Consider the following 72,089-nt stretch of genomic DNA (forward strand, 5'->3'; position numbering starts at 1 on the left):
CACCTGTGCTTATATGCTGAGCTAATTGGCAATAAGTTCCAGGTGCGCATGTATACGCAGCCAATTCATTGGCATTTCATTGGCCTGTTATATACTCTTTCAGACAATTGGCTTTTTGAAACGAAATCTTCCATTCGTGGATTATGATTAAATCCACTAATAGCATTGAAGTTCCCCATCCGAAGGGGAACTACTGCAACAGTCGTATGATAATAAATCATTACAAACCAACAACCAGATCAGAATAACCAAAGACAGTGAAGAAAACTTGCATGGTATTTGATTTGGTATGAATATGTCTAATATGGGTGTATTCCTCTGTTCAGAAAATGACCACCAGGTGGTGAACAAACTTTCATTTTTCCAAAGGGCAACTTTGGAAGTGTTGTCTAGTGTATGCTGCAAAGACCACTACAAATACATTGATAGTGTTGGAAGACTATAGAGTCATTCATCATTTTATGTCACTTTACTTTACTAGTGAGTAAAGATACCATAAATGTCATGGGTTCCATCACAAAGATGTCATCAACACTGTTGCAGAAGGATGTGTCTTCAGTTTCCCCTTGACTATCGGGTTGTAGAGTTAAATTAGACCTCAGAAAAAAAAAATCCAGAAAAAAAAAGCTAGCGCTTATTGCATTTATCTATTATACTGTAAGTGTGCAGCTTTGACTGCCGTCTGACCGCATCTATAAACCAAACTTTTTTTTTCCAATAAAGCCCATCCATCCATATATATATTTTTTTAAAATGCCTCACAAGCCATAGATATGTAATTATCCATATTTAAATCTTAAACAGTTTTGTGTAACTTTTGCAAGAAACTGCCTTCTTGTTCTCCTTCTTTTAAAGTGCATTTTGGTTTTATTAGTGACATTAACTGCTTGGAAGCATGTGTTTCACATAGGTTATTGTGATGATCAGCGGAGAGAGATAAAAAAAGGCAAAAAAATCTCACATAGGCTGATGTGATTGACACATAGTTATAGAACAATGGTCTATATTCAGATACAACCTCCATCTATCCACTTTCCAAATGGCATACAAAAATACCATCTAAATTATTAAAAAATAGGGAGAAAGATGCCTGTTAATAGCAAAAAAAAAACATCCAGAAACATAAACCCTGCTTCACTGGACTCAAATCTGACCATCTATAACAGGAGATACTGTATGAAATGCAGATGATCGAACTGTCAATGGTCCACTGAATAATACAGCGGTCTTTAACTAACAAATAAACCAGAAAATCAGGCTGAACCTGTCCTGTAAGCAAATCATGTATTAAAAAAATTATACCAGTATTTACAGACATGTTTTAATGCAAGAAAACAAAAGTTTAAATGTGTAGTTCACTCTGTTCCACACCTGTTTGAGTATATTTAGTTTGTTCAACACACGATATTTTGAAGAAAGCTAGAAACCTATAACCATTGACTTCATAGCATTGGAAATCAATGGATTCAGGTTTTCAACTTTCTTCAAAAAATCTTTTGCGTTTAACAGAAAGAAAAAAGCTCATAAATTCTTGGAACCACGTAAGGGTAAGTTAATATTCAGTAAATATTCATTACTATACCTTTAAGAAATTGTGCTGATGTGCTGTTCTAACATGAAAGTGTTCAAATAAGCATTCATATTTTTATTTTCATATTTAGAATGTAAAATCATTCACTTTTTCTGATATGTGAGATAATCATTGGTGCTGCATTTTTACCTTTGTGTGCATTTCCAGGACTAAAGTATGGGAAAAGTTTCTCAGTGAAAGTCTGACCAGTGAAAGAGTAAATATGACACCCGGACTCCACATCATAAAAGGAGACCAAACCCTCTTCATAATCCACAAACACACCTACAACCTGAGGCTTTACTCTCAGAGACAGACAGACAGTGGGAGACTTAAACACCTGATATTGATTTCCTTTCCTAAGAGCTACAGCCCAGTATCCATCCTCAGGAGCCTCTGTGATCTTTCCCTTCCTGTTATCTGATCCTCTGACCACTCCTAAATCCCAGTCAGTCTTTTGTTTTACCTGCACTTCAAAATAAAATCTCCCCGAGTTGAATCCCTCTTTGGCCAGGACACAGCAACAAGTGCTAAACCTCTCTGGGTTGTCTGGGAGTTCAAGCTTGATGTCGCCATTTGTCACTTGTTTCCCATCATCAGAGAGAATTAGATTAGGATGAGCTGTTTCAGGATCCATAGTTACATCCACTAAAAAAGACCAGATCATAAGAATTAGTTTAAAACAATACAGAGATTTGGATGAGATTTATGTAATTAATAACAATGTTTAATTTAAACACATATGAACATAAATGTTACAGAGTGTACCTGCATATTGATGTATCCTCTTGAGCACTGTAGAGAAAATATGACAATTATTGTCTGTGATATCAGTTAATGAACATGTGTATAGAGCATTTTGTGGGATATAAAAAAAAACAATGGTCCAAACGTATTGCCTGTTTTACATTTTTAATTTCTATAGCTTCTGAGAATCCAAATAGAGCCACATATTGATCAATAATGTTATGACAGCTGTTTAAACATTAAGTTATGATTGAATTACCTCTTGTTACAGTAAGAAGTAGTTTGATAACAAGCAGAAACCCACATAGCAAATTATCTCTGGCCCAGATCTGGCCCACACAATCAGCTTTTTTCTGGCTAACATGCCGGAGTGAATTACAGTCCATAATTGGACCAATTCTGGCTTCCATTCAAGGGCAACCTTGTTTGGTAGAATTTATTCTCTACTCAAAAATAATATAAATGTATTTTAAAAGTGGGTCAAGCTATGCCAAACTTACATGGCCCACATATACATTTTTAACATTTGTGCTAAATACTACATTTGCTATCTGGCCCAAATCTTGTGTGCCGCCTTAAAGTTGGTGCCACCTCTGCAAAACCCGGGGCATGTTTGGCCCACATGCTATGCCAGTAGCGCACGAATGCCTGCTGTGCCAGTTTTATGCTAAATCTGGGCCTGAATTCTTTGATACCAGGGAAATGTTCATGGGCCAATGACATCATCACATTGAAATGGTCTATAGTTCACCATTGAGGGAGCTACTATATGTCAGTGGTTGACTAATTTTAAATCTTTATCTTTGTTGCCTTTAGAAAGCCCCTTATGTTTGTGTTGTGTGAACAAAGTAGTTGTGAGTAAATGGCAAGTGAACAAATTCAATCTTCTTATGAATATTGTGAGTGAATGTGTGTTTAGCTTGTGTCTTTAGCAGTATCGTAGACTTCATAATATCTATGCAAATTACACTGCAGTCATTTTTGTGTACACCCAGAACAGATATAAGATTAAAAAAAACAAAATCTTTCATTAATAAAAATCCATTTTTATTATAATTGTTTCCTTCTTACAGAGCCCTACATATGACATGAAAGAAAAAATGTGGGTACAACTAATACATTTTATCACTTATTTAAATATGATTTAGCCCTCATTTTAAGTAAATTGTGCATACAACGTATTAATTTATTCCCTCAATTTACTAAATTGTGTATAAAAAAATAAACTTAGTTGGAATACCTGTCCACATACAATGTTATAGCATAGTATAGCATCAACATTTTTTTAAAGCATCATGTCTAGACCGATTATGTCCTCTTGCATCCAGGCCAGCCCGTGCCAGTCCTCCTGCACCCTGGCTCTCGGATGCTCTCCGTGAGCATCGCTCAAAACTTCGGGCTGCAGAGAGAATTTGGCGGAAAACTAAAAATCCTGCACAGCTCTTAACATACCAAACTCTTCTGTCTTCTTTCTCATCTGAGGTTACTTCTGCAAAGCAGACATATTACCATCTGAAAATCAACAATGCCACTAATCCTCGCCTACTTTTTAAAACATTTTCCTCCCTCCTCTATCCTCCTCCTCCACCCGCATCCTCCACACTTACTACTGATGACTTTGCTACATTCTTTTGCACCAAAACTGCAAAAATCAGTGCTCAATTTGCTGCACCTACAACAAACATGCAAGGTACACCACCGACACCACACACACTCACCTCTTTTTCTCAGCTCTCTGAGTCTGAGGTGTCCAAACTCGTGCTATCTAGCCATGCAACCACCTGTCCACTCGATCCCATTCCCTCTCATCTCTTGCAAGCCATCTCTCCTGCAGTCATACCAACACTGACTCACATAATTAACACATCTCTTGACTCTGGTTTATTCCCCACTTCATTTAAGCAGGCTAGGGTAACCCCACTGCTAAAGAAACCCAACCTGGACCATACGCTACTTGAAAACTACAGACCAGTATCCCTGCTTCCATTCATGGCCAAGATTCTGGAGAAAGTAGTGTTCAATCAAGTCCTGGACTTTCTTACTCAAAACAATCTCATGGACAACAAGCAATCCGGCTTTAACAAAGGCCACTCAACTGGGACTGCCCTGCTCTCGGTCGTGGAGGATCTCAGACTGGCTAAAGCAGACTCTAAATCATCAGTCCTCATTTTGCTGGACTTGTCAGCTGCTTTTGACACTGTAAACCACCAGATCCTGCTATCTACGCTCGAGTCACTGGGCGTTGCGGGCACTGTTATACAATGGTTTAGATCTTACCTCTCTGACAGGTCATTCAGGGTGTCTTGGAGGGGAGAGGTGTCCAACCTACAGCATCTAAACACTGGGGTACCTCAAGGCTCTGTTCTTGGGCCACTTCTCTTCTCCATCTACACATCATCTCTAGGACCCGTCATCCAGAGACATGGATTCTCCTACCACTGCTGTGCTGATGATACCCAGCTATACCTCTCTTTTCATCCTGATGATCCCTCAGTTCCAGCTTGCATCTCAGCCTGCCTGTTGGATATTTCACACTGGATGAAAGATCATCATCTTCAGCTGAAACTCGCAAAAACGGAAATGCTTGTAGTTTCTGCTAACTCGACTCTACACCATAACTTTTCAATCCAGATGGATGGGGCAACCATTACTGCATCCAAAATGGTGAAAAGCCTTGGAGTAACGATTGATGACCAACTAAACTTCTCTGACCACATTTCTAGAACTGCTCGATCGTGCAGATTCGCACTCTATAACATCTGAAAGATCCGACCCTTCTTATCTGAACATGCAGCTCAACTCCTTGTTCAAGCTCTTGTTCTCTCCAAACTGGATTACTGCAACTCTCTACTAGCTGGGCTTCCAGCTAACTCTATCAAGCCTCTTCAGCTGCTCCAGAACGCAGCAGCACGAGTTGTCTTCAATGAACCTAAACGAGCACATGTCACTCCGCTGCTAGTCCGTTTGCACTGGCTGCCAGTTGCTCACATCAAATTCAAAGCTCTGATGTTTGCCTACAAAGTGACTTCTGGCCTTGCTCCTTCTTATCTGCTCTCACTTCTGCAGATCTATGTGCCCTCCAGAAACTTGCGTTCTGTGAATGAATGTCGCCTCGTGGTTCCATCCCAAAGAGGGAAGAAATCACTTTCGCGAACGCTCACGCTCAATCTGCCCAGTTGGTGGAATGAACTCCCTAATTGCATCAGAACAGCAGAGTCACTCGCTACTTTCAAGAAACGACTAAAAACTCAACTATTTAGTCTCCACTTCACTTCCTAATCTGCAATTGCCTCTCTGAATATCACACTAACTGTACTCAAAAAAAAAAAAAAATACTAACACTACTAATACTTCCCTTCTTAGACTTTACAGACCTGAAACTTGCCTATAGCACTTATTCATTGTTGCTCTTAGTTGTGTAAATTGCTTCCTTGTCCTCATTTGTAAGTCGCTTTGGATAAAAGCGTCTGCTAAATGACTAAATGTAAATGTAATGACTTAACAATCAGCATATCATGACAGGATCGTAAAAGAAGCAGTTCACAAAGGCAGAAGCAATGCACACCCAACAAATTTTTTTTTAACTTGTTTAAACTACTTAATTAAAAATAGCTGAAACAACACAATTCTTGAGATTTCATTGGGACAACTTATTTTTTTTATTTTCAATCCACATAAATTTGTTAAAAATGTTAAGTTAACTTAATCAATTTGTGTTGGGACAACATAAATTAATCGTGTGTAAAAATCAATTTTGTGTGCCCAATTTACCTAGGACAAGAGCATAAGTTAGTAAACTGTGCACAATTTAGTTAATCGATTGAACTAATAAATGATGCGTATTATGCAAAAAGATGGATGCGTGTAAAAGCTGTTGCCAGGTGACAGACACGAAAGCAAAGCGCCAAACTGGAAAGACACATGCATATCGCGATCATTCTGCTTTTACTGAATCTTTTGGTTTTGGACATACAGAAAGCGACTCGTGTCTATCTGCTGAAAAAATATTCTAAACGTTCAGAACATATCGCAATGTCTGCAGAGGCTGTTTTTAAAGGAGACAAGCAGACATTATCACTGCTTGCCCTGGCTAAGTCCCACTTGTCAGCAAGGTACAGTACCTGATAAACAGACAAACACACATCAATGAAACCTTATGAAATTGATAGTTTGTTGTACAGTTGGTGGCTCACTTCCGTTATTTGGTACAATTGCATTCATACCAGAAGTGAACCGGACCAGAGTTCTCATGAACTGTACCCTAGACCACCTTTTTTACAGCGGACTCGAGTACGATTCGTGGGTGCGCACCCAAGTTCAGAAGACACGTTCACACAAGCTAAATGTAGCGTACTCTGACGTCAAACGATCCCGGGTGAGGACCAAAAGTGCAAGGGTGAAAGCATCCTTAGAGGCTTGCTAGGCAGGTGGGATCATTGCTTGGTTCTAGCTGCTGGCCCAGAATAACTTTATATTGTGTGCTTCCTTATCAATTTCCTATGATGTCAGATGCTCATTTTAAATTTACAATAATGAATACCAGCCAAAGCCTCTCACCACTTGTGCTGAGTTTGTCATCCAGAGTGTCGTGCAGCTGAGTGAGAGTTTTCCTCAGAGTCTCCACACTCAGCTGAGTGTCACTGATACTGACTTGAGTCCAGCTGCTGGTGTGTGGAGGTTTGCTCAGCTCTGGGTAAATCTACAGCAGGAGAGAGTAGAAATCCCTCAGCATGGGAAGTGTTTTGCTGTGATGTGAGCACACAGAAGGACACTGACCTGTAGGAGGTGCAGGTGATCCTCAGTATGCGAGATCTGCTCCAGCTCAGCATCTCTCCTCTTCAGCTCAGTGATCTCCTGCTCCAGATCTTTAATCAGCTCTTGGGCCTGCTTCTCTGCAGCTTTCTGCCTCTGCTCCATCATCTCCAGCAGCTCAGACTGACATCTCTCAATGCAGCGCATCAGATCAGCAAAGAGCTCAGTGCTCTCAGCTTTCTCTTTCTCTGATGTCTCCTGAAAAATATACAATTTACATGTACCTTAAGCAAATTCAAAATTCTTATAATAGTTATTTTCTAAATATTCTAATTTGCCTACCACAGTAACATTCAACATTGATATGACCATGAAAAAGGGTTCCTCAAATTGTGATTCAGTTTAAGTATTAATGAAACTGACAATCCTTTACAAACAACCTGTCTAAAAAATACAGTACAATTTACAATAGATTTAATACATAGCATACAACAGAAAATAGTTACAAATAAAATAAAACGATGGCCCAGTATACATAAATCAAGTTATCAAAAAGTTATTTAGAATAGAGCAGCAAGCGTATTAACATTGTAACAGATGTGGCTGATCAGACACATAATTATTTGGCTTTATTCAACAAATAATACACCGTCAACCTCTCCTGCCCAGAAAAGACTGGATGGTCAGTATGTAATCTGACTCCAAAGAAGTACAGCAGAAATGCCTGCTTGGAATGGACATGGTCTTTGTTGCAAAACACCTGATTACAAACAAAGAGGGAATAATAGCATAAGTCTTGAGCAAGTTGTATAGGAAGCTTTTATTGTAAACTTTTATTCCATCTTTGTGTGTAATCAGGTGTTTTGCAAAAGGTATTTTGCTCTTGTATTAATATTATGGTTTTAATCCTCCTGCAATCAATGTTTTAACACTACCACAGCTAAACAAGATTGTAGGTGTTCATGTTCATGTTTGATGTCCCTGGAGAACTAACAGGAGGTACTGAACGATCGTTTACATTTAATGTTAATACTGTACAAGTGCAACATATTGACATTTTCAGAAACTTTAAACATTCTTCATCAGCAGTCATACAGAATCCATATGCAAATCACCAAGCTTCCCAACAAAGAACCAAGAAAGGAGTTCTTCACATCACACAATAAATGCTAGAAACACCTCTATACTGAACTGGTGTAAAATATATAACCCTAAAGAAACCATAGAAGGGTTCAATTGATTTTTTTTGGTTCGCTTAGTTTGGTCTTACAAAATCCAAGGTTTTTGCATGATTACACTCTTAAACTCTTATTTTTCTTCCTTTACTCTTCTCTACACTTGTATGAGTGTGTGTTTGTGTTAGGTGTTAGTTTCTGTTAGATTAGTCAATAAAACTTCATTTTGTAAAAAACAATATGTTGTTTTAAAACAAAAAAACATCAATACAGGCATGCATCCATATTTTTACGCTTACGCAATTCATATTATTGTGCTTTCGAGCATTATGATGACACGTTATAATGAAAAGTAAGTGAACGAGGCCATATTTATATTCATTTCAAAATGTTTTCAAGCCCAAATAAAAGGAAAGGATAATACTCTTAAAATATCTAGCAATTACATCACATTTGAGATCAGTTCTGTGTTGATGTTACTGACATCTTTCAAAGATTACAAATATGGCAGAAATATGGGACAAATACTTTAATGGGATGATAGCGGGACAGAAAGAGAAAATATGAAAAAATCCTGGAAAAGGTTTTAAGGTTGACGGGTATGGAGTGAATCCTGTCAGGCTTTAAAACTCTGTAGCAAAGTTTTAATGATGTCCGATAATTCATTTTGAAAATATTTTGGATGTTTATTAGGGTGTTTATGAAGCCTGTTGCCAGCCTTTCAGATACAATGAAGCAATGATAATTTCTATTTAGAATTAATAATGCAGTGATGACTTGTTGATGAGTGTGATCATTCCAAACAAATGTCTAATAATAATAATAACACCCTTAGAATTAACAATTTATGGATTAACTCTCAGAGTAGAGAGTGTTATGATTGTTTAGGTTATTGACCCCTGCCTGTAACAGCATGAGGGACAGTGGGTGCCGCTCCAGTCAGTCTCGCTAATGTTCTTCTGTAATATTGTCTATTACTACCTGTTATAGTATATTACTTTTAATTATTTGTTATATTTCAATTAATTTTTGTTAATTTGTTCTTTTGTTTGTTGTCTTGCACTTCCATTTTAAACCGCTCTTGATTTTATGATTGTACATAATTGTACTCACTTTTCTAAGTGTTGCTGACTGTTTAATGTCTTGAATTGTCTTCTTTCTGTACTGGATCATCTGCTGCATATCTGTCTTCATCTTCATAATCAGAGGCTTCAGACAGAACAACACAGAGAAACAGCAGATATAACACATTCTAACAGAAACACTGTTACAACTTGTATTTTCTACTTTTATAAAACTGCAGTTACCTTCCTCTCTTTACTCTCCTCTTCTACAGCAACAGTGTTGTGATTCCTGTGATTTGTCACAGCGCAGAGCAAACACACACACGTCTGATCATCCTTACAGAACAGCTCCAGAGGTTTCTCATGTTTCTGACATATATAGTTCTCAAGATTCAACACAGGATCAATTAATTTGTGTTTTAAATTTGTAACTTTCTGATGAAGATCTAGGTGAGTTTGACAGTAAGAGTTTTGACACAGCAGACATATCTTTAGGGCTTTCTTCTTAACACTATCACAAATATCACAGAGAACTTCAGATTTATTCTCATTTTGCCTAAACACCTGCACAAGCTGCCTGAGTGTTGTGTTGATCTTGAGCTCTGGTCTGTTATTGAATGTTTCTTTACAGAATGGACAGTTGTAGGTCTGGCTGTTGTTCCAGTACTGGTTCAGGCAGCTCTTACAGAAGTTGTGTCCACATGGAGTGCTGACTGGATCAGTGAATGCATCCAGACAGATTGAGCACTGGAGCTCCTCTGACAGAGCCGAAGACAAACATGAAGAAGAACCATTTATCACATAAAATTCATTAATACATGCAAATCAACATTTATTTTAGCTATAATAATTATTAGTCATTACAATCAAAAAAATAAGCAGAGATCTATAGTCTATGATTCAAGCTAATTATATTGGTTAGTGGCATAAGTGTAGTGCATCCAGAACCTTTCCTCTGGCCTTACCTTTATTTGGTGATGTTGGTAAAGTTTCTGCCATTGGTCTTTTCAACTATTGGACAAATCACTGCACACAACACAACATGCAGTCAAAACCAAGTTTTATCATATACAACAGCTGTATTTTAAAATTAATGTTATAGCATAAATTATATTTAACATGTAGGGGAGAATTTATATTTCTTTCACATAAGTGGTATTATATATATATATATATATATATATATATATATATATATATATATATATATATATATATATATAGGCAAATATTACTTTGTATACTCACCTATTGGTATAGACTGACTTTATTTATTTTTTTAGCTATTGGCAGGTCTTTATCAATCTGTTCAATTCAAATTCCATTTGTTTTGACTGCACATTAAATCCTTGCAATTGTTGCTTAATGCATCTTATTAAAAGGCCAACAACACTTTATTGGTCTTTGTATCAAATCAAACGACTTAATCTCAATCAAACTTTAATATGGTTTTTACAAAAACAACAAAAACTCGTGCGTTTGACTCACGGGTAAATCTTTGATTTGCCAAATACAGTATCTTTATAAGAAAGTCATTAACCCATTCTCTAAAACAATATATTGTAATCAACACTTACATGTGAGCGAGTGTCAACTGTTGTCTTATTTGCTTTCTCTTCAGTTGTTTTAATCAGTTTTCAGGGCGTTGTTGTCAGTTCACTTTCACTTTCACTGGAAGCACGCTCCAGTTTGCAGCAGTGATGTCATACTGTAACTCCATTCTGTTTTCATACAGCAAATTAAAACAATAACTTTAAAGTTTTGCAACTTCTTTGACGAGGAAAAAAACTGTAGGCTAGGGCAGGAATTGGCCTGGTCCATCAGATTTTTTTTTTTTCTTGATTATTGGCTATACTACTTTGTCCTCATGCACATGACAGGTCGCCCCGCCCTCAATCCGTTGAACAAATCATCAGTAAAAAGATGTATTCTGAATATTGAGGACATGTGAATTCAATTATTTAAATCAATTAAAAATGACAATATTTTGTAAAAGTGTAGTGATGGTAAATTTACTAAGAACTTTAAATTTAAGCCTCAAAACAAAACTTACATTATATACAAGAGTTTTATGAGGTGGTATAAGTTATATGCAACACAAATGTCTTGATACCTCAGGCTGTTGATGTTGCCATCCACTCTGTAGATCTCTCGAACGTCCCCATACTAAATGTGACCCTAAATCATGATTTTTTCTTTACCAAATTTGATTGATATCTATGAGAATATGGTCCATTCGGGTTCCAATAGGTCTTCTGCAGTATTTTTGATGATAGGGATGCAGTTTAACAGATGATTCATCTAAAAAATCTAACTTCTGCCACTTTTCCAAATGATCAACTAGAAGTCAAGTAACAGTATTATATGTTGCTCTTTCAACTGGGATCAACCGCGAGACTTTTGTCAGGTAGTGTATAGTACAGTATTTGAAGGGTCTGCGCACATAACACTTGTTCACTAGACACAGTCAGAGGTGTAGCAATAGCGAGTTATTCCAATTTGTGAAAATGTTAGTTCCACTTTTATTAATTTATCATTCAGAAAATTGCTGATGACACTCTTTTTAGATGAACACAAAGTATAAGTGAAAGCACAGATACCCTTTATAATATACTCAAGTAAATGTATTTCCTTAAGCTTTTCACACTGATAACTACTACTATTTAAAATACTGATAATTCAAATGTGCAGACAAGTGATAAAAAAAAACAAAAAACAAAAATAGGCTACCATGTATTTAAGCATATAAAATGAGTAAAAACAAAATTTTCTAGGTTTGCTGGCAAATCGTCACCTTAGAAATGTAAGGTTTGATATGACATGTTTGTCAAAATTGAGTTATTGACATATTATTTTTAATTGTTCTATCATATTTACATTATGGGATGTTTTTTCTAAGTTGTTTCCATTTTAAGACTTTTTATTTAAAAACAAATGCTACACACTGTGCTATGGAATTTTGCTATGTAATGCAAAAACTCTGAAGCTCAATATTTCAAAATCATTCAGAACGCAGATAGAACCTAATTCAAAGTTGAAAAATGACATAAAAACAGAACAAAATGTAATACAATTTTAAGAGAAACATGCAATCTCACATTTTACATGAGCTACGGTCCACTCAGGTCGGAATATATATATATATATATATATATATATATATATATATATATATATATTTCCACATTCAAGCATTTCATATACTGAGTTTAAACAGCGGAAAGGTTCACAAATAGACAGTCAAAACTAAATAGACTTTTCATTTGCAATAATAAATCTTAAAATTCAGCAGTAACTTTTTCCCGAATTGAAAAAGCACTAAAGCTGTGGGGATCTCCTGCTCTTTGCTCAAGTTGATTCAGACTTGTGAAATCAGTGTATCATCAATTTAATCATTAAAATTAGCTCACAAGTGTATAAATACTTTCAGATTACATAGTTGCACTACAAATAATCATATCTGTCAAGTAATATATGTTCCACCATTTTTATTTTCTCAGGAAAACTATGTAACATGAATCTGTGGCAGTAGCTCTTGCTGTATATTCTGCTGTACTTGCATATTTTAACAAGAACTCGTAGTGTTAAAAGATTCATATTTATGTAGTAAATTCACATATTATATTTTACATTTAAGATGATCAGTGGTGCAGCATTTTTACCCTCATTTGTAGTACCAGGGCTGAAGTATGGAAAGACTTTCTCACTAAAAGTCTGACCTGTAAACGAATAAATTAGGGAGCTGGACTCCACATCATAAAAAGACACCAAACCCTCCTCATAATCCACAAACACACCCACAACCTGAGGCTTCACTCTCAGAGACAGAGAGACAGTTGGAGACTCACGAGCCTTGTACTGGTTTCCATTTCTTAGAACTACAATCCAGTATCCATTCACAGGACTCCCTGTGATCGTTCCCTTCCTGTTAACTGATTCTCTGGCTACTCCTAAATCCCAGTCTGTCTTTCCTTTCACCTGCACCTCAAAATAAAATTTCCCTGAGTTGAATCCCTCTTTTGCCAGGACGGAGCAACAACTGTCAAACCTCTTTGGGTTGGCTGGGAGTTTCTGCACAGTGGCTCCGTAAGTCACTTGTTTTCCATTATCAGACAGGATGAGTTTTGAATAAGCTGTATCAGGATCCAGAGTCACGTCCACTAAAAAACAGAGAGAGATCAGACAAGATTCTTAACCTCACAACAAACTTTGATGGTGTAAATGCACATCACAGACTGTACCTGTATTTTGCTGCATCCTCTTCAGAACTGGGAAGACAAATGACAATAAAAGATTATGAGGAAAGTTTATGACAAAAGAACTTGTGTATTCTATTCCTCCAGGTTAACCTACTGTATAGTGTTATTTGAAAGAGCTTTAACTGTATATTACAATATGGTCACTTTAGATATCAGCCAATTAACGCATCTTTAGCATCAGAAATACATTGTTCCGCTTGTGTAATACTATGGCCCAATCCCAATTCTACCCTTTACCCCTACCCCTCTTTTGGCACGTTCGCATGAAGGGGCAGGGGTGTCCCAATTCTCCATAGCTTGAAGGTATAGGGCTAAAGGGAAGGGCTAGATAGCCCTTGAAATGGGGATTTTTCAGGATCACATTGATACCAAGGGGTAAGAAAATTTCCCAGAATACACCATCTACAACGGCAGCATGGCTACACACTTACTGGAGATGCACAAATTAGAATTTTTTTTGTAATTATTACAAATCTTTACAACAAACAAGCATATGCTTTAATACATTTATAACCGCACTCATGTTTTACAATCATGCTTTTTAAATACGAAAAAAACACACAAAAAACGCTAAATTTCACTATCTATAATTTATATTAAAAACGCGTATAGTAGTTATTATGTATTATTAATATTATTATTATAATTAATAATAATAACTTCTATAGTAGTCCCACACAATATATTTTTATATCTGTCATTCAATGTCACTTGAATACCCTGTCACAAATGTTTGGTGACTGGGAAACACCTTTTTACAGTGTCTGCTATAATGTCAATGTTGTTTTGGTGATGTTGAAATGGTTATTTCCATCCAAAGTAACTGATTTGTCACTTCATTTTTCAAAACCACTTCCAGCAGCTTTCATGGTGTTGCCAATTTCTTCATCATCAGAATGTCAGTTTCATTTTAATTTCTTGGCTGTTCCTAGTCTTGTTTGCACTCATTGTGTAAAATTTTAATTCCTCGTTCTTTTGTTGAACTTTAGATTCAATATTTTGATTGTTGGGGCGACGCGGTGGCACAATAGGTAGTGCTGAGGGTCGCTGGTTCGAGCCTCGGCTGGGTCAGTTGGGGTTTCTTTGTGGAGTTTGCATGTTCTGCCTGCGTTCGCGTGAGTTTCCTCCGGGTGCTCTGGTTTACACCACAGTCCAAAGACATGCGGTACAGGTGAATTTGATAGGGTAAATTTTCCATAGTGTACGAGTGTGAATGAGTGTGCATGGATGGGTTTCCCAGAGATGGGTTGCAGCTGAAAGGGCATCCGCTGCATAAAAACGTGCTGGATAAGTTGGCGGTTAATTCTTCTGTGGTGACACCGGATTAATAAAGGGACTAAGCCGAAAAGAAAATGAATTAATTAATTCTGGTTGTTATTGTAGGGTTAGTTATAAACTACTGTAGCTGCAAAAGCTGCAACCTGTTAGCAGCTTGCTAGAAACATATCTATAATTTTATTTTATTCGAACACTTTGTGCACCCAAAAAGTTGTAAAAACAACTTTGTTCACCTGTATCTTCTTTATCAGATGAGTGCACATGAGGATTTACACGGGCAATACAATGATTGTGTGTAGTGCTGCTACATTGTACTGCCTTTAGTTAATGTGTATTCTCTGGCCGCATTTACACTGCACTGTTCAAGTGACTCAATTCTGATTTTTTTCTCCCATGTGGCACAGATCGGATATGGCCCATGTACATGAAAGCAGAAACAAATCACATGGATTCCGATTAACTCAAATTAGACTCAGGCCTTGTTCATATGTGTAAATTTATCCAATATGAATCGGATCTGTGTTCTTATGTCTGCAGTGTAAGCAAGTAGATCGGATTTTCACCCGTCAATGAGAGTCGCGCGTCATTAATAACCATAGCGAATGATGTCAAGTCTGACATTTCATTTTAGAACAGACTTCAGCAGAGTCCCAAACCTTAAATCCCATACATGAGGACTTAAACAGCTTTCATATTGTCATATAGCACAGGTCTAAGCATATTATTGAGAGTGAGAGAGCGCAATGTCCGCCATGTAACCAATATAGACTAAGGTAAAACTATTGCATAGCTACATCACATGCATAAATCACGCCATGGACATTACATTAAGATGCCTAAAGGTTTAAAAAAAAAAAAGACTATATATCAAAAGAAGATGGACAAATGACAGCCTTTCTTTTATAAACTAGAGTAAAACAGCTTGTCAAAAGCTGCAAACAGATTACATACAGGAATAGAGAAAAGAGCACTCTAATTATCAGCTGTTAGTCAGCGCTCGCTCTTTTTTTCCTGGTCATTGCGCCATTGCCGTGTGCTGTGTAAATGCAGACAATCGGATACGAGTCACTTTTAAAAGATGAGGTAAGCAGGATATCAAAAAAATCAGATACAGTCACAAAGTCGGAATTGACCATCAAGATCTGCATTGTAAATGCAGCCTCTGACGCCCTGACGTGGAAGTAAAAATATAGTTGAGTCTTATTTACAATTTTTTAGTACATTAAGTGTTTTACAGTTTTGAATACAGTTTTTGATTACAGTACTGAAGCAACATGGGATGCTTTGACAATGTTTTTGGTTCCTTCAGTGGACATTTAACGTCTTGGGACTGTTGCTGTCTATGGATAAGAGAACTGTTGGATTCCATATAAAATATCCTAATTTGTGTACTGCAGATGTGTGGTAGTCTTAGGGGTTTGGAACAACATGAGTATGAGAAATTGATAAGATATTTTTTATCTTTGAATGAACTAAACCTTGTATAACCACAGCTAGCCATGGAGTAATAGAGGCATGCAATATGTTTTTGACAGAGGAAAAACTTTTGCTCTATCCAAGAAACCGAAACATGAGGTTAAGGACTTAATGGACGACTGGAGTAATGCCCCTCGACATTGAGCCTCTGGGACCACCAAACATAGGAACTCTTTTATGTTTTATCCTAGGTTTCTTTATCTTCAGGCACATGGCTTTCCATAACGTCAGAAAAAAGTTTGATTCTCTCTTACCAGTTTTGGTGAGTCTCAATTCCTGTTTGTCTTGCAGCTGAGTGAGCGTTTTCCTCAGAGTCTCCACACTCAGCTGAGTGTCACTGATACTGACATGAGTCCAGCTGATGGTGTGTGGAGGTTTGCTCAGCTCTGGGTAAATCTACAGCAGGAGAGAGCAGAAATCCTTCAGCATTGGAAGTGTTGCGCTGTGATGTGAGCAGACAGAAGGACACTGACCTGTAGGAGGTGCAGGTGATCCTCAGTGTGTGAGATCTGCTCCAGCTCAGCGTCTCTCCTCTTCAGCTCAGTGATCTCCTGCTCCAGATCATTAATCAGCTCTTCAGCCTGCTTCTCTGCTGCTTTCTGCTTCTGCTCCATCATCTTTAGCAGCTCAGACCGACATCTCTCAATGCAGCGCATCAGATCAGCAAAGAGCTCAATGCAGTCGGTTTTATCTTTCTCGGATGTTTTCTGTTAAAGTAATGAACATGATTTTGTCATTTCAGCGCCTTAAGCAAATCAAACATTATAATACAGAGAATAGGCCAACTGAATATACAACTGAAGAAACTAAACAAAGTAATATAAAAATTACATACTCTAATGATCCTGAAGCTAGGGCTGGACCCTTCTACCCCAGTTGATCTTACTTGGTAACACCTACTTACTGGACATTATTTGGCATTTAACACAGCCAAAATGAATGGTGCCAGCAAGAAAACAATTTGGGTTAAACACTTAAGAGACTGTATCAGACATGTTTCAATCCTGATTTTGTACCCATTATTCCACTATTAACGTTTTTATTATAATCTACCTTTCTGTCTTGTGGATCTCTGGCTATGGTGTAAATAGTTGTAAATCATAAAGGTTGCCCAATGAAATAAGAATAATAAAATACACATACATTCATGTTTCTGACATATATAGTTCTCAAGATTCAACACAGGATCAATTAATTTGTGTTTTAAATTTGTAACTTTTTGATGAAGATCCAGGTGAGTTTGACAGTAAGAGTTTTGACACAGCAGACAGATCTTCAGGGCTTTTTTCTTTACACCATCACAAATATCACAGAGAACTTCGGATGTTTTCTCAGGAAAGTTTTGCCTAAACACCTGCACAAGCTGTCTGAGTGCTGTGTTGATCTTGAGCTCTGGCTTTTTATTGAATGTTTCTTTACATAATGGACAGTTGTAGGTCTGGCTGTTGTTCCAGCACTGGTTCAGGCAGCTCTTACAGAAGTTGTGTCCACATGGAGTGCTGACTGGATCAGTGAACGCATCCAGACAGATTGAGCACTGGAGCTCCTCTGACAGAGCTGAAGACAAAAATAAGCACAATTTATTGCACTTGTTTAGTATTTTCTCCCTCTAATTTCCAGCTTATTGTGTTTTATTTAAGAAAATGACACCTAAAGGGGAAATAAAAATTATAAAACAACCCACATTTACCTTACATGATTGAAAGACCCGTTTTTTTTTAGGCATATGCATAGAGCCCCTAATATGGGTTTTTGAAAATGACCTTCCATGCAGTGTGTAACAGCACTAAGTGAATGAAAACATCCAGCTGATGCTTAAATCTGAAAGTGCACCATGTTTAAAACTATTGATTCTTTAACGCAATAGTTGACTCAGAGTCAATTAATTTTGTTGGGCTCGGATCATTTGCCTGAATGCATTGACGTCGATACAATACATCACCAAATATGAGGTGCTGGTTCCGCTAAATCGTGAACATGCCTTTCCCTTCACATACTAGCGGAGCACAGGGGATCATGGGACTGATCATGACACAAAAATGACGATCATCATTAACAGATGGAGGTTTGGCTGCGTGGAATAAAGTGTCAAAGTTTATTTTCACAATAACACCATTGTATAGCCAACTATGTGCTGTGTTTGTTCCTGTCATTTTTCTGATTTTTGACACAATAACCTACTCTGCAACGCAGTATTTGTCAGCCGTTTGCTATTAAAGGAAGGAGCAGCAGAGAAAATTATGTATGGGACTTTGTCAGTGTAACAAATGGGTTATTTTTTGTTTTTCTCCTGTTGCGCTCAACAAACAACCAAATAAACAGAGAAAGGTCTTATGACCTTAAAGTTAACTTCACAACTTTCTCCAAATTTTAGGAGGTAAAATATTGACTCTAAATCCTGCTGACACTCAAATTTGTGCTTTGCAATCAGAAATAATGTGCACCTAGCTGAGAGAGAAGGTGGGCTTGATCAACTAACACTTCACTCTTACCTAATAGGCCGACCTTTGGCCAGCACCCAAATTTTGACTATAAAGATTAGGGTTTCTTGCTGAAACATTGGATGCTTAGCAGTGGGATAAGTGGACATCGCCCGGCACTCTCGGACATACCTGTTGGTTTTCCATTGTGACTGCAAAGGGCTCCCCAGTCTTTGAAGAGGAAAATGATGGCATGTCTCTGAGGTTGTATATAATTACTTTTAATTGCTTAGGCTTTTATTATCTGTGTTTTATTCATGTAATCTCATCTTTATTTCACATTATAAGCCTTTTATGCAATTTTGGTGTATTTTGATTAATGATGTCCATGAGTATGATTCATGATTATTGACTATTATTGTGATAATTGATATCAGTAGTGTGTACCAGCAATAAACAGTTGAATTGCTTGATTAGTATGGTGAATGGATCGTTATTGGTGCCTTCTCTTGTCGATTAGCACCACACTTGTCTCACTTGCATAAACACAAACCATACTAAAACCTTTTTGGTTTGCTGAAACATTTTACATGCTAAAATTTGGGGCATAATAAAACAGACAGGGACTTTATCAATAACTGCTAACAGTTCATATGGACCAGTTTCTTCTTCTTCTGATTCATGCAAGTATGATTAAAATGGTTGCCTCGTTTTCTGTAGTTTGCATAATATGTATTTAATTGTGTGTTGTAACTTGTATTTGCTCTTCATGGCTTGTAATGACATATCTATTATGGATCAGTGCTTGTAATGTATTTCTCAGGTTAAACCTTTATGGGCTATTCACATATCACGTCCAAAACCAAGTAGAAGATGTGATGCATGCTTCTTTTGTTGCTATGGCCATCACCAGCTGTTCCTCACACACGTTGTACAGGCAAATTTCAAAATAGTTCAATTTGTTTTGCTACTGTGTGGATTTATACTGAATGCGTGTTGTTATTACTTGGGGTTAGGGTTTCAGAGTAGAGTAATATGCTGGTGTTTAACTGCATAGCCTTAATGTTGGGCTTTCATATACTCTATGCTACTTCTTAACCATGCTGGGCTTTTCTCTCTGTCTTGTGCTGAACCCAGTCGACCAAGAGCAGATTAGCTTCACGCTAAGGACTGGGGTTTGGGAACAAATGAATCACTTATGAATCCTATGGGAGTCGTTGGGATAATTAGGTCAAATAATTGTATATTATAAGACAATGAAAGTTTTTTTTGACCTTGCATGCATATCAGACTGTTGTTGGAGACCCCCAAAACCAAAATATGACCCTTTTTAATTCATAATAGGGGCTCTTAAAAATATGAAACTGATAAAAATTAGAGTTGACTTTTAAATTTTGTGGGTGGTCGTGGCTGTGGAGGGGAATCGTTCTAAAATATGGGGGCAGTATAATAAACAGTATGCTGAGAATCAGAGTCATTATCTTAACCTGATTGAAAATCTCTGGAAAATCTTTACCAGCAAAAAAAGAAACTACAACAATCAGTGAACTGTGGAAGAGACTACAGAATGTAGCAAGATCATATCAGAGCAGTGTGAGATGTATGCTGAATTGACATCATTCAAAGCAAGGATCCTGTACTTTTTTGACTGCTGTAGCTTTCAGAGTTTTTTCTCTAAGTTCAGAGTCTGTTCTCTAATTTTGATTACTGTTTTTTGAGTTCTTGTTAAAGTGCTTTGGCTATTTTGTCAAACGGCTTTTGGGATGGATCATCTACTACTAAATATTAGCATTTAGAATCCATATGTTAATGCCTAGTCATTTAGCTTCTTTTAAATTGTTGTTGCCATAGAAACATTCTGACAGATTCAGACAATCGTCTCATTTAAAAAGAACACCTTACAAGAAGTTCCTTACAATCCACTCATCCTGTGAGCATCTGTAGAAGCATTGTCTGTAAGTTTATTATCTGTATCTATATTCTGTATTTATAATCTCAGATATTAATGTTATTGTAACGAAGTTATGAACATAGATAACTAAAGCTCATTGTATGCACATCTTTTTACATAGTTTCACTCTTTTTTAACATACTCAATGTGGCATGGAATAAAGCAGCATTTTCCCACAATCTCACGTGTTGGAAAGAGTTTTTCTGTCTGTCTAACTTTGGAAAGAGACACACCGGAGTGAGGACAGAACTGCTTTAATAAAAAGTGTTTATAAACTTTTCCCTAATTATATATATATATATATATATATATATATATATATATATATATATATATATATATATATATATATATATATATATATATATAAAATGTTAAATATATCAGTTTCACTGTACTCACTTTGTTTTTGTGATGAGTCTGAATATTCTGCCATAGTTGTTCCTCTTTAGCTCTAAACAGAGAAAAGACAACACACAAACATGACCAATGACAAACAACTGAACACAGCTTAAAGACCTAGTTCACCCCAAAAAATAATATTTACTGTAAATGCAATTAAGTAGGTGAATTTTTATTTTTAAAATTAGAAAAGATTTAAGTTATGAAATTGAGGTCTAACTGTGGTTAGAGGTTCAAAAAAATCAACTCAATGTCAATGATTACAATCACTTCGAGAGTAAATATATCGAAAGATATGAGGTGTTATGAGGTTTGACTGGTCCATGCAAGTACTGAACATTATTTATCAATAAGTCATTAATGCAAATGCTCATATGATGGCCCTGGAAATGTTTATGACAGTCTGTAGTGTCAGTGTGAGCCTTCTGTCTCTCTCTCTCTCCCACACACACACACACACACACACACACACACACACACACACACACACACACACACACACACACCTTTCTGTAGTATACATACTATACTATCTGTAGTATACATACTAGGTGAGCTCATACAGTATACAATGATAGGTTGCATTCCACATAGTGAACTTAGCTACTCAGCTGTGGATAAGGTCATCATTTTGTCAATAATGTTCAGCTTCCATTAGGCCTCTCCATGTCACTTAAAAAACTCAATGTAGTGTCCCTGTACAATATCTTTTGATAAAAAGAAACAAAAGCATATTTACACTGTGAATTGCTAATCCTGTGACTGATTTCAGATGACAATTAGATCTATATTTAAGAAGAGGAATCCAGATGAAGAACATTTAAATGGACTGCACATAGTGATGCAATCAAAATCATTGGTCCAAATTTGCATAAGTTGAGAGACTGTAAGGTTTTATTACATTTATTATTAATGCAAAGTTTGTCAAAGATTTGGACATTAAGGATAACATATTAAAAACATGTTTTGTTTCATGAGCACTATGTTCTACTGAACCAAACAGTACATTAAAGAAAATAACTGAAATTAAAAATTAAAAGTTAAATATATTTTGGACATTTGAATATTTATTCATAAATTATATACTGTAGATACTACAAAAATCTTCCTTGCACAATGATATATTTTCTGAAAACAATGACCCACTTAACCAGTCTGAGTCTGACAGAGAAGCAAAACAATTAGATTCAGGAAGTTGGGAATCCTTCTTAAAGAAGTTGACAAACATACATTTAAAATATAATTATAAATAAGCCTTTTTACCTTTCATTTCGTTATACGTTCATTTACCTCGTGGTTTTTGCATGACAATACGTCACTTTACTCCAAAACAAACGATAGACAAACAAAACAGGTTATTAAAAAAAAAAAAATCAAACTAGAAAACGTGTTCGGCTCTACTGTAAACATGTACTATCCAACGACTTCTCTATTACTTTCAAAACCCCTAAGAAAGCTGTTTAGTAAATTTCCATATTACATACCTGCAGTGAATGTCAGCTGATTCAGTTTCAGTTTGACTGAAAAATCATGTTTAAGCATACCTGTAGCCCCTCCCAACTTCCTCACTTCCTCATGGTACAGAACTATATTCCGTATATTTGAAAAGGCTGATTCGGCAAAAAAGAAAAAGAAAAGAAAATGTCCTCTCTAATTTATAATTATATAATGAATTCTTCTAATTATACAGATTTTTCAAAACTCAGACATGATGAGTAAGACAGAGATTTGATTGTTCTTTTTAAGCATAATAATAAGACATTATAACAGAAACTGAAAAAGACATTTTAAATAATTTGGTTAAAAAACTTTAGAAAACGTATATGTGCTTATAAACTCATTTGTTCAGTTGAACAACGTTTACTGAAAGCGTCAGCCCTGAACCTGCCACAACACATACTTTAGAATGCTTACTTTCACTTCCACTTTGTACAGCTTATTGTTGAAGAGATATTTATTTTGCTTTGTCTGACTTCCTTAAATAAACACAAACTATGCTTGTCCTTCAAGATCATAAATGAAATGTGAATGAAAAAGCTACTAAATGTCTTAGAAATTAATTAAAAACAAGATGACAAATAATAGGTATTTGAAATAATTTCTACAACCTAAAAATAATTGTAATTATTTTACAATTAAAAGTTATTACTCTAATTGTAATAACTCACTTATTTATTTATTTATTTATTTGTGTGTGTGTGTGTGTGTGTGTGTGTGTGTGTGTGTGTGTGTGTGTGTCTGTGTGTGTGTGTGTGTGTGTGTGTGTGTGTGTGTGTGTGTGTGCGCGTGTGTGCGTGTGTGTGTGTGTGCGCGTGTGTGCGTGTGTGTGTGTGTGTGTGTGTGTGCGTGTGTGTGTGGTATTTTCACCCCACTGGCAGTGTGTTCCAAATAGGATATATTGCCCTCCAATCAATCAATCAATCAATCAATCAATCAATCAATCAATCAATAAATAAATAAATCATGGCTGTCATGATGTTCCAAACCGAATTCTCAAATCTGGACAATTTGAAGAGCCTTTGGAACAAAGGATATTGAAGAATACAACTAATGGACACTTTAGGCCAAAATTCTTTGAACAGGAAGGTTGTTTGGAATTATTGCATTTAATTCAAAAAGGCTCATCCATACTGCACGCACTAATACCTTCAGAGGGACCTCCGGATAGGGATGAGTCCTTCTGAAAAAGTGATTAAAAAGTCCACAATATAATTTACACTATTATTTCAGACACAACTACAAATGTCTGTTACCACAAATAGTGTCCTAGTTCAGTGAAAGGGGCAATTTCATTTCAAACACAGACCTTACAGAAAATGTTTTTGTTCAGGTAATTTGTATGTTGGTCAACATAATTATTATGGCTAAATTAAACTTTCATTTTATCAATGTTTTACAAGTTTAAACTTTATTGTCCATTCTGCACAGAAAGGAAATTTGTCTTTAGCACTGGATTTAAGACAATGATTGCTTACACACAACAATCACACAATAACAACACTCTTCAAGACAACAACATAAGTTAAAAGTTTAAAACCCAAATTAGCCTCAGCCCCTCTTCATCTTCAGCTAACATGCCGGATCCGTTACCCCGATTTGTTCCGGGACCTCGCAATTTACAGTACAAATTAAGCACTGGCAGCGCCAATTATAAAATCACGCCGCTGTTGTGTTGTGTGTGTGAGCAGATCGCTCTAAGTTCTCTGTGTGGCAGTGAAATTTTTCTGTCCAAAACGCTTCAAAGTCATCTGATGAGATACTCTGTTAATTACGGTAACAGGACGGTAATTTGCATTAGCTGTGGCTGAGTGTTTATTTCCTGCCTGAAACCCTTTTCCAAATTCATCTATTGAGATACTCTGTTTACTGCTTAAGGCCCTTTTCTTTTGTCACTTTTTCTTTTGTTAAAGGATAGACCAAGAGGGTAAAATTGTTGTTTTATTTACAGAACTTTATTTTTGGTTTAGGTAAGAGATACTTAATATTAGGTAGCGTCCTTTGTTTTGCTTGTTGCTTTGGCCTTTTGTTCCCTTACCATCTTTGGTTTTTGATATTGGAAATACTTAAGTTTAATAAATCTGTTACCCCTTTTTGACAACTTGGCCTTTGTGTGTGTGCTTGGGGAGCAGGAAAGGTGACTCAGGTGGCCTCTTAATAGATGGTTATTCTTATCTGTATGTACGTAGTGTGGTGCTTCTTCTACGTAACAGCAGCCCTAGCCAATAAGACAACAAGAGAGACAGACTACAAAGGTGTTGATGATTCCCCCCTCTAGCTAGCTTTTTGTATTGTTTTAATGATTAAACAAGTATTAATAACATTTTTATTCCAGTTACATTGATTTATGAACATGTACATGTTTAAAGAAATCAATATAAAGATACATCAGATACACCATAAACCTAACTTTCACAAATTCACAAAATAGAAAAAGAAAATTTCTTTCTGACTTGTTTTGACATGTTCTTTCATTTGAAAGCAGTAACTTCACATCTGTATTTTGGTTATAAAATCATTCGTTCTTTCTGACATGTGAGATGATCAGTGGAGCTGTGTTTCTACCTCCATTATTTTGATATGGGCTAAAATATGGAGAGAGTTTCTCAGAGAAAGTTTGACCAGTGAAAGAATAAATAAAAGACCCGGACTCCACATCATAAAAAGTGACCAAACCCTCCTCATAATCCACAAACACACCCACAACCTGAGGCTTCACTCTCAGAGACAGAGAGACAGAAGAAGAATCAATTGCAAGATACTGATTCTCATTCCTCAGCATTATAATCCAGTATCCAGCCTCAGGTGCAGCTGTGATATCTCCCTTCCGGTTAATGGATTCTCTGACCACTCCTAAATCCCAATCAGTCTTTTCTTTTACCTGCACCTCAAAATAAAATCTCCCTGAGCTGAATCTCTCTTTTGCCAGGACACATGGACAACAATCAAACCTCTCTGGGTTGTTTAAGAGTTTAAGTTCTTTGTCTCCAAAGGTCACTTGTTTTCCATCATCAGACAGGATGAGTTTTGGATGAGCTGTGTTAGGATCCAGAGTCACATCCACTGAAAGAAAGTGAGAGCAGATAACCACATCTTTAACATCTTAAAAAAATGTGCAGACTTTCGTGTCATTTAACTATGACCATTTGAACTAACAATGACAAGCTGAAAATTGACACCACAGATTTTACCTGCATGTTGCTGCATCGTCTTCAGCACTGTGGAGACAAATGACAATACGTGATATGACACAATATTATTATAACATTACAAAGAAACAGTGTGAGATTGGTTTCTGTTTTCCCACAAATGTAAAGCAATAAATAAATTAATTAAATAAGTGTGCAACAGAACGTGCTTAGAATGAAGCCTGAGATCCTCTCACCACTTGTGCTGAGTTTGTCATTGAGAGTGTCTTGCAGCTGTGTAAGAGTTTTCCTCAGAGTCTCCACACTCAGCTGAGTGTCACTGATACTGACGTGAGTCCAGCTGCTGGTGTGTGGAGGTTTGCTCAGCTCTGGGTAAATCTACAGCAGGAGAGAGCAGAAATCCTTCAGCATGGGAAGTGTTGTGCTGAGATGTGAGCAGACAGAAGGACACTGACCTGCAGGAGGTGCAGGTGATCCTCAGTGTGTAAGATCTGCTCCAGCTCAGCATCTCTCCTCTTCAGCTCAGTGATCTCCTGCTCCAGATCTTTAATCAGCTCTTGGGCCTGCTTCTCTGCAGCTTTCTGCTTTTGTTCCTTCATCTCCAACAGCTCAGATTGACATCTTTCAATGCAGCGCATCAGATCAGCAAAGAGCTCAGTGCTCTCAGCCTTCTCTTTCTCTGATGTTATCTGAAAAATCAGTCAATTCTCGTATTGTTATAATAAACATAACTTAGACAAACAAAACAAAGTCAATTAGTCAGAAGACCAGAGTGTCATTATTGAAAGCCTCTAGGGCATACAATACTTTTGTATGTGGAAAACTAATATTATATAATATTATAATATTACTAATATCAGTCAATGAAAATATCCCATATTTATAAAATCAGACGCATTATTTTAAAATACCTTAAAACTGATGTAAATTATTTTTATGGAAATTTTATTATTCATGCACCAAAAGTCTAATTTAAAATCAATTTATTTTGTTATTTGTATACAAACAAACAAACTGTCAAAAAAATGTTAATCACATTATCCACACTCACCATTCTGACTTCTTCTAGGTGTCTGATCTCTTGAATTTTTTTCAATTTGTCCTGGATCATCTGCTGCACATCTGTTTGTATCTTTATCAGCTGAGGCTACAGACAAAATAGAACACAGAGACAGTGAACAGATTCAACACCATCTAGCACAAATGTAAAAGGCTACTGTATATACAGTATAGCTGCAATGCATTTAGTCTCTCTACTGTGAAAAAAAATGAATAAATTTAAGAATCCAAAAGCATACATTCAATTCCCCAGAGTTTTCAGCTAAAATGAACGCCAAAGCCAGTTTTTTTTTTTTTTTTCACGATTCTGTGAATAGTCACCATATCGCAGTAGAGGGATTTGAGTGCCTACATGATCCTAGAACCTATGGTGTCAGGGGCTAAATGCTCCTAGTAGAGTCTCCCAAGGCAAAAAGGTAAAAGGTTGACAGGACAGACTAAGTGCAATTCAAAATACTTCTCAAGAGAGAAAGAATATCAAGGACCATGATCAACTAGAGCTCCACCCTGGAGTTAGATCTGGGTTGGGCTTGCATGGGTGTATCTGGTAGCCAAATCTTTCCCCACAGATCCTGTCTGGGCACAGGACAGTAGACCAATGTAGGACCATCCTCATGTGGACGCACCACTTACAAGAGGAGGCATAAAGGAGCCATAATTGTGGATTGAGCAGTGGTCAAAAGTCAGGTCAATGGTCAGGTCAACCCAATATTTGAACACAGATCTCGGAACATGCAATTCCCCCTTGCTGGCATAATAGAAGCTGAACTTGTGCAGGAGGTTAAAAGGTACAGACTAGAGAGTCAGATTCACCCTCACACACAGTCTGGGCTCTGGAACCTTCTCGAGAAATGTTGTACTCTCTTCTACTCTGGAGTTGAGCACAGATAGCGGCAGTGGGCTGGTGTGGGCTTGCTTATATTGTCCCAGATTTGCCACCATATGTTGAAGTTTTCCCCTGCTAAGTGAGGGGGTCACCTCCTTGCAGCTTCGCGTGTGGGATAGATCTCTCACTGTAGTTTGTGCATTTGGCCATTACATTGGCCATTACAGTGCTCAGGAGGAGAACTGGTACTGAAGAAGTGGTAATTCTACTGGAGGACTTCAATGCTCATATGAACAACAACAGCCTGGAAAGACTATTGTAAGGAACTGCCTCCCCAATCTGAATCCAAGTGGTTTTCTGTTGTTGAACTTCTGTGGTAGTCAGAGATTGTCCATAACTAACACAATGCTTGAGCATAAGGGTGTCCATCAGTACACATTGCACCAGAACACCCCAGGCAGAAGGTTAATAATTGACTTTGTGGTCAATTCATATGCTCTCTGACCATGTGTCATGCAAATTCAGGTAAAGAGATCGATAGAGCTGTCAACTGATCACTACCTGGTGGTAAGTTGGATCTGCTGGCAAATGAGCTGGCTGGACAGACGTAGCGGGCCCACCCATATTTTAAGAGTCTGCTGAGAATGCCTGGATAAACCGCATGTCTAAAAAAATGTTGAACTCTCACTTCCGGAAGAGCTTTGACCAGATTCCCAGGGAGGATGGGGACACTGAGACCAAGTGGTTCTTGTTCTGTTTGTTGATGCAACAATAAAGTCAACCCACAAACTCAGTTCTAGCAGTCCTCTTTGTATTGTGGTACTCATTAGGCCGCTGATGTGTACTGACAGGAAAAAAGTACACCCAGGTTTCGCTGAAGCAAAAACTTAGGCCTCAGAAAAGTTCGGGGAGATCATAGAAGAGGACTATGGGGTGGATGAGATCAGCTGTGAGTACATCAAGTCTCTGGATGTGGTGGGGCTCTTTTGGCTTACAAGCCTCTATGACATTGCATGGAGTTCAGCGATAGTAACTTTAGACTTGATGACTAGGGTGGTGGTTCCTGTTATTAAGAAATCATTGGACCAGCTCTATACTCTCACTAAGGTTATTGAGGGTTTGTGGGAGTTCGCTCAGCTAATTCACATGTGCTTCTGGATTTGAAGAAAGCATTCAACCATGTTCCTCATGGCATTCTGTGGGTGCTATGAGAGAAGGTCCAAGGTGCTCTGTCAATGTTCTAAGTATATACTGGAGCCAGAGGGTGTCTGGTTTAAGGAAAAAATAGAATTTCATCTTCCGAATTTGTTCAAGTGTGAGGTAATAATGTAAAGTGAGATTGACAGATTGATCAATAATCTATATTGCTGCTCTCACCTATGATCATAATTGAAAGTAAAAGATCTTGGATACAAGCGGATGGAATGACCTTCCTTCCCTGGGTGGCATGAATAGATTGCAGAGCTCTGTCCCACAAGAGGAGCTGATGCTGTGTTCACAGCAGACGCGGGGAAGTGTTAAGCTTGAATGTTTTACATGTTAAGTCAATGCAAAGACGCGAATAGACATCCTGTGATGCGATACCCACAAATGGCGCGATTCGTGCAAATGATGCAGCACAATTTGAGCGTTTTGCAAGATTGGTGCACTTAACGCATGTTTCGTGCGAATCACTCAAGTTGGAAAATCGGAACTTCAGCAGATATTTGCGCTGCTTTAACCAATTAGGCGCTTGCACTTGTAGGGACGTGATTATGACGTAGTGCCTGTTGTTGGTGTCCCGGGGGGTAAATCCTCCTGCCGACAATACTTCATCAAACTGGGCTCAGTTCAGTCCAAAGCTTCCATCATCTATCATCCAGGTACAGTTTCAGGAGGAGTTGATGAATTCACAGAGCTGAGTGCACCTCTGAATGGATCTAGTGGACTCCAAACGAATCGACGCTATTTCTCAACCTTCACTAAAGCACATAAACCTATTCACTCTAAAAAATCCATGGTAGCCATTTAGTAAAAAGGTAACAGAAGCACTGCCCATGACGCGAATCCGTGTGAAGTGAATTTGACATGCAAATGAAAGGGATATGACATGCGAATAAAGTAAGTAAACTCAAAATGTTTACGTGCGAATAGCGTGATTTATTCACGCGTTCCACGTTGGGTGTGAACACAGCATTAGAATTGAACCACTGCTCCGTCACATGAGTTGGCTAGGGTATCTGTTTCTCTGTAGGGCACTCATTGAAAAAAATCACTGGCAAAACCCCACAGTGTTTTGGTTTCATTACAAAAACTACTCACATTAATCTGAATTTAGCTTTTAGCACCATCCAGTATACATTTATCAGCAAACAGCTGCAATCCCTAAAAGATGCAGCAACTATTCATTTTTTTTTAAATCTACCCTCTGCTTTTATTACATTGTTATTACCTTCTTCTCTTTGCTCTCCACTTCCACAACAACAGTGTTGTGATTCCTGTGGTCTGTCACAGCACATAGAGAGCACACACTTGTCTGATCATCTCTACAGAACAACTCCAGAGGTTTCTCATGTTTCTTGCATATATAATTCTCAACATTCTCCTCAGGATCAATCAATGTGTGTTTCTTCAAATTTGGGACTCTCTGATGAGGCTCCAGGTGAGTTTCACAGTATGAGCTCTGACACGTCAGACAAATCTTAAAGGCTTTCATCTTCATACCATCACAAATATCACAGAGAACTTTAAATTTTTTCTCAGGAACATTCTGCCTAAACACCTGCACAAGCTGCCTGAGTGCTGTGTTGATCTTGAGCTCTGGTCTGTAACTGAATGTGTCTTTACAGAATGGACAGTTGTAGGTCTGGCTGTTGTTCCAGCACTGGTTCAGGCAGCTCTTACAGAAGTTGTGTCCACATGGAGTGCTGACTGGATCAGTGAACGCATCCAGACAGATTGAGCACTGGAGCTCCTTTGACAAAGCTGACAGAGCTGGAAAAGCACAAAGACATATTTTACAGTATTTTTGTAATAAATAAAACAACAGGTGAAATCTAGAATTAAAACTCCTCATTAATAAATCAATTTAATGTGATGCAAGGAAATTAAACCTATATCATAGTTATTTGGTTTACTTTTATAACATTACTTATTGTCTTTCATTCATACATCTGTTAGTTTACTGACATAATGGAGGTGCATCCAGACTACTTCTCCTGGCCGAGTTGTGTTTTGGTGATCCTGATGTCGATTCTGCCATTGTTTAAAATTTCCCTTTTTAACAGTATTCAAAGCAAACACAAAATACGATGAAATATGAACAATCATTTCATTCATCCGTTTGCAATAAAACATGCTGTCTGAGTACAAAGTACGAACAGGTACAAAGTTCACAGTGCATAATTATATTTATGTATTGTTACATAAAATACTAATCTACTTTAAAGTTTGCAAACAAACAGGGAAAAGAAAACACATTCATACAAATTTTCATATTTGCACACAAAGCAAATACATAAGAAAAAAAGCACAGCTATATAAGAAATAAAGTCAATTAATTCTAACTGAAGCTTTCAGTTTGTTTGAAGTCCTTTACTTCCTGTTTCTGACATTTGAGAAGAATTAAACACCCCTAAAACTTTGATTCGGTATATAAAAATATAGTATATAAAACATATCATATAAAATGACTTTTACTTATCGCAATTTTCATTCCATTAAAGTAAAAATACTGGGCACTTAAGTCTAATTTGCCTAATTCAGTTTAAATATACAGATGCACAAATATAATATTATAATATTAAATATTAAATATACAGAGGCAAATATACAGAGGCACAACTCTTTGGGAAAATATAATCTCTTACCTGCACATGAATTTTCACCTGTGCATGTAAAACACTTGGATAACCTGAAAAAAAAAAGTTCAGTTGTTCAATGAGAAATGGTTTAATATTTGACTAAACTGTTCAGTTTAGTTTTCTGTCCTCTGAAAGCTGTCACCTGTGGTCACAGCTCCTCCCATCTCCCCACATCAATATGAAATCAAACTCTTTGTTCAATTTGTCAGATTATAATGCAAATGTTCAGTCAGAAATGACCTTGCATAATTTTTCACAAACTGTTTGATGTTGCACGTGTATTATGCAAAACATTTCTAGTGCAGCATGCCAGCATCTACACACAGGACAGTAAATTTGGGTTTTGTTTTTTTCTCTTCTGGCTGTCGTTATTAGTCGCACTCAATTTTTGTCCTTTTTCTGACAAGTCTTGATAACACCATCGTGTAATTTCTCTTTAATTAGGCCATTATATATATATATATATATATATATATATATATATATATATATATATATATATATATATATATATATATATATATATATATATATATATATTGTACTCTCCTATTCACTGCATTCATTTCAGTATCACACTTCATTTCAGCTGCTGAAAAACCCAGAAATGTGAAAAGTGGCCATCGAGTTTAAAGATCAGTGCAGCAATGTACAGAGACTGGTGGAAAAATGCTACAGAGCTCTTTGAACTTCTGCCTGACCCTAAGCACAGTTCAAGGGGTAGATTGTGTACATATATTTCTGTAAACCAGCTAGAATTGAATTTGGACAGATGTGAAGCCAACTGAAAATCTCAGAAAAGAACTGAGCACTAATGAGCAATAATGCTTACCTATGGAGCTTGATATGTACTACTACTATAAAATGAAAAAAAAAATAATAATATTTTTTTTTAACTGCCTGAAATAGCTGAGATAAGCTTGTAACATCATAATCAAAAATAATTTGAGGACAAAGGTGCTTCAACAAAGAACTGAGCAAAGACTGTGAACACTTTAATACATAATACATCTCTCTCCCTCTCCCTCTCACTCTCTCTTTCTCTCTCTCTCTTTCTCTCTCTCTCTCTTTTAATTTACAAACAAGTTTTGCAAATTTTCAAACAAACTTCTTTCATGTCATTATAGGGCATTGTTTGTAAAATTTAACCCATCCGTTTTTTTTTTTTTTGTTTTTTTTTTTAATAAGGCTGCACATAACAAAATGTAGAAACAATGAACTGTATGTTTTTTTGTTTCTGAATATAACCAAAGATATCAGATGACAGACTGAGCACCGGAGGTTGAGCAGTATCATGTAATATTAAAGACATAAGAAAAGTTTAGAACAGACGGTAGACAAGGACCTCTTGTGGTGTGGGAAATAAACTGCAGTAAAAGATTTAATACTAACCTACTGAGGATGCTGGTGATCAATCTCTCAAAGATATTAACTGGTCAGCTCATTCATTCATTTAGCTTCGGCTTAGTCTCTTATTTATCAAGGGGCACCACAGTGCAATGAACCGGCAACTATTCGGGCATATGTTTTACACAGCGGATGGCCTTCTGTCGAAACCCCTTACAGGGAAACACCCATACATGCTTTCATTCGCAAACACACTCATAGATTATAGTCAAATTCGTTTATCCAATTCATTTATACAGTATTTGGAGACTGTGGGCAAAAGGGGAGCACCTAGATGAAACCCACGCGAACATGGAGAGAACATGGAAACTCCACACAGATTTGCCAACTGACCTTCTTACTGAAGTGACAGCTAACCTGATCCACCGTGCCGCCCTAACTGCTTAGTTTTCCTATTTAACATAGTTTTTTCATTATTTTTTCATTATTTTTTCATTTTATGTATTTTATTACCATATCATTTTATCAATGGTCAGGCATTCATTGCTTCACCTATCCAATTTCAATTTATAGTAAAGACCAAACACTTAATGGGTCATTAACACTATACAGTGCCTTTGATGTCCCAAAAGATTGAATCAGTCCTATATAAACATAAAGCGAAATAATAGGGTAAACCTTTACACACATGCAGGTAGAATTTTAAGTTTTAAAATATGTTTTTGTCAATTTTTGCCATATTCTTTCATTGAATGGATGTGATTTTGCCATGTCCCACATGCTCAGCCAACTTCAGTGAGTCTAAAAAGTAGGTAAATTAGATTTTTAAATATTTGTCTTGTCTTTAAAAAGTTATTTGATAAAATAAGTAATTTTGATCACTTTTATTTTGTTTTCATAGTTACTCATTATTTTGCACGTGTCCTTGAAATTGCTGTCCACCTTGTCGTGACATGGTAAATGCCCCTTTAAAAAAACTGTCTGATGTACTCATTGGCTTCCCCTTGCCTATTTTGCCTTCTTTCAGAGGAGGTTAAAACATCTGCCGTGCACACAGTAACTCTCTACACTTATGTTTACTATTTTTCCTCATATTGTGTTTGAAAACTGAATGTTATAAAGCTTAAAACGCCCACCCTGTCATAGTCAAATATTATTTAATATAAAAAAAAATCAGAAATCAAAAATAAAGCTTTTAAACTGTGCACAAAGAGCTTAAATAGGGAAACACTTTGCCAGCTGCAGGTACAACATGTGTTGAATAAATGCTATCTTTAGCCAAAAATGTCCTTCCTGTCATTGTCCACCCTGTCACAAATCCTTCCTTGACAGGGTGGACATATGCATTGTTTATTTATTTATTTATTTAATTAATATTTTACTGTTAATTAGGTGTTGTTTTTATCATTTTATGTTACAACGCTTATACACACATACACCAGTAGATCCGATACATAAGTGTACAGTGCAAACCTTTTGGCAATATCTGTCTCAGTCTATATAAAGGATATCCTTTTAAAGTCCATATAATGGAGCTCATTGAATGTTTAATACAAATACAGCATTAAGTATTTGTACATTTGTGTCAACATCTATAATCTAATTATTTACCTTATTCTGAAAAAGGTGTTTAACTTGAGTTGTTTTCAACATTCTCTTCACAATTCCAATACAATGCACAATGTAAAGATTTACATTAATGTGCGAATTTAGTTTAATTTGAAAGACAATAATTGTTTATTTTCCCATTAATTTGCACATTGATAAAAATTTATTGATAACAGAAGAGATGGCATGGTGGCTCGGTGGTTTTGCAGTAGTTGGTGAAAACAGACGTTGAGTTTTTGAAACCTTTTTGTCCATTATTTTATTATTACTAAGAGACTTCTAATCTATAAAGTTGGGTTGGTAAAGGAACACACTATTTTTCTAAAAATGTACATTTTATAATCACACTGCAATGAAAATATACTTATCCTACTGAATTTGTCCATGACAGGGTTGACACAATTTGAGATTTGTTTACTGTTTGTCTGCTTGCAGATTATTTGTCAAAAGTGCAGGAGCTTGACCAACATTCACTTCTTACAACCTAAGGTCTAATATGTTCACATTATAAAGCCATGGTAGAACACTTGTAACCTAGATTAGTCATATTTCCGGAAAGCTTATATTTGAATTAATATTGCAGTTTAAGTTAAAGATAAAATGGCTTTGTGTTGTAAAGATGTAAAAGAGGATTTTACACAGTTCGTGCAGTATATAAAGTAAATAACAATAAATAAATAAAAAACATTCTATGCATTGTGTGTGTGTATATATATATATATATATATATATATATATATATATATATATATATATATATATATATATATATATATATATATATATATATATATATATATATATATGTGTGTGTTATTTTAAGCAAAAAAATGTCTCTACATGACATTTGTATTTTAAGTTAGAAAGAAATGTCATCAGTGGGTAGAGAATAACACTAAAGTTACATTTTACTCAAATATAAGTAAATCAGACAAGTGGATTCCGTGATGTTTTCCCTGTATTTTTAAGCAGTCTTATTATTTCCATACTTATATAGGCCTATATATACATTTCCATTGTGTATTATTTAATTCAATGACAGACATTATTGCTGATTATTTTACAGTATTTAAATATGTGATGTGTTTAACATCTTTTCCTTCGGGAGATTTTTATATCTCGTACTTTATGCTTACTAACCACAAAAACCCCACAAAAGGCATAATATTTAAGAGCATAATAAAACTTTTTGTCTCGTAGTCCATATACTAATGGACTCAGGCTACGAGGCAAAATCCAAAACAAAATGAAATTTGAATATCTTACATTTAAAAACAGAATGACATCTATTTTCCATAAAGACATTTCAGTGTATGGTGTTATAAACTGCATCATACCCAGAATCAGCTGAATGCCATGGAGAATAACAGTTCTGAGACCCTTATATGTTGACTTCTTGTTCGTGGCTGAGGCTGATCTGGCTGCGATCATAATCTTGATGTAAGTAGAGCCAACGATACACAACATTATGACGAATAAGAGCTGTTGACTTGTCGCTCTCGTGTCTGCCAGCCATTTCACTTGTAACATGACCTCAATACTACACACAACATATGAGTTCATGGCATTAGGAGGAGTATAAGCAAAAGAGCCAATGAAAACAAACAGTGGGATGACACTACTGACACCCCATACGACGAGAAGCCCATTGATGATGTTTTTGGGGCTGGAGATGCTGGCATGTCTTAAAGGCAAACATATGGCCACATAGCGCTCCAAACACATGGCTACAAGAGTCACCGGAGAACAAATACTGAGCACAGACATGACTGTACAGAACACATAGCAAGAAATGTTGTGAATGATCAATTGGTAAGCAGAGCATAGAAGGGTTAAATCAGCAAATATCATAAAAGAAGAATCAACAAAAAGAGTCTGAGCAAACAGAATGTAGCGTGTGTCCCTGAAGGTCTCCTTCTTCAGAAAGGTGAAAATCATCAGTCCGTTCACATACAGAAGAATCCCAACCAGCACCTGCACCAGCAAAGCCTTCTCTTTTAGTGTTTTCATAATAAAAGTGTTGCTCAGACTGCTGTTCGATGTGGAGTTCATAATGACAGCAAAAATAAGCTTGCCTCAGGAACCTGAATGTGGATGCTGGGATGCGCAGGGAACCTCCGAACACTTCACTCTTTGTGCTGTTTTTATAGAGATTTAGATGGGCTGGACTTTATTGTTTTCACAGACGCTCAAATGTCATCAGGGAAAGTAAAGATGTTTCTATAGGCTATATCTGCCATCATTTGGGGGGTGGGGGTGTTGGGGTGTGTAGTTGTCTGAGTAACAAAGTTGAGCAGTTACCATGAACCAGGTCTCGGACAGTAGCGGTGATCGGATACTATACCAAAATTGGCAACTGGGGGGTGGGGGGTGTTGGAGACTGTAGGAAAAAAATGACCAGGGGTGGATAGTGGGTGCAATACAGGAGTTTTCCAGAATAAAGAAAACGCAAAATGGTTAGGTGGTGAGAAATGAGTTTGAAATAAGAGAAACTCCCAGGAAAAATGGTGTTTGGAGGTATGCTATAGGCTGATTCCATTATTCAAAATCAATCTAGGTTGAATTATTAAATACGTTTCAGGTTGCTTGTCAGGGTTCTGTCACTTTTTTGTAGTTTGTTTATGGATTTCTCAACATGGTCTTTGTTGGGTTGTGTGGTTTTGGGTTGGCTTAGACTGTGTCCACTCCTGTTTTTCTCTCTGTGTTTAGGGCATATGGTTTCAGGCAAGCTCAAGCCATGCACACAGTGTTTGTACGCACTGTTGTGTTTGATTCCCAGCACCTCAGTCATATGTTATTATTATGTGTTAGCATTCTGTTTATCTGTTGCAGCATGTTTTCATGTCTTGCTATGCAGGTTGTGGCTCTTGCATCTTACTGGCTGTTTACTTTCAAGTCTAGTTTTGCAAGCCAAGCCCAGATATTACTAAGTTTTCTTCCTTGGGGTAGTTTTAGTTTGTTTTATTTTCAACTTATAATTAAAGGTGCCATAAGATATAATCCGTGAGCCTTAAACAGCATTTTTACTTTGATCTCATATATGAAAAACGGGCCTATTAAAACAAACTACAGACAATTGTTTCACATTGGATCATTAATTAGGATGCCCTTAACATTTATGTCACATTTTACATCAGCTGGACCTGAACCATGCATCCAAGTAATCAGAAATTCAGCAGGAAAAACTCAGGCTGTTACCTTAGTTTATAGTTTGTTCTACTGTTTGGCAATTAGGAGAGATGAGGTAAATGATACCTTATACCAAGACAAAAAGGTCCTACCCACTCATAACCACTGACAGGGTAAGTGGGAGCAGATGACAAACTTCTGTGAAGGTTGCAATATTTGTATATAAACTACACCACAAAACTCACCTCCAGCACCCTGATTCTCTAGAAAAGAGAAGCTCAACACTGTTCCTGGAGATCTATCTTCCTGCAGACTTTAGTTGCAACCCATATCAAACACACCTACCTGTAATTATCAAGTGCTGTTCAGGTCCTAGTTATTTAGTTTATGGGTGTTGTTTATTGTTGGAGCTAAACTCTGTAGGTAGGTAGATCTCTAGGAACATGGTTGAGCACCGCTGCTCTAGAACATTTGGGTCAAAGTCAATTCCTGGAGGGCCGCAGTTCTACACAGTTGATGCAACTAATCAAGGTGTTCAAGATTCTTTTGATGACCTCGATTATTTGGATCAGCTGTTTGATTAGGGTTGAAGCAAAACTGTACAGATCTGGGGCCCTTCAGGAATTTACTTTGACACCTTTGCTCTAGAATGTACTGGCATACATGGGCTTTGTTGGCTTGTTTTGTACTGCCCAGCCCATCACTTAGGTATGCATTGCAGTTTGCCACTCGGTCCCTCTCCCAAGTTCAGGGGTCAGTGGCTACCATTCTGTCTTGTTAGAGGAAACCTTGTCAAAGGTCCAACCTGACCAAATATGATCCTGACATGGATGCATTGGCTCACAGTTTATCCTGAGGTCTACACAAATATGCATTTACCTCTTTGAGACTTCTTGCACAGACACTGTATAGGGTCAGGGAAGACGAGGAACAGCCCTTGCTGCTTGTACCACACTGAACCACCTGGGCTGATTTTCAGATTTAAAACTCTTTATAATAACTGCCCAAAGTGAGTTCCCCTGAGAAAAGACTTTTCAGACACAGGCACGACTTACATATATGTGTGCAGATCTATGATACCATTTGGCTCCAAGACAGGATGCAAAAGACTTAAGTGTCTATCATTTAGGTTAGAGCCCCTTCAAGGAGCTCACCTGTGCTCTGAAGTGGAGTCAGGTTACTGAGTAGTGTACTTCTCACTGAGAACTCAAACTTGAATGGTAGGGTCAGAGTTTGGTGTCAAAAACTAAAAGCATGGATCCATCCTGCCTTTTATAAATGGTTCAGGCTGGTGGTGGCCTCAACAGTTGACAGATCTCAATCCAATAGAACACCTTCAGGATGTGGTGGAACGGGAGACTCGCATCATGGATGTGCAGTGGACAAATCTACAGCAACTGCGTGATGCTATCATGTCAATATGGACCAAGATCTCTGAGGAATATTTTCAGTACCTTGTTAAATCGAAGCCTCAAATTTTTTAAGGCAGTTCAGAAATGTGGCGAGCCATCCAATGGATAATCCGCGTCATGCTTGGAAAGGAGCATTCACAGCACCTGGATGCAATAACACTGATCGTCAACACCTGGGACTCATTTCTCCAAGCCCTTTAAAAAAAGCCACATCAAGGACTGAGGATGAGAAGCCTTTCAGCTATTCATGACTCTAATGATTTCTCTCTCTCTCTCTCTCTCTCTTTCTCTCAGACACAACAGAGTGACCAAGAAGGGCGATCGGCATAACCACATGAGCACAGAAGAAAAAAAAAGCAACTCACCCTTACCTTACCTGAGCACCTCCGCACCTGGTTTTCTGGATATTAACTAAAGACACTAGTGGACCTCACATGCCTATGGCACGTTTTATTTCACCAGCACTAGCAAATAAAAAATCCCTTCAGGCATGTGTTCACTTACAACTTGTGTCTGCATTTTCACTCCTCCCCGCTACACTGGTGGAGAATACTGATTTAAGAGGAGTAAAATAAATTATCCCATTACTCTCTGATAGTTGTTGCTTGTTTTTCAGCTTGTCATCATGCTTGCTCTCCCCGGAGCCAATTCGAGGTCGAGGAAATAGTGCAACAACTGACAGAAGTAATGCCCCTGCCGCAGCAGCTCGTGGAGAAGATCGCTGCCAGACTGGAAAGGATTACTCCATCTGCCAGCTGACATCACCATGCAAACCTCCCTGCAGCCCGCTCGTACCTCTCCCCATCATTGAGGTGCCCTTCAAGCGCATTGGTATGGACCTGGTGAGCCCACTGCCGAAATCTGCATGAGGTCGTCAACACATCCTGGTTATCGTAGACTATGCCACCAGGTGCCCCAAGACGATTCCCCTCCGGCTAGCTAACGCCAAATCCATTGTGAAAGAGCTATTCCAGTTCATCAGCAGAGTGGAAATTACCTCAGAGATATTTACTGACCAAGGCACCCCATCCATTTCCCTGGCTGATAGCTGACCTCTGCTGGCTACTCCAGGTAAAACAACTCAACACATCTGTGTGTATCATTCCCAGACAGACGGCTTGGTGGAATGTTTCAACCAGATTTTTAAACAGATGTTGGGTCGAGTAGTTGCAGAGGATCTGTGCGACTTGGACCACATGCTTCCATATGTGCTCTTTGGAATCAGAAAGGTACCCTAAGCATACACCGGGTTTACCCCTTTTGAATTGCTGTTTGGGCGCCAGCCCCAAAGACTGCTCAATGTGGCTAGAGATGGCTAGACATGGGAGCAGGAACCGACCCCCCATTGCAGCGTAATAGAGCTCGTATGAAACATGCATAAGCACATAGGCTGTGTAATGCATCTGGTCCGGGAACATCTAGTGGCATCCCAGCGCACCCAGCAAAGGCTTTATGACTGGCCACGCAACCCCAACAGCTGGGGATAAAGTTCATATTCAAGTCTCCATCATCATAGCAAGGTTCTTGGCCGTGGCCAGGCCCTATTGTGAAATAATTTGGGACGATCAACTACAGGGTTCGGCAGCCAGGATGACGATGGAAAGAAAAGGTGTACCACATTCATCTCTTTAAAAAATGGGTAGCACCCTAAAAAGATCTAGCAGTCTTAACTTAAAGCTTCCCGCCAAAAATGATGATGGGAGAACAGCAGTCAGTGGGTAAGAAGACAGAGCTGGAGACCCTGGTCAGTCAATTGCAGGATGTGTTCAATGATTGTCTCGGGTGGACACTTTCTGAAAAAAGTCATACATGCTTTTATCACATCCTGCCTAGACAAATGTTGGTCTCCTTTAATCCTCATTGGCACGGTTGCAGTTGGTTTAAAATGCGGCAACTAGACTTTAAACTGGCACCAAAAATTATTACTTATTATTACTTTTATTGTTATTTTACTGTTTTAGAATGTGTGCCATGGTTTTGTTCAGCATTTTGGTCAGTGCCAAACTGAAGTTAAATGTGCTTTGTAAATAAACTTTACTTACTTGCACAACATCCGGACACCCCTGGACAAATTGTCCAGCAGCGACCCTACTGTGTACCAGAGGACCGCCGACAGGCTATTAAAGGAGAAGATCTCCTGAATGAAAAAGCTAGGAATTATCGAGCCATCTTGAAGTCCTTGGTCCAGCCCAATGGTGATGGTACCGAAGCAGGATGGCACTGTTCACTTTTACAATAACTTCTCATGCCCAGAGTGAATGAGCTCCTGGACTGGCTGGGTGGGGCCAGGTACAAAAGGTTACTGGCAGGTGCCCCTGGCGGAGGAAGCCAAAGAAAAAACAGCTGTGGGAAACACCTTAACGTGGGCCCATCTGAGAATAATACATTTCACATTGTCCACAGCGCAAAGTTTTTGCTGCTAACAGCATTGAAACCGATGTCAGGCATTGGCATGAGTGACAAAAGATTTAGCTCTAGCCATGCATATTAACCCTGCGGGGCACATGACAAACAGTTTTGGTGAAAACGTGAGAGTTGAGGTGCACATACAATTCTGCAGTGAGTTGGGAAACTTTGGTTTTATGCTTTTCAGATACAATCTGAGTCACCACCCAGACATCCCTTTCAGACATCTTTCTCTTGCGTCCACAGTTATTCCTGTTTGATGTGGTTCGTCCTTCTTGGTGGTATGCAGTGGTGGAAGTAACGAATTACAACTACTCACATTACTGTAATTAAGTACATTTTTAAGGTAATTGTACTATCATGAGTAGAATTTTTACCCTTTAATTTTACTTGTACTTGAGTACAAATTAAGCTGAGTAATCTAGTTTGTTACTTTTAAAATCACAATTCGTTATAGAGTACTGTAAATAAATGAATATGTCAACCACGTACAGACCAGCATTTCGGTAGCCAATAAAAAAAGCTAATCTTAACGGACCAATGAAAAGCCTGGTACATTATTTGAACCAAAAAAACAAGTTCAGGCTGCTGCAGATTTATGTGAGCTGACCGTCATCATCATACAGTCACAAAGTTATCGATTGACATATAGAGATTTAAGACAGAAGAAATGAGGAAGAAATAGCAGAGGATGAATGCCCATGGCCACACCTGGAGGAGCTGTTCACCTACAGGTACATAGGGAAAAAAGGGGACAGCTGTGCTGATGCAGTGTGAATAGGTATGTTATCATCTAAAAATGCTAAAATGCCCAAAACTGGAATATGCATAAAAGACTATGCAAATAAAGCAGCGTTTCCGTCCAACAAGTCAAAGAGAACAAAATCGCCCCCTTCTGATAAACTGGCGACAAATATCAAAAGTAAAAACAGAATTTGCATCGGTAGGAGCAGCTACGTGAATATATTAACCAGATAACCAGATGACCAATAATTCTTGCAACAGCCATGGAAAGGAATTGTTTTGTTAAAAAGTTTGGGAAAACCTGAGGGATAAGTTTGTTACAAGAAAAAAAGAGGCCATGGCAAAAGTGGAGACCCAGGTGGTTTTAATATTACAGAATATGTTTTTCCAACATGTATAGGTTTTACACTGATGTATATTTTTAAAGTTAAAACAATGTAACAAAAATTAAGAAACAAATTATGTCTTTGATAACTGGAAAAGAATATATGAACCTATCGGCTTACAGTATACTGATGCCCAATTTTTAGGCTTTATTGGTGATAATGGACAGGATTGTTGGACCATTAATGCCTTTTCAGCTCATAAGTAGAGGACAGAAACTAGCTAGACAGTAATGTGTCAATTGTTGACTGGGCAAAATAATTTAAAGTATTTTTTGCTATTATTCTTGAAAGAATAAAAAATATAATTGTAGAGTAACTCATGTTCTGTTGTCATTGATATTTAACTGTAATAGGTAGAACTATCCAAGATATAAACAAAAGTGAGTGATGCATCAAAGTTTGATTTAAAAAATCTTGAATAGTTAAAAAACTTTATAATCATTTATTAATTTTCGTTTAGGCTTAGTTCCTTTATTAATCTGGGGTGGCCACAGCAGAATGAACCGTCAATTTATCCAGCATATGATTTAAACAGCGGATGCCCTTCCAGCTGCAACCCATTCTCATTTACACCAACAAATAATTTAGCTTACCTAATTCGCCTAAAATGCATGTGTTTGGACAGTGGGTAAAACCAGAGCATCTTGAACCCACGCAAACTCAGGGAGAACATGCAAACTCAACACAGAAATGCCAACTGACCCAGCCGAGGCTCGAACCAGTGACCTTTTTGTTTTGAGTCGAGAGCGCTAACCACGGCACCACCCCGTCACCCAACTTTGTAATCATAATAAATTATAAAAATAATAAAAAAATCTTTAAAAAATCTTGAACAATATTAATGATATGACGTAGTTCTGGAAACTTTCTTCTTCTCTGTTCATCCGTCTGACTTTACGGTGGGTTTCTTTTGATTGGCCCCTGATGTTTTAAAGAATGATCACAACGATGAACGCGTCAAGTATTAAAGCCTTTTCCATTTCGTAAGGTGCGTGCACAAGAGCCAGGCGAAAGTATAAATCAGCCTTAAAATGTTTGTTTCTTTGTTTTTTTGTTCCTGTACTTCAATGGTGCATCTAACCTGTCTTCAGTAATTTTATTTTACCAAAAATGTTGTGTTTTTGCATTTTCTATTGCGTGCTTTTGATATTATGATATAGGTATTAAATTGAATAGTTTATGGTCTTAAAGAGGTCTTAAAAAGTCTTAAATTTGACATCATGATATCTGAAGAAACCCTGTTACAAGACTTCAGTCTGTAATCTGAAAAAAACACATTATGGTAAGAAGACATATAACCATATTTTGTGTGATTTTTAATTTATTATTAATATGTTTAGGCACTAGGTAGTGTTGTTCTGTGGTTTCTGGATAATTCAGTTTGCGAATTTGGTAATTAACAAAGTTTCTCCATAATTTGCAAGTGTTTTTTCTAATTAATCTATTGCTCGTACAGATAAGAGAGGCATCATTTGAAATTATAAAAAGTTAATTTTTATTTGTGCATATTTCGGTTGTCTTTATACTCAAAATAGCAAAACATTGTTTTTGTAAAATAATCATGGTGTGCAGTGGGTATCACTATCGCCTCAAAGCAAGAAGTTTGTTTGTTCAAGCCCTGGCTGAGTCAGTTGGTGTTTCTGTGTGGAGTTTGCATGTTCTCTCCATGTTTGTAGGTTTCGTCTATAGGTGCTCTACAATTATAATCTATAATTAATGCTGTTAACAGTATCTAGTGTTTAAAATATCTTTAAATGTGTTATGTAAAATGTTTTACTGCCTGGCTCTTGTCTGACTCTGCATTTATGGATAATTCCACCAATACCACCAGCTAAAAAAGTAATTTGTAATTTGAGTAGTTTTTACGAAGAGTAATTTGTACTTTTACTTGAGTACTTTTTAACACCAGTACTTTTACTTGTAATTGAGTAAAATTTCAGCAATGTAACAGTACTTGTATTTAAGTACAATTTTTTGTACTCTTACCATCAATGGTGGTATGCTCACATTAATCTGGATATGTTACAAAGAATTGTCGTCTTGATCACAGATGTGCCAATGAGACGCATATATGTCACCGATAATGTTTTATGCATTCAATATTTTAAGGAAAACTATGTAATTCCTTTGCTAATTAAACATTCATACTCTGCTCTTACTCTTAACTCTTAACTCTTACTGGTTATTTTATTTTAAATCTTTATAGTTTTTCACTGCCCTTCAAACCACTCATTTAAATGTCATGTAATTAATATAGTATGATTATTTATTCTTTGAATACTTAATTGTCCATGTCAGAATATGTATGTTGCTTACATTTTATATAAATATGTATGTTAAATAGTAAATGACCATGAACATGACTTTACCCATATATTTGACATGTTACTTTCACAAAAGTTATTTGAAACATTATTTTCATACTTTATTTTCAGATAACATGCTTTTTATATTTATTTAATCACTTCTGTAAATTTAATTTGATGTGAACAGTTATAGACAGATAGATTAATAAACACATAATTAATAAAATAAATTACATCTAGCCATGCATATGAATGTAAAATCAATGCTAAACATTTGTGCTGTTTATTCTAATGAAGTAACAAACTATACGTTGTGTAAGGTTTAATTGTGTATGGAAATGCTCAAAGCACCTCCAATAGTTTTACTATCTTTTATTTTGTGCTTTTTATAAACATAAATGCCACAAAAGGCATAATATTTAAGAGCATTATAAAACTTTTTGTCTCGTAATCCATAAACTAAGGGACTCAAACAACGGGGCAAGATCCAAAACAACATGAAATTTGAGAATTTTACATTAATAAACAGCATGATATCTACTTTCAATGTTAGAATATCAATATACGGTGTTATAAGCTGCATCATACCCAGAATCAGCTGAAGGCCATGGAGAATAACAGTTCTGAGACCCTTATATGTTGACTTCTTGTTCTCGGCTGAGGCTGATTTGGCCGCAACCATAATCTTGATGTAGGTGGAGGCAACGATAAACAATGTTATGACACACAACAACTGATGACTTGCTGCTCTCATGTCTGCCAACCATTTCACTTGAAACATGACCTCAATGCTACACACAACATAAGAGTTCATGGCGTTAGTAGGAGTATAAGCGAATGCGATAATAAAAATAACCACTGGGACAACACCACTGACACCCCATACGATTAGAAGCCCATTGATGGTGTTTTTGGGACTGGAGATGCTGGCATGTCTTAAAGGCAAACATATGGCCACATAGCGCTCCAAACACATGGCTACAAGAGTCACAGGTGAACAAATACTGAGCCAACCCATGACTGTACAGAAGATGTAGCAAAAAATAATGTGAATGAACAATTGGTAAGCCGAACCTACAAGGGTTAAATCAGCAAATAGCATAATAGCAGAGTCAACAAACAGAGTCTGAGCAAACAGAATGTAGCGTGTGTCCCTGAAGGTCTCCTTCTTCAGAAAGGTGAAAATCATCAGTCCGTTTACATACAGAAGAATACCGACCAGCACCTGCACCGTCAAAGACTTCTCTTTTATTGCTTTTGAAATAAATGTGTTGCCTAGACTGCTGTTTGCTGTGGAGTTCATAATGACAGCAAAATAAACTTGCCATAAAAAAGATGGAAAAACATCTGAGCTTTCCTTCCTCTGTGCTGTTTTTATATAGCTTTAGATGGGCTGGACCTCTTTTTGTTTACAAATGCTTGTCTTTCAGCATTGCAGATGTTTCTATGACCACAGCACTGATTTCATCATTTAAGATGAATATGATGAAGTAAAGTTGGACAAAAATTGCATCATTCAGCACTTAAGGCCTAATGAACTAATATTATGCTTCTAGAGTTCCAGACAACATGATAGTCATTTTGTTTACACCACCATACTGGAAGGCAGGGAAAGCCAGGAGCAAATATGAAATTACTGGTGCCAGTGAAACTTATTGAGCAATAGAGTTACTGTACATAACACACTTTAAATCAAAAGACATAGATAGACCTGTACATTGCACCTGTACATTGTACCTGTACAAATCCAAGTGAAAAACAGACAGATCTGAACAAAACAAGACGTTACTTACTGGATAGTGTGGCGAGAGACAAATTGCCGTCACCTGGTCACACCTCATCAACGCTGATCATCGCCACCGCGATTACATCAGAGGGAGAGGATTTAAGGACAAGACATGAGTGCTTCAGTGAGCTATGATCTCCACTCTTACCCAGACAATTATACCTCTCTGTTTCACACAGACTCCAGCCGATAGATCAGCGTCACTTAACTTCCGAGCCTGCACGACTGCACCTCTGCAGATTCCCAGGTTCCCTTCACTCACCCTTCAGAAGCATCCCTGTCTACACCACTTATCTTCTTGCATTGCTTCTGGAAAATACTTGTAAATAAATCACGCTCCGGGTGTACATCCAGTCCAGTGTTGCGTTGCATTTGTTCCTCTTCTCGCCACAACTGGTGGAGAATGCGGGCAGAAAACACATCCAAACTGTGAAATGGGAATATTTAAATTCTGTCCTTGGTCTGTTCCAGCAACCCAGCCGCTCTCCACACCAATCTCTACGCCTTCTGCCATCCAGGTACCCCAGAGCAGTGACGTCAACGGCCATGGAAGAAATTATACACCACCTTGTGGAGATTTCCACAAGACAGCAAGTGTTCACAGACTCGCTGGACACTAAACAGGAATGGTTGGAACAAGAGCTGCTACAGCTGGCCAAGTGAGTTTCGCTCCCGGACCCCAGCATTGCAGCCTACCATCATTCTACCAAACTTAGCACCCTGGATGAAATAGACTCATATTTACACACGTTTGGAGTGATTGTAAGAGAAGAGTCTAGCCTAAAGAGGAATGAGTGAAAATTCTAGCTCCATTTTTACCCAAGGAGCCACTGTGGGCTTATTACGCTCTGGAGGCTCCCAGGAATGATGACTATAAGGTATAAAGAGGAAAACTTTAGCCCAAGTGCGACTGTCACCCATAAGCACTGCTTAGCTGTTCAATTCCTGGTCCTTTGAAAGCAGGGCCCGTGCAGTTAAAAGCAGCCTACCTCACCTGCTCAGCCTGTTTGTGGCTCCTCATTGACAACCTAAGCGGTACCCAGGGCTAGCCCTGAAAAAGAGGTCATTGAAAAATTGCTGCAGGGGCTTCCCAGAAGAAAATTTGGCAAATTTTAGTAGAGCTAGCAGAAACAACCCACACCCGAGATAGAGGAGAGAGATCGGCTGCACAGCGCTGGAGGGTGAACCACTCCTGGCAAATGGCAGAGGGTATGGCGAGACCAGACAGCAGACCTGGGGTCCCGAGCCTTGCAGACAGGCTCATGCCTCTGCCCATCAATCCAGCGACCTCAGTGGCACGTGCCTGGCTGGCTGGCCGCATTGTGCATATAACAGTTCCCCCGGCACTCCAGCAAGAAAAGTACTGCTAAATGGAAAAAACCCTGCTGGCCACACTTGACACTGGGAGTGCAATAACTTTAATCAAACCTGGCATGAGACCAACTAACCCAAGAGGTAAAGTGAAAATGCCTTTTTTATGTGTCTCTGGTGATACCAGATATGTTCCCCCACAGCAGGTGATGATCTCAGCCAGCGCAGGTGCATGGTCCTACGAAGTATGGGTGATGCCTGACCTTCCCTTCCCTCTCTTCCTGGGTCAAGACTGGTCCTACTCACCCTTTCAGCTCCTAAAAAAGGAAAAGGACCACGTCATCAACATCATGGGACCACCAACCTGCACTTATGGCCACCGAGAGCGATAGAGGGGGTGAGTCCAAACACTCACCTGCTAACCCATATTATGATCTGTTTGAACAAGTGACAAAAGGTGGCACGTTTAGGAAAGCACAACGAGAAGAAAATTTTCAAAAAGCAGTTGAGAAATTGCTGGTCAAAATTGCTGGTCACAAGAGTGGTAGAAAAAACATAGATTACCAGCACCTCACCCCTCTCATATTTTGCCATTAAAAACAGTGTGATGCACAGTGTTGCAGAGAGCGTAGAGAAGAAGACACTTCTGGTAGTACCAAAATCCAAGATACTAGTCATGTTGGATCTAGCACAGTACCACCCAATGGTGGGCCATCTGGGAACCGCCAACACCACCTAGAGGATCTGAGATTGATTTCACTGGCCTGGATTGGAGGCAGATGTAAAATGGTACTGCCAGACATGCCCGGTCTGTCAAAAAAATCTCCAAACCCACCCATCTAATACCTCTACCAATCATCGATGTACCCTTTGACCGGATTGGAATGAACCTGGTGGGGCCTCTGCCAATGTCTGCTCAAGAACACGAGCACATCCTTGTGATTTTGCATTATACTACCCAGAGACGGTGCCCTTGAGAAAAGTGGCATCAAAAGCAATAGCCAAGGAACTCTTCATTCTATGCAGCCAGATGGGCATCCTCTCAGAGATCATGACTGACCAGGGTTCCCTGTTCATGTCCTGGCTGATATCAGACATTCGCCACATACTTATGGTAAAACAACTACGGACATCGGTTTACCACCCACAGACAGACGGTTTGGTGGCGCAATTAAATCACTGAAGAGGATGCTTCATTGAGTGGTGGCAGAACATGGGTGCAACTGGGACCTTATGATCTCATTCGTGCTCTTTGGCATCCATAAATTGCCCCAAGCTTCTACCGGCTTCACTCCATTCAAGCTCCTGTTCAGCTGCCAGCCCTGCGTTCTCCTTGATGTGGCTTCACAGGCATCGTAACAGGACTCAGCCCCATACCTGATGGTGATAGAGCACATATGGGACATGAGACAGCAGACTGAATCAGTAATACCACTGGTGAAAAAAACCTCTCTGAAGCCCAGCACAGCCAAAGAGATTCTATGATTGGTCTGCCCAGCCCTGTGAATTTCATCCTGGCAATAAGGTGCTAGTCTTGGTCCCATTGACATCATCCAAGTTCCTGGCCACCTGGAAACCACCCTACCTGATCATTGAGTGGGTTGGACTGGTCAACTATTGAGTGCCCAGCTGGGATGAAGACGCACCACCAAAGGAAGTCGAACTTGCAAGTCCAAGAGAAAAAAACACGACCCAGGGGGTCACTGGAACTTCTCTTTGGCTTGCATGGGGCTCCAGCCATGCTGCAGAGGATGATGGACAAATTCCTCGGGCCACACCAAGAATATGCAGCAGCATAACTGGATGATGTGGTGGTACATTTGAGGCATTGAGAGGAACATCTTACCCGTCTGTGGAGGGTGCTGCTGGAACTCTGACTGGACTTTCAGCTGACCCCCAGAAGTGTCATCTTGGTATTTGGGATATGACATTGGGGCTAATCCAACCCCAACAGTCCAAAGTGGAAGCACTTAAGAAGACCCCCCGACCCACCACCCAAATGCCAGGTACATGCTTTTTGCGGTTGTGGGGGTATTTTTGTTGCTTTAACCTCAAATTATCGTCCACAGTCAGACCTGACAAAAAGGATCTAGATGTAAATTTACTAGTTTTTATTAGCTTTTATCTTATAAAATTGTTTATTTTTACTATAGTTTTTATTAGTTTAATTTTTTTATTATTTTGTTTTTCTAAATAAGGATATTTGTTAGATGCAAGATTCAAAATCATCAGAATAAATATTGCATAATAAAATCTCAACCAAAGATACATGTACTCAGAGGACACATGACCACTATCATCTACCAATCCTCAAATTCAAATAGAACAGCCCTCAAGATCGCAGTCCTAAGTAAAATAAGTGTGTTTATATAATAGTTTAATTTATAGCATTTCATTTTCATTTACAGTTTTTCTCAGACGCTTTGGTGCATTTCTCACTACACTATTTACATTTGCACAACAGTTAATGCAAACTGCAAAACAATTAGTGCAAACTGCAAAACCTAGCTGATAACCTGCAAAAGCGCGTCACTTGCTCAAAATAGATAGTTCATTCCTCAAAAGCAAGTATTGATGTCAATCAAAGTGTCAGTGTCATCAAAATGAAAAGTCCTGTCACCATTGTTTATGAACAAGATAGTCAAATGGCTTAGTCATGTTTTATTATGACACTTTACTCTGTACATTTTTTCAATGCAAAAAAAGTCTGCTTTTGGTGACACTTGCTGAAATGCTCAAGACAGCACTATAGACTATTTGCACAGCCATTTGAAAACTACAGTAAAGTTAGACATCACTGCATTTAGTAAGGTATCTGAGTACAAGACCCTGAATATGTATGTTTCACATTTTTACTGCATTTCCTCTTTACAATTCTAATTTATTCACAGCATTGTGCAAAAGAATAAATACACCCTTATTTACAACAAACATAAATTTCCTTTGGGTAGAGCTGTGCACAACTGTAAACAATATTGCAGTACATATTGGAACTAAACCTACAACATACACAGGTATGTAAATTATTCATCAAATTGTTAAATTTTTAAGACATTTTCAGGAAAATGAAGATTTACAATTTTTTTTTATAAAATTTGCCAGACAGATTTTGACAACTAGTTCAACATTTTTGTATGTAATGACACAAGTAATAAAACAAGGACTATTAGTTTTATATGGAATGACTATTCAGCATTTACAAGTTTAGTTAATTTTGTCTGACATGACATAAGCCAATGATAATGTTATAATTAGCAGAGAGTTGTATGAAAGCAATTGATGCATGTCCAAAAGCATTTGCAATGTGTTGAAAAGAATGAGAAACTGCTACTAGGATGTGCACAAATGACTAATTGTTTTGAGAAATGCATAAACTATTGTGCAAATGTAAATAGTGTAGTGAGAAATGCACCAAAGCTACTGAGAAAAACTGTAATATCTCGTGTTCAAATACATTATGAACAGCAAATAAGTTAAATATTTTGTTTGTTCTCAATTTCCACCTGGTAATGCCCATCTTGAGGCCTCTAGAGATTATGCAGCACCACTTGATGAGATTCAAGACCTGTTAAGAGATGATGCAAAGCATCAAATTGTTCAAGGATAATATACTGTATAACTGCAGGTTAACTATGCTTAGTAGTTAAAGTAGATAGATTAAGTTTTTAGTCAAAGTTATTAGTAAAAAAAAAGTTATGGTAACTAATAACCTTAACTTTTCCAAATTAGATTGTAATGCAATAATGTGCACCTTTTGTAAAGCTGCTTTGAAACAATTATTAATGTGAAAAGTGCTATACAAATAAATTTGAATTGAATTGATTGGTGATTGACGCACAGTCACACTAACATGCATATGTTTATGAGCGTGTACATGTGCATGTGAGTGTGCATGTGAGTGTGTAAATGTCAAATCACACAGTACTTTATTGTCATTCACATGTACATGTACACAGAACATAATATACTATAATATACACACAGTGGTTGGCAACTTAAAAAAAAAAAAAAAAAAAACGCTGACAGGGAAAGAGTTAAAGGCACAGGTGGCAAAACAGCAATAATTCCCTCTGACCAGGGTATAATAAATTCTCTGATGGATATTTTGACCTTCAGATTCTGGAAACACAAATAATTTTTCATCTTGTAAAAAAGCCAAAATTGGAGCCCTTTAAATCTTTATGGTTTGTCGTTGTCTTTTTAACCACTCAGTTAAAATATAATAAAACTTTGATCAGCTATTATTTTGAATACCAGGTCAGAATATGTATGTTGGTTACTTTTTGCATAAATATGTTATGTGCTAAATGACCATGAACATGATTTCACTCATATTCCATCATTTTATCATTTTATTTTCACTAAAGTTATTTAAAACATTGCACACTTTATTTACAGAGAACATACTTTTTATGTTTATTAAAACACTTAGGTAAATTTCATTTGATGTGGACATCAAAATGAGATAATTTTGGTCCCGTACAAATAGACAGACAGAAATATAGATAGATAGGTATTAAATGGGAATACACATAATTAACAAACAAATTACATCTAGCAATACATAGCATAATCCCTGCAAGTCAAGATATATGTATTTTGTGCTGTTTATAATGAAACAATTCACCATACATTGTGAGGTTTAGTATATAGCAATGCTCACAGCACCTCTAATGGTTTTACTATCTTTTATTTTGTGCTTTTTACAAACATAAATGCCACAAAAGGCATAATATTTGAGAGCATTATAAAACTTTTTGTCTCGTAATCCATAAACTAAGGGACTTAAGCAACGGGGAAAGATCCAAAACAACATGAAATTTGAGAATTTTACATTAATAAACAGCATAATATCTACTTTCAATGTTAGAATATCAATATACGGTGTTATAAGCTGCATCATACCCAGAATCAGCTGAAGGCCATGGAGAATAACAGTTCTGAGACCCTTATATGTTGACTTCTTGTTCTCGGCGGAGGCTGATTTGGCTGCAACCATAATCTTGATGTAGGTGGAGCCAACAATACACAACATTATGACGAACAACAGCTGTTGACTTAATGCTCTCATTTCTGCCAACCATTTCACTTGAAACATGACATCATTACTACACACAACATATGAGTTCATGGCATTAGGAGGAGTGTAAGTAAAAGAGACAATGAAAATAAACAGTGGGATGACACTACTGACACCCCATATAATGAGAAGCCCATTGATGGTGTTTTTGGGACTGGAGATGCTGGCATGTCTTAAAGGCAAACATATGGCCACATATCGCTCCAAACACATGGCTACAAGAGTCACCGGAGAACAAATACTGAGCAGAGCCATGACTGTACAAAAGATATAACAAGAAATGATGTGAATGAACAATTCATAAGCAGAGCCTACAAGGGTTAAATCAGCAAACAGCATAAGAGCTGAGTCAACAAAAAGAGTCTGAGCAAACAGAATGTAGCGTGTGTCCCTGAAAGTCTCCTTCTTCAGAAAGGTGAAAATCATCAGTCCATTCACATACAGAAGAATCCCAACCAGCACCTGCACCGTCAAAGACTTCTCTTTTAGTGTTTTCGAAATAAAAGTGTTGCCCAGACTGCTGTTTGATGTGGAGTTCATAATGACAGCAAAAATAAACTTGACATAAAACCCCTTGTAAAGTCTGAAGGTGGAATAACACCTGAGCTGTCCTCCCTCTACTTTTTTATAGAGCTTTAGATGGGCTGGACCTCTTTTCGTTTACAAATGCTTGTCTATCAGCATTGCAGATGTTTCTATGACCACAGCACTGATTTCATCATATGAGACGAATTTCATCATTTTAAAGGCAAAAAAAAAATTGCATCATTTAGCACTAAAGGCCTAATGAACTAAAATTAGGCTTATAGAGCTTAAGCCTCTTTCACACATTGATATCGATAAATGTCCAGAAAATTTCCATGACTACCGGTACATTCATAAAAAAGGTGTTCACACAGGCATGGACATTATGGAATCTTTCCAGAAAAGACTTCCAAAATACCAGTAAATTCTGACATCATTAATCAAAAACGACCTATAAACAGAAGCGCTTGAATTTTTAAACATGGAAGTGGTCGAGCTTTTCTTGATGGTTTCACTTTTATTTAAAGCTTTAGCATTCATGCAGCTGCTTTGTGAGACATCCAAAGACAGAAACGCGAACCACAGCTAAATGTTTACACACTTGACTGCATTACAAATTCTGTGGCTTGTGAACAACTTCGATGAAAACATATGGAGAAACACTTTTACATGTAAAGATGTGTCATAATATGTGTGTGTGTGTGTGCTGGTGCTCACCGGCTGCTTCATGTGCACATGCGTCAAGCAACTGAAACAGAGCGTGAAGTTAAACAAACGCTACGGTTACTAAAGTAACCCTCGTTCCCCGAGGGGGGAATGGAAATGCTATGTGGAAAAACCTTCCACTATGGGGTTTTCGTCAGAAACCAATCATCTGAAAGAGTATAAAATCGGGCCAATGAAATGCCAAATGAATTGGCAGCATCAGCATGCACAGCTGGCGTCAATGACAATCAGTCAAGTATATAAGACGCGGCTAGTGCAATGCTCGACATCCTTTTGAGCTGAGGAGACTTTCATGCTCAACAGCTAAGGGACGATCGTTGTGGCGAAGGTACATAGCATTTCCGTTCCCCCCCTCGGGGAACAAGGGTTACTTCAGTAACCGTAGCGTTCCCCTTCGGATGGGGAACTCCAATGCTATGTGGAAAAACCTTCCACTATGGGGAAATCTATGGAAAACACCACAATGAAAGCACCTTACCGCGTCCCTGGCGAAGGGAGCGCCACGCAGTAGAGCAAGTGCACCTACAACGCCGCGAGATGCAGTCTTCCAACGTGTCCCCTGGCCCTTACTTACCTTACTTACCTGTTCAGGTTTAGCTATATTTTTCGGGGAGTCGAGAATAACCCAGTAAGGGTTTAATACAACAGTACGAAAGCGTTCAGTCCCGATAGGGAGGACGCTGCGGAGTTCACCTGCTCCCCAAGGAGGGGAGACCTGGTGACAGCCTGTGGCCCAGCCCCGGAACGGAAGCAATCGAGTGGCTCGAAGGGCTCCTCACGTAGGCTCATAGCACTACCGCGAGGTCCCAAGAGGGCATGAGAGGGGGGCGGGGTGAAACCATACGCCTCACTCTTAGGAACCAGATGATGAGGTTATGTCTCCCCACGGTGTCGTTATCTACGCATCATGATGGGCGGAAATAGCGGCCACGTAGACCTTCAGCGACAGCCTTCGCTCCAGCCTGTCCTGAAGGAAAGAAAGCACAACACTGATCTGGCAAGAACGGGGGTCTTCTCAGCGAGAATTGTGAATAGACTCTACTTCAGGGAGTAGGCATGCCTCGTAGAGGGTGCTCTAGCCTGAGTGACGGTATTAACAACCCGGCATGTGAACAGCACCCAGCGACTTCGGCAATGTGTGACTCCGGAGGAGCAGACGGCGAGCGAGCTAAGACATGCGGCGGGAGCGCATATCCCCCATACGGTTGATATACACTCTCATCGCCGTGCTGTCTGTACTGACCAGCACGTATTGCCCCCTCAGCGCCAGTAAAAAGCGCCGCAGAGTGAAAAACACTGTCAACAGCTCTAGGCAGTGGATATGCCAATGCAGCTGGTTTCCCTTCCGCAGGTCTGCAGCAGCATGCCTGCAACACATGGCCCCCCAACCCGTACTGGAAGCATCTGTCAAAGTGACAACATGCCTGGATGCCTAGCCCAGGAGCACTCTGGCCCGTCGGAAAGAGGGGTCCCTCCAGGGGGTGGGGGCGCGGCGACACAGCGGTGTGGAGTCACTCGGTATATGCCCACGTGCTATGAGCGTCTGGGGACCCGATTGTGAAGCCAATGCCGTGGTGGTCTCATATGGAGCAATATAAGCGGCGAGGACGCGGCCACGGATGCCATTGCCCCAGGAGCCTCTGAAAAGATTTCAGGGGGACCACATTTTTCTGTCAAACTCTCTCAGACAGTCCAGCACTGGCTCGGCACGCTCTTGTGAGAGGCATGCCTTTATGGTGATCGAGTCCAGCTCCAACCTGAGAAAGGAGGGGCTCTGCACAGGGGCGAGCCAGCTCTTTTCTCGGTTGATCTAAAACCCCAACAGGTGGAGGTGCCTGAGCACCTTGTCTCTGTGCATAGTCAATTGTCCCCGAGAGTGGGCTAAATTTAGCCAAATGTTGAGAGAATTGAGCATGCGTGTGAAAACCCCGCGGAGACAGAGAGCCTGAAGGGGAGGACCTTGTACTGTCATGCTCGGTCTTCAAACACATATCGCAGAAACTGCCGGTAGCGTGGAAGTATGGAGACATGCAGATACGCGTCCGTCCGTTAGATCTATTGCTGTAAACCAATCCCGAGGACGAACGCATCGGTTGATGCGCTTCTACGTAAGCATTTCGAAGCGCAGCCTGTGACGGCAGCGGTTCAAAACGCGCAGACCTGGGACTGGCCATAACTCATCACTCTTTTTTGGGCATGATGAAGTACGGGCTGTAAAACCCGTTCTCCATCTCAGCTGGAGGGGCCGGCACTCCACTTGCAAGACAGGGGCAGACGCAGGACGGAGCCTGGTGAAATACACGCCCGTGAACTTGGGAAGCCGTTTCGCAAGCTGTATCGCATAGTCGAGTCTGATCGTACGGATGAGCCATTGCGACGGGCTGGAGCTGCTAACCAGGCAGAGCCCCCGCAAGTGAACCCACCAGCACAATCGCTGACATGCCAGCCGTGAGGCAGGGTGAAGTGGGTGGGCTCGCCCTGGGAGTGCTGGGGTCCCGCGGGAGAGCGAGAGACTCGCTCTAGTCTCGCACCCAAACTCCGGAGGAGGGGCTGCGAGAGGGAGAGAAAGGAGACCGTTTTGTCACGCTCTGTGAGCCATCGGTGAAATGCACCGATCCTGCGAGCTGGAAAGCATAGCGTCCCAAACTGGCACTGTTCAGGCTGACACATCGGAAGAAGAAGAAAAAGCTCTTTGAAGATTAGATGCCGTTTTTATTTATTTATTTTTTTTATGCAGTTAAATGAAGAGCCCCACCCTCCAGTGGGGAAAGAGCAAATTCCCTCCTCTCCGGATGGCACGTCTCAGGGATGCTTCGTGGTCCATTTACTGAACTTATCGGCACCCTGGGGCGGGGGGCGCTAGCTGCTTGCGAGATGCTCGGCGCAGCCGATGGCCGGAGGCACAGGCGGGGCGGCGGAGCAAAAAGCTACAGACGAGCGCTCTCTGCGAAAAACAGTGGATGTGGATGGCTCGGTGGGACAGAGTGATCTTACGATCCCGCCGATAGATTATAACCCATCGCCTCCAACTGCTCCATCACTGGCATGAACTAGGCGAGTTCATGACGTTGCACTGACGTTGTCACCGAACAGGCCAGCCTTAACTCAGGGTGAGTTAAGAAAGCGAACTTTGTCAACATCATACACATCACCAGATTTAGCCTGAGGGGGCGTTGCTGGCCTCAAAAGTGCTCATCATCCTTCCCAGGGTGCGGGGCTCATGCTCATTCCTGGGTCGAAACCATTCTCACGCAGCTGGGCCAGCTCTTGCGCTTGATAGCGCTGGTAGGTGGCCATAGCATGCAAGGTGAGGGTGGAGGCGCACGCAGCAGACTGCGTAAACCCACTGTGCGCATCCAGGAAGTCTGGTCTTGCCGTGGGGTTGGGGGATAAACTATCTCCAGAGCCATGGCCGAAGCAGCCTGAGGAAGCACGGCCACAATTTCTGCTTCTAGATTCGACACCGCGCTCATCAACCCGGAGGGAGGAGCGGGTTTGAATCCTCATCAGACATTGACAGCACACCCTCCAAGGATGGTGAGGATGGAAGCACATGCAGATCGGGCAGAAAAAAGTGCCCTCAAAAGCTTACTGTGCACTTCCGGGAAGAAGGGGACGGAAGGCTTTGAATCCTTCACATAACACCCATCTAGTCAGTCCGGTCGTGGGCTGGGGGATAAATCATCAGGGAGGGAGCAAGCGGGTTCGCAGCCCGCGAGTTCGGGACAGCCCATCCTCCGATGCAGCGATGGACATCTGATCCTCGGTGTCATCAAGTGAGAGAGTGATCATCCGAAGAGGGAGCGCTACTCTCACCTGAAGCTTGGATGGAGCGCGTGGAGGAGCGAGAGGTCTGCAGCCCGAAGGCGGCGGATTTTCTCCCACTGTAATCCTCAGATCTGCCCGAGTGCCAACCGCAGTGCGGAGTACAACTGGGGTGGGTCGCTCTTTTGCAAGAGCGAGCCGCAATCTTAACTGCACAGCAGACATGACATCAAAGAGATGGCATGCACTGCCCGCGAGCACCGTATTAACATGCTGGACCCCCAGACATGAAACGCTGTGCTCGTGCCCATCATCCGAGGATAGAAACCACTGCATCCAGAAACGCACGGTCAGTTCATGCAAAACCGTGTTGCTCTTTTAGGAAAACTTTTTCCCTATATACAAACCGCTCTTGGAGGACCGGACCCAAAGAACGCCAGGCAAGGGAGAAAATCCAAGCTCGACCGTCTGCCACTGCGTATACGCGCTCTGGACCGGGAGAAGCTGCTTCTCGATCTCTTTCTGTAGACACAGGTAGGAGAACCTTCAAAGACTCTCTCAGAAGCTAGTGAAAGGCTCTGAAAGCAAAAAGGATGTCAAGCATTGCACTAGCCGCGTCTTATATACTTGACTGATTGTCATTGACGCCAGCTGTGCATGCTGACGCTGCTAATTCATCTGGCATTTCATTGGCCCGATTTTATACTCTTTCAGATGATTGGTTTCTGACAAAAACTCCATAGTGGAAGATTTTCCCACATAGCATTGGAGTTCCCCATCCGAAGGGGAACTGCGGTTTATCATAAGCATTTTATCTATAATTTTTTTTTAGACAGTTGGCATTAGGAAGGAACATATAAATGTTATCTGACTAACATCTAGGAGCTAAATGTGTCTGGAAAAATAATCAAAGGCTTTTATTTTCATAAACTGAGCGGATGTGATTGCATCTGAGTCTTCCAATTGGCTAAAGCCGACATCTATCGTCATGTCTAGAACACGCTCTTTCCAAAAATCTTCTTTCTGCCTTTAGACAATCTGGCAAATTACTGATAATGTTAAAACTACTCCCGAAAAATTCCAGAACGAATTTACCATTTTTTCAAAATGGGTTTCTTCACACATTTAGACTTTTCCGAAAAATTACAGATTTGCTAAAATTTACAGATCACAGGTCTGTGTGAGTGAAAAGGGGCTTTAGACATCCAGTGACTGGCATCATATGAAATATGTAAACATGAAATGAATGGTGTCATATGAATAGTTCACTGTGCATTTTAATTAAAAGACAATGTCATTCAGAGTGACTACTACAAGGAACCACTTTGCATAGTCCACCAGGACATTTTTTTCATAGTCCACCAGCACAGAATTATCTAATTGTGCCATGAGATCCACACCAGTTTTATTGGGCGCAACGGCACTTTTGGGTAGACTGATGGATTCACCGGCTGACATTCATGGCATGCCGCACACCATCTGCTAACATCAACACAAATGCCCGGCCAAAAAACCTGAGCCATTAGATGGTTTAATGTGGCCACCTAAATATCTGGCTATACTATTAGAGTGAGCCACCTGGAAAAGCGTTTCCAGATGACTCTTGGAAACAAATAAATGGGTGATTATATGGTTATAGGGATCTTGAGTCACTTGACATGCACTGTCTCTAATAGGTACAGTAGGTGAGTGGTCAGTCTGACCATAATGGTTGCCCATCTATCAATTGGACTTGTTCATGTGCGTTCTTTAGAATGGCATCTCTCGATTACTCCAGAGGGAATACCAACACACTGACCCATCCCAGCTGGAACAAACCACCAGGTGATTGATTGGCAGCTGGATGGCTTCCTCAAGCATTGTCGGTCTGCGGCACTGAATCCACTCCACTGTTTTGGTGTGAAGGTAGACTTTGAATGGCTCCAGCACCATGCTATCTATGATCTTGTGAATGACCTTGTTGTTGTTCACAAACAATCTGCGGAAGGTATCTCAGAGCTGCTGTAGAGGGATGGTTTGCTTCAAATCCAGGAGGTTCTGGACTGGCATCATTTGAGCTGTGATCTGTGCTTCCCATGATAGAAGAAGAATGAGCAGTCAAGTAGCTTTTGGAACAGCTCATGCTCTTCCTGTTGGGCTTGTATTGGCTGCAATCTTAGCTCCTGCTTACCGCAATAATCCAGGAGCACCCGGTGTTGCACTTGGTTTATAGCGCCTTGATGACATCCGAACTGGAACTGCATCCTGGTTTGACTGTTCGGTCAATGTAATAAAGCTTGGTTGTAAGGATGTGAGTAAGAAGACATGGATGGTGGTTCTCTCCGATAAGTGAAACCTCAAATAATTGAGGTATAATAAATAAATAGTAAATAAATAACAAAACAGACACAGGCCTCAGTTGCTCCTGCAAGACCAACTCAGTCTCCCCCTTGTGAGCTCTCTGTGGTATCTTAGGCCATGTCCACACTAATACGTTTTTATTCGAAAACGCATATTTTTGTCTCCGTTTTGCCCTTCTGTCCACACTGAGATGCGTTTTTAGGAAATGTATTTCGGCATGTTTGTTTTGGCGCGTCGCCCAGTCTATAATTTTACTCTCTTTAGCAACATTGTATTCATGTGTTTCCCGAAGCAGCAACTCCACCTCATTGTCAGTCCGTTTAAAAAGTTCCGTGCTTTTCATCTAAATTTTGCTGCGACGTTTCGGGATTAGTGTAGACATGGCCTTGAGTAGTGCCTTTCAATCCCAAACATTGCAATGAGACAGATGTTAGTCTTCTTTTAGTTTACTTGCTTATGTCACGGTTTAACACACTCTCCCTTTCTGACAGATGGTTGACCACATTCTCTTGTGACAAGGACCCTTTTAGTTGGTATCAGCGACTAAGTTTCAACCACAGCTCCTTTTATCTGCAGATGACACTCAAATTTATCTTAAATTTGTCTTTTAAGCACACTGACAAGAAAGATTTACAAACCGTGTTTGCTTGTCTAAAAAACATAAGAACCTGTATGTCCTTCAATTTTCTATCCTGAGTAAAACTGAAGCACTTGCCCTCTATGGGGAAAGGAAAAACATTAATGTTAGAAATCTGCACTCTTACATCAAACCAACTGTGAAAAATCTGGACCCTCCTTTATTTTTGATCAAGACATATACACAAGGTAGTCGTGTCAACCTTTTTTATTAAAATAATTTTTCTAGAGTAAAGACTTTTCTGTCCTCCAAAATATTGAAAGTGTCACATATGCTTTTGTTTTATCTCGACAGGACTATTGCAACACTTTATATGCTGGAGTTTATATGCTTTTTAAATGCTTTTCCAGTCCTCTATTACAGAGTCTCAAACATAAATACTGCAGCCAGATTTCACACAGGAGTCCGTAAACATCAAAATATTATTCTTATTTTAATGGCTCTAAATTGGTTGTTATAAAATCATTTGGGAATCTATTTTGCTTGTTTTAACGAAGATTTGAATATTCTGAGTGACCCTTTCAGTGTAAAGTCAACAATAAAATAAATGTCATTATGTAAATGTTAATCTGAGCTAAACCTGATACAGTTTTTACTCACTTACACATTTTATAAGGGAGTCAAAACAGTGTCAGAAATTCCTTTGCCACACACAAAAACAAAAATTTGCAGCAAGGAGACACATTTCTGAACTCTGTATTGAACTATCTACACTCACCTGCCACTTGATTAGGTACACCTTACTAGTACTGTGTTGTAACCACTTTTGCATTCGGAACTGCCTTAATCCATGGCATAGATTCAATAAGGCATTGGAAATATTCCTGGGAGATTTTGGTTCATGTTGACATGATAGCATCACGCAGTTGCTGCAGATTTGTCGGCTGCATATCCATGGTGCAAATCTACCGTTCCACCACATCCCAAAGGTGCTGTGTGGGATTAAGTTCTGGTGACTGTGGAGGCCATTTGAGTTCAGTAAACTCATTGTCATGTTCAAGAAACCAGTTTGAGATGATTCACGCATTATCAGGGATGCTCTTCTGCATACCTCAGTTGTAACAAGTGTTTTTTTCTGTTACTTTTGCCTTTCTATCAGCTCGAACCGGTCTGACCATTCGCCTCTGTCCTCTGTCATCAACAAGACATTTGCACCCACAGAACTGCTGCTTACTAGATATTTTCTTTTTTTCGGAATATTCTCTGTAAACCCAAAAAATAGTTGTGCATGAAAATCCCAGTAGATCAGCAGTTTCTGAAATACTAAGTCCACACTGTCTGGCACCAACAACCATGCCATGTTTAAAGTTACTTAAATCACCTTTCTTCTCCATTCAGATGCTCGGTTTAAACAACAGCAGATCATCTTGACCATATCTAAATGCATCGAGTTGCTGCCTGGCTGATTAGAAATTTGTGTTACTGAGCAGTTGGACAGATGTACCTAATAAAGTGGCCAGTGAGTGTATGTTCAACTATATAATTTTGAAAAAGAGTTTTTCCTTGTTTTATGTTAAATTCTTGTGACAGCATGTCTTGTTTTTGGTTTAATCATAGTTTTATCTGGATAAGGACTGATACTCTCAATGATCTTGTTCTGCTTGTTTTATTTTATGTGCACTTGGCTAGGGTATGGACAGCAGCATTCACGCTTATTCAAATCACACTAACAGCAAAACCTGTAAAGTGTGACCACATCCTGAGAAGAATCCGTTCAAAAGAATAATTTGTTCATGAACCAGACATTACTAAGCAGAACCAAAGCTGTTAAGCAGAAGCTTTTTTTCAAAGGTCAGCTACACAAAAGTGAAGTCTTCTGTGACATAAGGAAAAGCAGTAACAACTAAAACTGTTGGGACTGCTCATCAGTGTTTGTAAGCTGTTTTCACTGTAGACCTCATTACAGCTCACAGGTCATTACAAGATGTCATTTGTTCAGTCTCTCCCTTGTTAACAGTTGGCAGTTAGTTAATGCCTCAGTCACACTGATTGCTTTCCAAACAAACAAGCTTATTAGCAATTAAAAGGCTAAATAGAGGGTCTGTTTTAATAATTAATGACAGTTAATGATACCGTTAATTACTTGCATCAAACCTAATGAGCCACCAAGGCCGTTCCACAGGTAAACAGCTGAATCACATGGGATGAGGTTCATATTTGATTGGCATCTGCTTAAAAAACATAACTTGGAGGAGTTGTTTATTTGAACACAGCATGATGTTGAATTAAATACAATATGTATATAAATGTATACTTTAAAAAAAATCTGTAATGTATTCATATCATTTAAGTAAAAAAAAAAAAATCTTAAGGAAACACTGATTATTGCACTACACTGACCTTTATTCTAAAGCTGCAATTAGTTAGTCCAATCAAATGAACAAGAAGTAATACATTGCCATTTGTTTTACTCTTTTTTAATATTTAATAAAACAGCCTAATGTAGCCTAATGTTTTTAAATTATAGAAACATCCAGCAAGCGTTCAGGGGTGCGTTTTCCAAAACCATTGTTCGCCAACTAAGGTCGCAAGTTCTGTAGTTACAAACATAGTTTGTTGATTTGCTGTTTCCCAAATCTGTCACTCCAACGAACATTCGCAAACTGTGTTGCAAACTTGAGCACTCGCAACTACAGCTCTGGAACTGTAGTTAAAAACAGTTCCTGGCTGTGTTTTATTTCCACCTATCCTCCCTATGTTCTTCATTTAGAACATTCTAACATTTACACTTGGAATGATTAAAAATAAAAAAGCATTATGGTCTTCTCTCTTAGGTTTAATTTGCTTTCAAACTATTTTTACAGTTCAGTTTTAGCAATCTTCTTGTTTACAATTGTGCTCGCTTCGCAGTGCACTTTGAAAACATTGATGTCATTTTGAACACAGCTTCATGGCGAAAGCGATGACCTATTATCTAAAAACTAAATTTATGTTACGTCTTCAAAGCTTGTGAAAACAAAAAGCTTAATTCTTTTTATTTATAGTGGGTTGTTTATTAAGTATCTGTACTGTATATGACATGGGCCTGCTGGTTAAAACTTTCTGCAGTGGTTTACAAGTGTCAAATTGTAAAAGTAGACTTTTCTAAAAAAACAAACAAAAAAAAAACAAACAAAAAATATCCTACTTAATAATAATAATATTATTAATAATAATGATCAGTTTGTTCAGATCAGTGTAATGCAAATGTAAGTCACTGAAGGCCAGCAGCTCCACCAGTCCCAACCCAGCAAGCAAAGGTGAGAGTGGCAGCTAAATAACATTAACGAATGCGGGTTATATTCTATTGGTAAATGTTAAAACTAACATTAAGTTCATTGTAGTACATTCTTTTGGAATATGGGTAGGGTATGGGAGAATTTAATAAAATAAATCTGTGGATTTATGTAGAATGATTTTAGGAGTGCCATAACTAAAAACTTAGTATATTAAATCAACAAATAATATTTTTTAAAGGAGTTATTGTGGGGAAATTACAGGATTTTTCTGAGAGAAATAACAAAATGGGAGGGTGGCGGGAGAAATGAGTCTGAAATACTGGAGACTCCCGGGAAAAACAGGACTACTGGCAGGTATGATTTATTGTATATGTGCCATTGAAAACTTCAGGCCCTAATGGGAATCATTACTGTTGTTAATCCATTGCATTAATCAGCAACCTTAAAGGTGCTTTATGTACATTTTTGATTCTTCTAAAGCATAAAAATACCATTATCTGTTTGCAGATATTTAAGAAACATGCTAGGTGAACATTCTTGTTTATCTGTAAAAACAATGCCAAAGTTATTCTGCTTTAAAAAAAGTGATTTCCGTGCCAGAACGTCTGTCTTTGTATTGGTCCATTTAACCCACCCAATGCCAGTTGGCATCCCCAATTTCATTTCAGCATTTAAGCATCATTGCATTGGGGGGAAACAGTGTATTTCATTCATTCAGTCAGGAAGGCTCTCAACGTATGCATCCGCGACAGAAATGCGACCTCCGGTGATCAGTAGCTGACTCCGAAATGAGACGCAGATTCAGAGTTTCACATAAAGTGGTAATTAATTAGCAAATAATATTAAAACTATGAATGTAAACATTAGGTGAGCAGGTTACATTGTAACCCAGTGTCCTAACAACATGCTATGTGATGAGATTTGCAGTGATAAGCAGTCTGATTAGAAATTTGCACACTAAAAAACAACAGAAATTTAAAAACAGCCATTCGGGAACTATCTGATGCTGCTTTCAGTAGTATGGCAATAAATGTCATGTAAAATGGCATTCAAACACACATTGTTTGCATTCAACACCGGATATACCTATACATACATGAGATGTACCAAATGTGATCAGTTTCAGTTTATCCCATTGTTCAGTTGCAAGAAGTAGAAGTTGTTTCTAAAAAATACTAATTTCAGGTAATGCTTAGAACAAAAACACCCTTTTCTATGGAAAATATTCCTTCCATCATCTGCCGTAAATCAGCCTTTAGGCTCGACAGTCAGGCTCACTCTTGATGTCGTCGCTTTCGTGTTTTAACCAGGAGTGCAATACCTAGTTTAACCACTGGATGTCACACTTACATACTGCACCTTTATTACAGTATGTTTTATTTGAAATAAATTGTCCTTATTTGATAAATTGCTTTAGTTTACCACACATTAGTTTGGACTACAATCCACCAATACAGAATATGTGAAATATACAATGATAATACATATTATTTTATATAATAATACATAATGTCCCATCTTGGAAATCATGTAACCAGTTAAAAGGGTTAGTTCAGTCCAAAACGAATATTCGTTCATTGTTATACCCACCCTCATGTTGTTCCAAACATATTTGCAATTATCTTCAGGTCACAACTAATAAATGTATTTAATTCAAATTTCAGAGATTTCTGTCACTTCACCAAATGTCTTTCTTTTCACCCAGCTATGATGCTTCAAAATGTACCAAAATCCATATGAATCAAGTGCTTTAATTCAAGGTTTCTGAAGAAAAATGATCAGTTTCTGTGATGAACAGATTTAATTAACCTCACTGGCTCTCAAATGCCAAGTTTCCTTGACCATTCGTGAATGCTGTTTGACAATTTTTCATATAAATTTAAACTTGTTCATCAACATCATCAATGCCTGTTTCAAACACCATCATACACACAAATTAATTTTTTGAAGCATTAGAATTTGGGGTATTCGACTTTCAATGAAGGAACAGAACTCTATGAGATTTTATAAAAATATATATCTTCATCTGCATACCCTAGATAATCAAACATTTTATGGCTTTGGAAAGTAAATGATGGCCGAATTCTCAATTCATTTTTCAAATCAATGTGGGTTTCAGTAGATGTCCACTAGAGGGCAGAATCACCAAGCACATCTGGAAAAAAAGCCCTGAAAGCCAACATTCCTGAAACCCAAATCACCACATTCCCCCCTCTCACAGAGAAAACAGCAAAGAGTGAAGAAAGACTCTCAGTGGCATGACATTTCTGTTACAAGTTTATTTTCGAACACTGACATATACAGAGATGTGTCTGAACCCACATAGAGAAGGGAAAAGGAATCTACACCTCTATCTGCAGCATCAAAATCACCACACAGTGCTTCAAAACAGCATCTCTATGCTGAAACAAAGAGAAGAACGAAAACCCTACAAGGCTATAATACAAAAATATGCACAAAAAACCAAAAGTAACAATAATTGGGCACCTTTTTAAAAGTTACACAAAGAACTGGTGCTGAGGTAGACAATACAATAAAGTAAAACACGACGAATGTAAAACCATTTCGACACCAACTACGCGGCCTTGTCTCTAGGAGAAGGCGAATGGAGCGAAAATGGTCATTTGGTCCCACGTGAATCCTCAGTCCGAGTATTAATTTGTGTAACAATGGCACAAATAACGGGAGCACTGAGTGACATGGCTATTCCTGTCTGAAAGCAAAGTAAAACACAGTGATACGGCAGCAGGGATGCCAAGATTTCACCTGTAGATTTATTAGTTGCGTTGTTTAAACTACTTGTTTAAAAACAAAAACAGCTTGGTGGATGCGTGGCAATTGTTACCATTTGTCCTAAACTCAAGATTTGCAACAAAGTGAAGGCATCCCTGGTTGCCTAAGAGCACAGTTCATATCAAGGTGACTTTGCATAAAGACACAAATACAAAGGGCAGAAGATGTTTCGAATCATTTACAGAGTGTACATCCGTGAAAGCACCTCTCTGTTGCTAACCGGTGCATGTTTTTAACACTGAATAAGTCGACCACATTGACTCACACTGCACACACGAGAACCAGTACAGACCTTATAAGGTGACTCTAATCTTACAGTGAGCGGTGAACACGACACAAACACACAGAAACAGCTTTACTTTTCACGTCTTACAGGTGCTCCGTCCTCTGTCGCACAGACCTCTTGGCATTGGTTCACGCAGTCATTTTATACTTTCAAAATGTGGAATCATCATCATATCATCGTATGAACTGACACCCAGCAGCAATGACTACGATATGTTTTACGAACATCGACTACTCGTATATGTTCAACATTGTAAAATAAGCACAAGAAAACAGTTTTCCACTCAAATCAAGAACAAGCACGAATGCAAAAGATACTGTAAAAATATTCGCCTCACTCAAAATGAACAAAAAGAACAGGGGTCGCACGATACCCCGTACAAAAATACGACATATTCCCTTATCAAAGTGCCGGGTTTGGCTCTTGTCGAGAGATTTATTTTCACAGAAAATCACCTATTTGTGTTTTTTTTTTCTTTCCATTTTCTTTAGCCAACTTCCCCATGTAACTGCACAGCATCTCTAATAACCGTTTCACATAAAAAGATCATCTTTATTCACATTGTTTCAAGTTTATCCCCTCAAGTATCTAATAACTCGACATTTCTCTCAATGCTATGTTAAAAAAAATCATCTAGAATGTATGCGCCTACCCTTTCAGGTTGAACGCGTTTCATTGTAAGGAGTGTAAATATAATGACGAACAAACCCGGGATTGTTTTTAGCCAATGGAAACATAAGTGGGTGTGAATGCAAATGCTAGTTACAAGCTAAACAAAAAGTGTTCTTTTGCTTTAGTGCAAACTGAGAGCAGAGTAGAGGTAGCCCTGAAACACATGGCCGACAAGTGGATATGAACGCTGCTACTAAGCTTAATGCTAAAATGCTACCGAATGATACTCAGACCCAGAGGGAATCCATAATCAAGATGTGGTCAAATTAGCAAATTTCAGAGCTAATTCAAAGGCAAAGCGCACACGTTAATTTAGTTTAGCTTTCTTTTAGTGTACTGTACACAGCATGACCAGTTTTTTGAACTGAGTCTGAACTGAGTCAGTTGATTTATTGCTAAATTCCAAATCCTGTTGATTCCCACTGAAATGACAGCATTTTCAGCATAATCCTATGGAAACGTAACTATTTTATGAGGAGGTTTCAGTTTGCACTGTGATTTTTTTTCCACATTGTTTTGTTCTTTGACTTTTTGGAAAGACTTATTGGTTATTGGGCACAAGCAGTTCTTACGAAAAAACCTACGAATAAGACTGCACAAATTTGTATAAATTAGCCTCCTAATTATTAAAGAGTTTCAAAATGACATTCGAGAGTGTCAAACTATTGTCCATTCAATTGTCAATCCTGTAGCAATGAAGCACAATGGTTTGAATTCAACATCAAACCATATAGCATGTCAACATGGCAAATTTGCATGTGTTCTAAATCATGTTGTTTCCCATTGAATCAATACACAATCTCTAGAAAAAAAAAAACATAAATTCATACATAATTTAAAGAGTTTTTACAATGCGATTAATACGAAAACTTAAGATTTAGATTTGTCTAAAAAAGAATTTAAAAAGTTCAAAAGATCAAGTGAAACCTAATTATAAAAAATATATGTATGAGCAGACCAAGAGAAAACTTTGCAAAAAACTTGCACAAATAAGACAATTGGCTTATTTGGTCAGTGTGTTAAATGTAGTTGCCTTTTTGATTTATGTATGAGCAGGCCAAGTGTATAAGCATAGCCATAGTATGGTCCGCTCATACAATGGTATGTATGAGCAGACCCAGAGAAAACTTAGCAAAAAACGTGTTCAAATAAAACAATTGGCTTATTTGTTCAGTGTGTTATAGTTGCCTTTTTGATTTTTTTAAATTTGCACATAAGCAGAATATTCAAAACATCTGATTTCGATTGACATGACTGGATTTCCAACGCAATCTCAAAACAAATAACTGTTTTGAAAGAATCTGAATTCTAAGAATCTCATACTTAAAAAATGCTGCTGTGCAGGTTCACCCTGTGATTTATCTGTTAGAAGGGTGTAAGACTGCATGAAAACTTGAAAATGAGACGGCAAAAATTGTAAGAATCTGCCACCAGTTCATCAAAATGTAAAATAGTTACAGATTACTGTAGAATGAGAGCATATTGGAATTTTGCCTTTGGAAATACACTAAACAATGAGACTTGACCACACCTTTACTCTATTTCTAGAGAATACTTTTAGTATTGCAGAATAGACATTTTAACATTTTTAAATGCTCTTAATATAAAATACCACAATTTATTTGATAAGTAAATCGTTTACCAACTAATCCAAACACATAAGGTGTGGATTTATCACATTACAGACGTCTGTTCCATACTTAAATCTGCAGGATTCCGTGTGGGTCTAATGACGTGATTATTCAGTTGCACTTAAAAACAGCTCAGCAGGAAATAAGAGAAAAAGAAAAGTACAAAAATAAATCTAGCATGTGAGGTAAAAAAAAGTAGGCATTTCAAGTAAAACGTCTGAACAGAGATGACAGAATACAAACTTTAGTAAGCTAACTAAAAGTATCTTCAGCAGAAAACATTTACTGCATTTTTCAATTTTCAAAAAATAATCTCTTTTTAATTCCTAACTTGATTTATGAGTATGATAAAATCATTAGGCTAAAATACCTGCAGTTGCTAAATGTTACCATGTGAACGTAAAATGAAATCACATACTGTATTATTTGGTGTCAAAGCGCCTGAAAGCCTGAAATCAATCGCAAATCACACAGATTCACCTCTCTGGCTTTGTCTGAAAGAACTAAATGCTGAACGTGGTGCTGAAAAGCACAAAAAGGGCCTCTGAAACTCTGAAAGTGCACAGTGTAGTCATTTAAGGTTGAATAAATGTCCCTGAACATCCACTACAGTTGCTTGGCAGCACAATTTGGATGTACCTCTGAGAAAAGCTGTTTTGTTAAGCACTTTATTACGCTTTAAAGAAAATGACTAATGGGTCCTGCTCTGTGCATTTCCTCATGTTTTTAAAAAAAATCATGAAATTTGAGGACTAGAGAGCCTAATTATGAACTTAAGTGAGCAACTGAGGGCATAATTTCATTCTCTAATGTGTTTAGCTTCAACATATTTGAGTTTTAAGCTTTGGTCCATGTTTTATTAGACTCAAAACAGCCTGTTAATTTCCCATGAAATCTAAATGTAAGGCTTTGAGCCCACTTCTGTTAGCTTTGATGCCCTTAAACGCTGACTTTTCACGTTTAACATCATATTTATGATTCTACTAAAGCCTATTGGATGATCTCTACAATAAGCGCTGCCTCTTAACATGAGCGATTTCATGGAGTTTTGAAAAATCTATGCCTTAATCATTTTCATCCATGGAGGAAGAGTGCAGGAATCCTTATTTGATGCTATGTTTAATAAAGTAACTAAAGCCTGTTGGATGATCCCTACAATAAGCCCCGCCTCTAAACATGAGTGATTTGATGGGGTTTTAAAAAGTCAATGGCTTAAATTTACATCCATGGAAAAAAAGTGCAGGAATCCTTATTTGAATGAGAAAAATGGTAACACTTTATTTTGATGGTCGTGTGTATTTGTTGATAGTGCTCCTTCAACAGACGTTTAACTATAAGAAACTTTGTAAGTACATGTAAAACACGAATCCTAACCCTAACCCCAACCAAACTTACTTATAATCTAATGAGAATTAGTTGGCATGTAGATGCAATGTAACTTAAATTCAACAAACAGACCATCAAAATAAAGTGTGAACAAAAAATGTGACCCTGGACCACAACAGCCCCTGGTCTTACGTTGAATGGGTATATTTTTGGCAATAACCAAAAACACAGTGTATGGGTCAAAATGACTGAATACTAGGGCTGCTTGGTTATGGGAAAATCATAATCATGATTATTTTGGTCATAATTGTAATCACGATGATTCAAAACGATTATCAGTTAAAGTCAAAATTATTCGCCCTTCTGTGATTTTTTTAATATACAAATATTTCCCAAATAATGTTTAACAGAGAAAAATTTATTTTTTCTTCTGGAAAAAGGCTTATTTGTTTTTTTTTTAAACCTATTTTAATAGCTCAATATTATTACCCCCTTTAAGCAATATATATGTTTGATTGTCTGCAGAAGAAACTACTGTTATACAATGACTTGCCTAATTACACTAATTAAGCCTTCGAATGTCACTTTAAGCTGAGTACTAGTATCTTAAAAAATATCTAGTAAAATATAATGTACTGTCATCATATCAAAGATAAAAGAAATCAGTTATTAGAAATGATTTTTTAAATCTGTTATGTTTAAACTGTGCTTTGAGCATTTTCACTGTAAGAAAAAAAAACTTTAGCTACAAAAGTCATTCAGTCAAGAGCAGTGAGGGATTTTCTCCTTTTGTTGTTTGATTAATGATAAAAACAGGCGGCAGCAGGGATATTGGCACTGTTACTTTAAGAAAAGTGCGGCTCTGATATGGTTTCTCTTTCACGTGTCTTTTGATTCTCAACTTGTTTGTTAATTACACAAATGAGGGTTTATATGAATAATCACTAAACACCACGCTCTGACACAAATGTGCATGTATTTGACCATTAAAGCGCTCGCATTAAGATGTCATTAGATGTGTGTGCTCTGCTCGTCTCCGAGCCGGTCCGAGGCTGAGCGCGGTGCGCACACACACAACAGCATGCGCTATTTCGCACTTTTAAAAATATGAATGATTTGAACGTATATCAATGAATGATGCGCATCCTGCACTGCAAAAGTTACATTACAGCACATACTTTCAGTCAT

The 72,089-nt window shown here is 38.4% G+C and overlaps 7 protein-coding genes across 16 annotated transcripts in view; all 7 read right to left on the reverse strand.

Moving 5' to 3' along the window:
* Nucleotides 1–1,630: 1,630 nt before the first annotated feature.
* Nucleotides 1,631–11,407, reverse strand: LOC137487215 (E3 ubiquitin-protein ligase TRIM39-like). 5 transcript variants are annotated; one of them, XM_073923577.1, is made up of 9 exons: nucleotides 10,886–11,183; nucleotides 10,274–10,334; nucleotides 9,938–10,066; nucleotides 9,552–9,597; nucleotides 9,358–9,453; nucleotides 7,094–7,327; nucleotides 6,875–7,016; nucleotides 2,339–2,365; nucleotides 1,631–2,218 (listed from the first exon to the last, which is right to left on the reverse strand). In XM_073923577.1, exons 5-9 carry the CDS (start codon nucleotides 9,442–9,444, stop codon nucleotides 1,671–1,673), a joined length of 1,038 nt encoding a protein of 345 aa, XP_073779678.1. In that variant the 5' UTR covers nucleotides 9,445–9,453; nucleotides 9,552–9,597; nucleotides 9,938–10,066; nucleotides 10,274–10,334; nucleotides 10,886–11,183; the 3' UTR covers nucleotides 1,631–1,670. The 5 variants fall into 5 exon arrangements, with proteins under 5 accessions (XP_073779678.1, XP_073779679.1, XP_073779680.1 ...); XM_073923578.1 differs by having other exon boundaries at nucleotides 9,873–10,066; nucleotides 10,886–11,152; XM_073923579.1 differs by having other exon boundaries at nucleotides 9,358–9,438; nucleotides 9,873–10,066; nucleotides 10,886–11,127.
* A 734-nt stretch (nucleotides 11,408–12,141) lies between these two features.
* On the reverse strand, nucleotides 12,142–22,595 carry btr16 (bloodthirsty-related gene family, member 16). The gene is given in 7 exon segments (NM_001076666.2): nucleotides 12,142–13,468; nucleotides 13,550–13,576; nucleotides 16,576–16,717; nucleotides 16,795–17,028; nucleotides 17,676–17,878; nucleotides 21,095–21,146; nucleotides 22,579–22,595. Coding segments are annotated over 6 exon segments (1,188 nt in total). The 5' UTR covers nucleotides 21,129–21,146; nucleotides 22,579–22,595; the 3' UTR covers nucleotides 12,142–12,920.
* A 1,092-nt stretch (nucleotides 22,596–23,687) lies between these two features.
* Nucleotides 23,688–35,947, reverse strand: si:ch211-247l8.10. Of its 6 annotated transcripts, none has more exons than XM_073923584.1 (9): nucleotides 35,760–35,947; nucleotides 31,474–31,517; nucleotides 30,794–30,880; nucleotides 30,057–30,598; nucleotides 26,792–26,887; nucleotides 26,196–26,429; nucleotides 25,977–26,118; nucleotides 25,783–25,809; nucleotides 23,688–25,654 (listed from the first exon to the last, which is right to left on the reverse strand). In XM_073923584.1, exons 3-9 carry the CDS (start codon nucleotides 30,864–30,866, stop codon nucleotides 25,107–25,109), a joined length of 1,662 nt encoding a protein of 553 aa, XP_073779685.1. In that variant the 5' UTR covers nucleotides 30,867–30,880; nucleotides 31,474–31,517; nucleotides 35,760–35,947; the 3' UTR covers nucleotides 23,688–25,106. The 6 variants fall into 6 exon arrangements, with proteins under 6 accessions (XP_073779685.1, XP_073779686.1, XP_073779684.1 ...); XM_073923585.1 differs by lacking the exon at nucleotides 35,760–35,947 and adding an exon at nucleotides 34,288–34,380; XM_073923583.1 differs by lacking the exon at nucleotides 35,760–35,947 and having other exon boundaries at nucleotides 31,474–31,653.
* On the reverse strand, nucleotides 35,509–36,474 carry or91a1 (odorant receptor, family 91, subfamily A, member 1). Its single transcript, NM_001128579.1, is given in 1 exon segment — nucleotides 35,509–36,474. A coding segment is annotated over 1 exon segment (966 nt).
* Nucleotides 36,475–44,860: 8,386 nt separating this feature from the next.
* Nucleotides 44,861–46,108, reverse strand: or91a2 (olfactory receptor, family 91, subfamily A, member 2). The gene has a single exon (XM_017351101.4). It carries the CDS (start codon nucleotides 46,106–46,108, stop codon nucleotides 45,128–45,130), a length of 981 nt encoding a protein of 326 aa, XP_017206590.2. The 3' UTR covers nucleotides 44,861–45,127.
* Nucleotides 46,109–52,550: 6,442 nt separating this feature from the next.
* or91a3 (odorant receptor, family 91, subfamily A, member 3) lies at nucleotides 52,551–53,522 on the reverse strand (the record flags this gene model as incomplete). Its single annotated transcript, NM_001039638.1, is given in 1 exon segment — nucleotides 52,551–53,522. A coding segment is annotated over 1 exon segment (972 nt), but the record flags the coding sequence as incomplete, so codon positions are not given.
* Nucleotides 53,523–66,457: 12,935 nt separating this feature from the next.
* zbtb16b (zinc finger and BTB domain containing 16b) overlaps nucleotides 66,458–72,089 on the reverse strand; it is a 111,887-nt gene continuing 106,255 nt past the window's right edge. The window contains exon 7 of the mRNA XM_693182.8: nucleotides 66,458–72,089. This exon is cut by the window's right edge and continues 1,131 nt beyond it. The gene's annotated coding sequence lies outside the window, so the exon portion shown is untranslated.

Source organism: Danio rerio, chromosome 15 (genome assembly GCF_049306965.1).
Source record: "Danio rerio strain Tuebingen ecotype United States chromosome 15, GRCz12tu, whole genome shotgun sequence".
Classification (NCBI taxonomy): domain Eukaryota; kingdom Metazoa; phylum Chordata; class Actinopteri; order Cypriniformes; family Danionidae; genus Danio; species Danio rerio.

Excerpts from the sequence above, each read along its gene's own strand:
- LOC137487215 (XM_073923575.1), bottom strand. The coding sequence starts at position 10,307 with ATGGCAGAAACTTTACCAACATCACCAAATAAAG. Across the intron at positions 2,366-6,874 it reads TGACAAACTCAGCACAAGTG|TGCTCAAGAGGATACATCAA; the intron begins GTGAGAGGCTTT and ends TTTTCTCTACAG. Across the intron at positions 2,219-2,338 it reads GAGGATACATCAATATGCAG|TGGATGTAACTATGGATCCT; the intron begins GTACACTCTGTA and ends GGTCTTTTTTAG.
- si:ch211-247l8.10 (XM_073923584.1), bottom strand. The coding sequence starts at position 30,866 with ATGGCAGAATCGACATCAGGATCACCAAAACACAACTCGGCCAGGAGA. Across the intron at positions 30,599-30,793 it reads TCTGGATGCACCTCCATTAT|CTCTGTCAGCTTTGTCAAAG; the intron begins GTCAGTAAACTA and ends GTGCTTTTCCAG. Across the intron at positions 25,810-25,976 it reads TGACAAACTCAGCACAAGTG|TGCTGAAGACGATGCAGCAA; the intron begins GTGAGAGGATCT and ends TTGTCTCCACAG.
- or91a2 (XM_017351101.4), bottom strand. The coding sequence starts at position 46,108 with ATGAACTCCACAGCAAACAGCAGTCTAGGCAACACATTTATTTCAAAA.